This window comes from Pinus tabuliformis, chromosome 1_2 (genome assembly GCF_031772625.1).
Source record: "Pinus tabuliformis cultivar Carrire ecotype Pingquan chromosome 1_2, CPIR1, whole genome shotgun sequence".
Classification (NCBI taxonomy): Eukaryota; Viridiplantae; Streptophyta; class Pinopsida; order Pinales; family Pinaceae; genus Pinus; species Pinus tabuliformis.
In genome coordinates, this window is record NC_142298.1 from 1176073327 (window position 1) to 1176145415 (window position 72089).

Here is a 72089-nt window from a genome sequence, read left to right on the forward strand (position 1 = left end):
GTTTCTTAAGGTACAACAAGAGGTATGGAATTTCTCTCAATCCCAAGAAATCTTTCTTTTCTTTAAGTGAGGGAAAGCTCCTTAGATTTATCGTATCCAAAGAAGGAATTCATATTGTTCCTGATAGGATAAGAGAAATATCTGAAATCTCTTTACCTCATAAGAAAAATCCATGCAATCTTTCCTAGGTCAAATAAATTTTGTCAAAAGATTTTCCCTCGACTTTTCATGAATGATTTTACCCCTCCAATCTATGATTAAGAAAAATTATGTTTTTAAATGGGGACATACAGAGCATGAAGCTTTTAATGTAATTAAACAAGAAATCATAAATGGTCCCTCTTTAGCAACTCTGATTTTTTATAATCATTTCATTTTATATACCTTTGCTTCTGAGACATCATATGCAGCTATACTGACACAAGTCAATGATGACAAAATTGAAGCACCAATTTCTTTTTTTAGCTCCAATTTATAGGGGGCTGAATTAAACTACTAAGAAGTTGAAAAAAAAGCTTGTTTTCAAATCAATAAAAAATTTCAAACCGTTTCTTCTCACGACTGACAGTAGTAATAAATCTACTGATGCAAAGAGATGTAGGCGAGAAAAGAGAAAATTGGGTAACAACACTGCAAGAATATTACATTGAAATCAGACTAACTAAAATTGTTAAAGGTCAAGGCTTTTGCAGAATGTTAGCAAGAGCATCTAACTTACCAGCACTACAAGATTCGGGTGATGATATACAAATATGTGAGGTAAGCCTCAACCATACTTAATCTAAATATGTTGATATCATCTTTTATATGAAAAATGGATATGCCCCTACGCAACTAAGTTACAAAATAAAAATGGCTTTGAGGATAAATTCTAAGCAATATGAAATCATCAATCATGTGTTGTTTAGAAAAACTTATGATTTTTTTTTTCTTAGATGCCTTGAAAAATATGAGGCAAAAAATGTTTTGCAGGAACTCTATGATGGACCAATTCATGGACATTTTGGAGGAGACACAATAGCACATAAAATCCTGCATGTTGGCTATTATTGTCCAACCTTATTTAAATATGCACACAAATATGTAAGGAAATGTAAAATCTGTCAAACAGCTGCTGGAAGATAGAGGAAACCCGCATTACCATTGCAGCCAGTCAACATTGAACAACCATTTGAACAATGGAGACTGGACATAATAGGTGATATCGTTCCTCACTCTTCAAAGCAACATAGATATATCCTTACAACAATTGATTACTTCACAAAATGGGTGGAAGTGATTCCACTTAAGGTAGCCAATTTTGAAAACATCATTGAATTTATTGATCAATTTATTATTACCAGATTTGGCCTACCAACTGCCCTCATGTTTGACAATGCATCTTATTTCACATGCAATGTTATGACAAAATTTTCTCTTAAAATAGGTTTTAAACTTAAATATTATGCTAAATATTATTCTCTGGGAAATGGTTTGGCTGAATATACAAACAAAAATCTCATAAGAATTATGAAACGAACAGTTGATCAAAGTCAAAAAAATTGGTACAAATATTTAACATTTCCTCTATGGGCAGATCGAATAACACTGAAGGCCTCAATAGGCACTTCCCCTTTTAATTTGTTCTATGGGAAAGAGGTTGTTCTCCCTACAAATGTAGCCATTCCCTCTCTAGCCCTGGTTCAATTTATTGAAGAAAATCCTTCCTCTTCTATGAAATTAAGGCAATCGCAAATCCTCAAGCTCGAAGAAGAAAGATATAAAGCCAAAATCACACATGCACATCATCAATAGTTAGTTAAATCTTCATTTGATGCAAATTATGTTAGTCCTAAATCCTTTCAACTCAGAGACCTTATATTGAAGTGGGATAAAGCACATGGGGAAAGGGTAATCATACCAAATTCCAAAGAATGTGGCTTGGCCCATTTCATATTGTGGAGCAAATCGGCCCATCCACCTTTTTACTGCAGGATTTATCAGGCGAGAGAAATTCTCTACCTGTTAATGGACAGATTTTGAAGAAATATTTTTCATAGAAGATAACCTCTTCTATCCCTTGTACACTATTGTCTTTATTTTTCTAAGAAAATAAATATTAAATAGCATTTACTTTTGGCCTTTATAATAATAGTCTCTTTTATATTTTGACTTTTCGCTTGTATAAGTAGATATTGTTGAGAAGATAATTTTCACATTTGAAACATAAGCTAAGTTCTATTACTCTGAAACCTACTTGTTTTCCACCAAAATTACTTGTCCTTTGCAAAACCTCAACTTTATAAAGAAACCTTTGTTCTACCATCAATCAAGAAAAGTATCTATAACAAAGCAAAGACTCTCTGCAGAAAAGCATCCTTAACTCTATAATTGTCATCCAGAAACTCTTAAGGAGTCAATGATTCTCCCCATCTAGTAAAATTTTCTCTTTTTAGAGTGTAATTCTAAAATATACTTAAACTTAAAGGATAAGAGGTCTCATCAAGAACCGACTTACCATTTTCATAGGGAAATAATAAACTGACATTACCAATACTGCATATCAAAACAGAGTAATGGCTTGAGATTATGATTAATCAAAAGACAAGGGGTCTCATTATGAGCTAACTTGATCAATTGAGTTACAACCAGTGAATGGAATTGTCAATTTTGGCCACGAAACCAAGAAAATGACCTTTAAGTAGAAAAAATGAATTTTTTAAGAAAAGAAAGAAAAATAAGTAAGTATATGAATTTGAATTTATCTCTAAAAATTGAACTCTTATTTGGATGGGATATTGAATCATTGTTGGTTAAAAGGTAACCCTATTGAGGCTATGGATGCCTACTGGTAGCAGAGGCTCTACCTATGACAAATGAGTACATTTAAAATCTAATCTGTGAGAACCCCCTCCTTTATCTTTAAAACCAAGTAAAGACTGATGTAGACAAAGGAATTTTCATTTTGAAGAGGATAATCAAATGGATGATAACTAGGTGGATTTTGTTTTCTTATTTAGATAAATGTTACTTATCTTAGATTTCATGTATTTCCTATTTTATGAACTATATTTATTTTGAAAGTTTTAGAAATTTCAAAAATCTATATAGATAATTGGTTTTTCCAGCGAATCGCCAATTGTAATGCCTTATAGTAATCACATATTGGATTTCATAGAAGATGCAACTTACAAAGCATATCAAATATGCGAAAAGTGATAATGTGATAGAACGAGTCAACCTTATCGCCTCACGTTACTTTTCTTAAAAACCCAATCCTATGAACTACGCAAGCTTGCGAAGTGCGATAAATCCCAAACCCGATAAAAGTAAATGTTATAAATTGTAAGTTAAGTCTGCCACGTAGCGAAAATAACTTTATGAAGTAATTAATCCTTTAGGAAAACTATGCTCTAAACGATAAAGGATATGTTGCTTATCTTGCATCCCGCATAATTCTAAATAACTTTGATAAAATGTACAATAAAATATGTGATAATGTGATTTGTGATATTGCATCGCAATTGCAAAATTAGCATTTTCGCAGTTTAAACTCGCAACCTTAAAGTTTATCTCTTCCCATTTGTGATGCAGTGCTTTAATGAGTAATAAAGACAACGATAAGTGGCCTTAGTGGCTATTTAATAAATTTAATCGCATTTATGTTAAAAAGTGGCTCGACATGATACAATATATTTTCATCTGCATTTTGATTAAAAGCTCCTTTCTTGTCACCTTTTTGAGGTTAACTATATCATTTATTCTCACCGTCATTCTCACTTGTGTTTATTCGATAACTTCATTTTTGCTTCATTTCAGGGAACCTCCACAGAGAACGTCATTAGAAACAATGGGGAAGAAGGAAAAGGTGATTGCATCTGAAAAATCAGAAATGTTGCCTCTTTTATCTGATACCACATGCAACAAGGACAAAGGAACTTCGATGTGGGAGGCCATGTATAACTTGTTAGAAGAAGAACAACCCAAGCCATTGGTAACAAAGGCCACGACAGATGCTCAAGAGTCATCTGATGCCTCCTATTTTGAAATAGCATGTTCGTTCCTACACCGCATAGCTGCGAGACCAAAGATAATCTGATACACGGATATGGTCAAATGGGTAATTGACGAGGTAGACATCACAGAAAAAACCTTCAAGGATCTCAGGCAAGAGGTCATGGGGTCTTTCTCAGTAGACAACCTACGCCTAATCCACCAGTTACTAGAGCCAAAAAATCTCTACCACAAATAGTTCCTTGAGCAATTATCCAAATAAAATGAGGACCCATCAAATGTCACACAGACTTGGAAATCAAGCAAAGGAAAGCTCAAATGGGATGAAACTAGTTTGTACTCAACGAAATCCATTTCTCCCCCTCATAGCTTCACAGCAACAATGATATGTAGGTTATTCAGTAGACTCGATAGGACCAAGTTTTCCATGGAATGGCTCCCATTAATAGATGTAGCATTGAATTCTACAATAATGAACTGGGATCATATTTTATCTGAAAATCGGGCTAAGGCCATTATGGAATATAGAAGGAAAAGAAGTTATTCTTTAAGGATTTTCCCCCTTTTTTCATGAGTGCTTTTGTTATGGATGCAATCTATTTTTGTTCTCAATTTCCCAATATGGGATGGAAGTGGACTATACAGAACCTGCTTCCCATCCATGTTTACCATAAAATTTTGTGGGAATCTCAATTCCACCCCCATTTTTGTAAAAATTTTCAAGGGGTTATGCTACTCATTCATAGAGCAGTGTACGACAAAACTGCCCCTAGGTTTTCTAAGGAGGCTGAAGTAGATATCTTGCTAGTAGCCAGATGGTTTGGGGAAGAGACATTCACCTACATAAGAGTTTTTGGGAGCATTTCTTCACCTCATGTCATCCCATATTATGTCCCCAACAAACTAATGGCCAAAGAAATAGCCTACCAAACAGTAGGGGAAGGTGGGTTAAGGAGAGGACTGAAAGAGCACAAGAGGACCATCTTTCCTACATTCACATTAAAATGTGGTGCTTTTGTACTATATGTAGAATTTTCTAGAATTTTTCTACAAATCAGCTAGCTCTGATACCATGTAGAACTTTTTCTACAAATCAGCTAGCTCCGATACCATGTAGAAAGTTCCCACCTGTAGATCACCTGGTAATGCAATGTACTAAAGCAAAACACTTGATCTAATTCTACAAACAATTTATCGGAAGCTTAATAAACCATGAGCAACATCAATAAGAACACATATAACTGATATGGAGAAATTAAACACACATAACATAGAAGATATAACCAAGGGAAAGCACTAGCCTAAAACCCCATCTCTGTATTATCATACAAGTGGAAATATAGTCTGGATTACACAAAGCCTTAGCTCGGAAGCTATCCAGCTCTCAGTACAATCCCTCTGCTACTAATAGATAGCCAAAGGCTTCTCACAAAAATTCTCCTTTGCCCTCCAAGCCTCCTATTTCTATGCACAATTTTCCTGGGTCCTCCAGTTGCAACCTATGTGATTCTCACCTCACACACAACATTGATCTCTGAAATAACTGCACAAACCCGAAGGAGATAAATCCTCATCATGGATGAGCTTCCTTTATAGGAAAAATATTCATCCAACTGATAGTACACTGTCCCTTTCTCTGATCTCAACTGGATCTTTGTCTGAACTGACATGCATGAGTTATTTAAGCTATAATATTCAGTTATCTGAAAATACCAATTGTTAGATGAATGCAAGCATTAACAAATTGAATCTCATTAATTTAACAACTTGTTAAATTAATCTAACTAGACTTGACTTAGTTAACTGAGCCAACTAATTACAACTCATCCTTATCTCTTTAACTGATGGATAAATTCACCAATTAATAGATAAATTGTTACATGTCCTTACATAGACTTCAAGTTTGTTTTTCCTTAACTAATTAACTCATGGAGATTAATTAATTAATATTTTAAACTACTGTTAAGACCAAATTGGTTTTTACTTCCTATAGATAGACCAAGGACTGCTATAAATAGGAAGGGACCCAGAAATTCTATTTTTAGAACTTTCTATTTTTAGCAGTTTCACCTCTCACCCAAGGTGGCCAATGACCTCACTGGCCAAACCACTGTTTTTAGACATGCTATTTTTAGGAGTCCTATTTTTAGCACATTATAAATTTAACATTTCTTGTTGCACATTTTTCAACACTCCCTCTCAACAAGAAAGGCTTCCTCTTGAACTTGATCCTGTAACTCTGGAATGTTCTGCATGCAACACATCTACCCAGTCCACTTGCTCCAACAACACTTGGAACAAAAACACTCCCAACTGACCACTCCATTGGGCTAGGAACATATTCTGATGCTGAAGCTTTACCTGCTGCTGACAAGTGCTCCATCTCTGACATCTGCGCTACTGCAACATCTCCATGCATCTCACACCATTGCACACCTCTTTGTGCCACCTAGCACTGTGCAAAACACTTGTGCCTCTCACATTGCTACAGCATGCTAGCTATGCATTGTCCTGGGATTCCCTCCAGTGTCGTTGTCTCTGCCGCTCCATCCACATCTGTCTCTACCCAATCAGCCAATTCCTACTACTCCACATTGGGCCTCCTGTAGCAAGGTCTCATCCAAGAGGTCGGGTACCTCAAGGATCTTGCCCCTCCTCCTTGGGACGATCACTCTGTGTCGTGGCGGAAAAAGTCGTTTGTGCGGACACAGCTGACCTCCCTAGGAGTCTAAACTCTCTAGCGACAAACAAGACAAAATGGAGCTATCTTTCTCTAAATACACCTTTTAAAACATGAAAACTACAAGTGTTTAGGCTTACCTTATTCCAAAGCGCTGTTGTTGTAGCCCGTCCTTGCCGATCCGGATGAGCTCCTCCTTCACATCAATTCCTGCAACCACAAACAATCAAACAATTACCAAGCACTTGCATCTCATATAATAAAACATATATTCAACATGCAGACCAAGGAACACATGAAATAACTCATTAACACAAGCTATTGAGAAAAATGAACCAGTTTGTATTAACAACGAAACAAAGAAACTCTTACAACCTGGCCTTGGTGTTGTGCAAGTTCCTCCCAGGGTCCATCAAGGGTTTTCCTCTACTTTGACAAAGCTCACCCACTTCCAAGTAGAATCAAGCAAAGACAATCTCTCCTCACAAGGCTCTAAATGGGAGTCCTAATTCCTGCAGCATTTACCCAAAGAAAATGTATAGCTTCAACCTCTCCTCCCTCTGGCTCAATGCCTTTATTTATAGTGCTGTAAAGAGGTTATTCAGGTCCACCATCAATGGGATAATCCCCCTCTTTGGGTGGGATAGCTCCCTTATTGATGGGATAAGTTCCTCCTTAATAGAGATACATGAACCAACTGGAGGCGCATCCATTTCATCAAACCGACCTCTAGAAAGTTCTAGAAGTAACCACAAGTAACTTTTTTAAGATGAAACTTGCGCATTTTCCCTTTTACAGAAGGACGCACCTGTCCTTTGACATACAGAGCGTCCAAAGACGCAGACTTTGTGAACATTGTGAGCGTCCCCGCAGGTAAGGCTTGAGAGACCCTGCGACCCCAGAGATAAACACATTTTTTACAAGACTTTCTCTCTTCTTTGAGTTTGAGATGGATAACAGAGGCATAAGACTTGCCTAAGAGGGTAGCATGACTGTTGATTTGAGCCATACTAACTGTAAGTAGTCATGGTGACATTTTTTAGTGTAACAGATTGCCCCCTAAAGTGCGAAGCCTGGAATAGATTAGGGTTTTGTAATTCTAGGAAGGGTGAAGCGCTTTATCATTTCAAGGATTGTCTTGTGGATGACCTGGTTGGAACCTGCAATTTTCAACACAAAATACATGTATAAGATTATATCATCGCTGAGGTAGGCATTCCCATACTCAGATTCAAAACTTTAACTAATGGACTAACTACTCTGATACAGGAATGATCTTGCAGTACATCATTTTTATAGACTTTTGTAGACACAGTATGGACGCAGCCATCTGTTTATGATTAGTCTACATAGATAATGAATACAAAACTCCTTGCAGCCTGGATGGTAGAAACTAGATCCAGGGTCTTCACTTCTACTTCCCGAATTGGTACGATTCTAGCCATGTGATTAAATGATTTGATGTCGAACATGTTAGAAACCACTTGATTACCAGTCGATGATGTAAACTGTTAACAAGCGTGAGAGAGACCACCAGTAATGTCAATGGTTCTCAAAGTACCAAGCACAACCCGTGAAATGTGAATAGATGTTTTGATGTCGAACACTTCACGGAATCCTTTGATCGAAAGTCAATGATGTAAACTGACGTCAAAGGCGAGAAACCTGCCATTGATGCATGCAGACTTCAAGGTACTGTCGATTCCTAAGTCATCTTTCTAGATAATGTGTCGATGTCGATAGAAAGCGACCCGTTGCAGGCAAGCCCGCAACACGAAATCATTGTTCAAGTTGAAGAAATGTTGCTGTAAGGACTGACTCAGGGATGGTCAAATGGATGACAAGTATTTTGCAGATGAAAGTTTTGCTTGTAGACCTCTTGAACACATAACGACACGACAGATGGCTTGGTGACGAATAACTCAAAGTTAATCCCCGGAACCCGGTTAAAGACTTTCAAAGTGGTTTGATCAACTGTGAGGTAAAAGATTTCCCAACCCAGGTGAATGAGACAGTGTCGTGTTCAAGAGCGGTGGTAAAGTTTCTTTCGAGACAAAAGGTAACAAACAGGTTCATTCTTCTCTCTTTTCCCCCACCATTTCTGGCAAGTACCTCTTTATTTTTAACAAGCTTGAGGAGGATAACATATGCTTGATTATAAGCTCATCCTTCGGACGAGTCCAACCTAGTTTAAATTCGAACCCTAGGAAGGAGTGGTTCGTTCCTGTTTGTAATTGAACAGGTCCTCTACTGTAAAAGTTTAACGAGCCCAGTATAGGAGAAACTCGGCGATTTTCAATTTTAGAGAGTCTGAAAAAACTAAAGGAGACTCCACGTTGAACTTTTTCGTACATTCGTGTCCCTCAAGCCCGAAAAAGTATAAAATAATACCTGGGGGAACCACTTGATCTTGCGACCAAGGAGTACTTTCATAATAGTGTCGTTGACCTGAAAAGTAAAAAGCGATCAAGGACACGTCGTTTTATTTCCTTATCGAGTTTGAAACGACAAAAACCCGGCAATCTTTTCCTGATTTTGCGGTCAGAAAAGAGCTAAAAGGGGACCATCTTTTAATTCCGTTTTAACGAGTGTAAAAGAAACGCTCGGCAATCTTTTCATGTTTTAAGAGTCTGAAAAGGGCTTAAAAGAGAACTCCAAGGTTTCACTTTTTCGTAAGTTTTAACGAGTTCGAAAAAGGGATAAAAATGTACTCATGGTTTTCACTTTTTCGTAAATTTTAATGAGTTCGAAAAAGGGATAAAAATGTACTCATATGACCGACTTTCAATTTAATTTACGAGCAGGAAAAGACGGAAAGAACTCGGCATTTTCATTTGTTTTACGAGAATGAAAAATAGCAAAATAATCTCGGGATTTTCATGAGTTTAACGAGTCTTGAAAATAACTGAAATTGACTCGAGATAGGTTTCATTTTTACAAAAGCTTGAAACAGATCAAAACTATGCTTCAAAGTAGTTTCATTTTTACTCAAGCTTGAAACAGAGAGAAAACTGTGCTTGATGCCCCCTAAGCATAACTGCTAGAGCGCATGCCCCCCCTGCTTCATTTCATTCAATCAATTGGATGAAATGAAGGTTGAGTTACGAGATCATTGAAAGACTCGACCTAAAACTGTAAGAAAAACTAAAATAACTAACCTAAATATACAACTTAACATCTACGAGATCTAGTCAAACTCTTGACTCAAGTAGAGGAGGATTTGTTTCATTTTTTAATGAGCTTGACACAGGAAAAGAACTATGCTCAGATTCGGTTTCATGTTTACGCAAGCTTGAAATGAAAAACTATGCTTGTTATAAGTTCACATGCCCCCAGCATAATGATGCAAATCAAGGTACATGCCCCCCAAGCTTCATTGCATTCAATGAGGTGGATGGAATGAAGCTTTACTTTCAAAATCTTGGAAAGACTCGTGGGAGTTGTTTCATTTTTTAGTGAGCTTGACACAAGACAAGGAACTATGCTCATAACTACTTTCTACAATCTACCTAACAAAAAACTATACTCTAAAAAACCTTGATTCATTTTTTAACGAGCTGGACACAAGACAAGGAACTATGCTCTAAAAACCTTGATTCATTTTTTAATGAGCTTGACACAAGACAAGGAACTATGCTCTAAAATCCTTGTTTCATTTTTTAATGAGCTTGACACAAGACAAAGAACTATGCTCATGACTAATCTACCTACTTAACCTACCCTTGTTTCATTTTTTAACGAGCTTGACACAAGACAAGGAACTATGCTCAGAAAGTTTGCATGCCCCCAGCATAATGATGCAAAGCGAGGTACATGCCCCCCAAGCTTCATTGCATTCAACCGGCTGGATGAAATGAAGGTTTACTTTCAATATTTAACTTGAAAAGGGAGTTGTTTCATTTTTTAATGAGGTTGACACAAGAAAAGAACTATCCTCATACCTGATTCATTTTTTAACGAGGTTGACTCAGTAACAGGAACTGTCCTCAAAATCCTACTTTCTACAATCTACCTACATATCCTAAAATCTACCTGATTCATTTTTTAATGAGGTTGACTCAGTAAAAGAACTATCCTCATACACTGATTCATTTTTTAACGAGGTTGACACAGTAAAAGGAACTTTCCTCGTACACACTGATTCATTTTTTAACGAGGTTGACACAGTAAAAGGAACTTTCCTCATTACATCCTAATTTCTAACTATCTATATGACCTAAAAACTAGCTGATTCATTTTTTAATGAGGTTGACTCAGTAAAAGAACTGTCCTCATGCTAGCCTATTTCATTTTTTAACGAGGTTGATACAGGAAAAAACTATCCTCGTTGCATCCAGTTTCATTTTTTAACGAGGTTGGTACAGGAAAAAACTATCCTCGCAACATTGATCATGGCTTTCAACTGGAGGAAAGACATGTCAATGGACACTCCTTGATCATGGCTTCCAAGAGGTCTTCATCCGAAGGAAGAATACTTCTTGGGAAGGAACACATGTCAAGGGACTCAAAAGGGATAAGAACATCGTGTTCAAGTAATCCCATAGAGTTTTCCATGTCAATTACCGGAGCTAAATCAAAGGAAGATGAGCAAACAGTGAGAGGCTCACTTACATCGGTAACTGAAATCATGGGACCGGTTGCCACATAATTAACCCGTGGCAGGGTAGATACCACTTTAGAATCAGGAACATTTAGGGGTGTCATATTATTGGTAGTTGAAAAAAGACTAAGGAACGAAAGCTGGTCTACAGTCACAATACTGCCATTGTGAGGGAAAGACATCACGCGAAAGAGTGTCGATACGACAGCTTTCATTGCATAAACATAGTCTCGCCCAAGGAGTAAATTGAAATCCAAGGGACCTCGAACTACCATAAGATCAATACAGACAGTTTTACCTTCCAAGGTAATAGAAAACTTAGGAAGGATCCCTAAAGGTTCAATAATGGTTCTGTTAAAAGCTTTCAGATTCTGCGTAATAGGTGCAAGCTGAGGGGAACCCAAAGCTTTCCAAACATTTGAGGATAAAATACTAACAGAAGCACCTTCATCCACCTGAGTACGATGTATGTCCCTACCACCAGCCTTGACAATGATTTGGAAAGGGATGGAGGAAGGAAGACGAGGTTCTGTCAGTCTATTCCAATCAAAGGAAAAGACCTCAGTACTTGGAGGGGGTTCTGTAGAAACAGGTGAAATGCCCCCCGGCATAGAAGAATCCGATGTAACAAGAAGAACATCATCGGTATGAAGTTCACTCTCTAAATGGAAAGTGGGATCGACCGAATGTGAAATTGAATCGACCACTTGATCAACTAATTGATCATCAACCTGAGTGACATGAGTTTCACTCTCCAATGGAAGAGTGTGATCGACCGTACTTGAATTTTGATCAATCACTCCGTCAGTTGACGGTAGGTTGGGAGAAAGTTTACGGTAACCAGTTGGAAATTCTTGCTGTGGAATAGTAAGCTTTTCCAACAATGTTGAGGCTTCATCCATGTGAGGGCAAACGTGAGTTTGATGACTCCCTTTGCATAACTTACAAGGAAACCTAACTTTACTCTTTTTCCCAGGAACCTGACTATCACTGGTTGATGGATCAACGGAAAGTTGATGAGATTTTTCTGACCATACTTCCAAGACCTTTGGAATACCAGGACAATTGACAAGGAAGTGGTCACCCTTACAAAGCCTGCAAGGGTATTTGGGTTTACGGTGCATGTCGGAATTTTCCTCAACACAACTAACACTTACAGCCATGGTTGGTTGGTTGACTTCTTTCTTATCTTGCTTCTTCTTCTTCTTCTTCTTCTTCCCTTTCTTCTTCTTCTTAGCCTCCTGGTTACTAGCATCAAGGCTTTTACCAGGCGAAGAGGAAGAAATGGAGGAAGAAAAATTAGGCGAAGAAGGTAAAGGGTCAACAGAAGGTTGGTGATGTTGAGATGGTGAACTCTGTTGAGGTGAAGCATCTGGTTGAGATGGAACAATTGGAGTACTTTGGGCCAACGAAGTTGAAAATAACCATATCGGTAATCCTATTGTAAATCCAGGTAATGACAAAGTAGCCATATAAGGAGGACCAACATTTCCAAAGTAAGGAAAAGTACTAGGATTCTCATTAGGAGGAGTTCCTAGGTTGATAAATTCCGGAACATTTGCCATTATATTCAACTTCTGTGAATTTTATTAAAAATTTAAAACTAAAATTAACAATTCACAATTCACACCTAACAATTAAAATTCACAATTCACACCTATGGTCTCTAAAAGTAAAAACAAACAAATTAACACGCGCTATCAAATCTAGGAGTCAAACCATACACAAACAGTAGCCTTCCGGACCGAAAACACTAGTTGGTGATGAAGCCCAACATCGTCGAATTCAGTACAGAAGTGGTGGGTGGAACAGTTACCCCGGCAACCTGCTTAATGAATAGACTGGACCAAGTTCCTCCACTTTAACCGTCTCGAAGTGAAGTGAACCCCCCGGAAAATCCAAGTGAGTATAACCGACGTCTGCTCTAGGTACAGTGGGACCTTCCCCCCACCGTCACCTCGGTAGAACCCTAAAGATTATGGTCACTAAGGTCACCAACAGTAACAAATACACCTGGGGGAACAGTCTAAACTCCGACAGCACGCAAGGGTAGAGTAGCAAGCTCAATCCCCTTACCGGCTCCTTGACAACAATCCAAGGTTTACCGATAAGTGACCCCTGGCTCCTCGACAATGGTTAATCCGAGGTTTACCGTTTGTAATACGTACTGTCTGGCGTCGTTCCCAACGAGGGGGAATGATCCCCTCACTGGTTCGGACACGAGCTCGTGCTTCTCCTTTAAGAGGAGCTTTCCCAGAGTGCAATCGAAACAATTGGATTTATTCTACTCAAGATAAACTATCTGTTTGGTTTTGTAGTCTTGGAGAGTTAAGTACTCACCTACTCCAAGACCTTAGCCTAAGCTATGTTGGTGTTTCAGAGTCCTAGAAATGTAAAAATTACTAGATGAATTTTAATTAAGCGCTGTGTTATTAAGGCTGTTATTACTCAAATGGGTAAATGGATACGAAACCAATGGTGTTATGACCCGACTCAACTGAATGCAATCGAATATGATAATGTAATCTTTTCAATTCGATGAATCCTAACTAAAGTAAGGAGAGAGTTTCCATTCACTTCCAACAATGCAAAAAAATTGATCATTAAGAGAAAATTTAACAAATTCTCTAATGCACTAATTTCATCAAGAAAAACTAATGCAAATCAATTCCAAACCAATTTTTATTTTTATTTTTGTGTAAATTCAAATCAAAGAAAGCTGATCTAAATCTACGATTGATTTTTCAGAATGTAAACTATGCGATTGTAATCTATGCACAATTCACATGAAAAGTATGCAAATGTAATCTATGCACATTTTTCATTCATATTCTGAAACTGAGAACTCTAATTATGCAAATGTGATCTATGCAAGAGAATTCTCAAACACAAGACGATTCTAATGTGATCTAAGAACCAATCAAGTGCAAGTCGAGAAAACTGGGTGAGAGTTCCAAAGATCAAAACATAAAAACACTCAAAGGCGATTAACACTCATACACATTTTAGAAAAACAGAAGCAAAAAGATGCAAAATTGTGAAAAGACTGAGACAAACCTCCAAGTAATGACCAAAGGAAATCAAATCAAGAATTTCTCAAAAAAGAGACTCAAAACACCCAATTGATGAAAGCTTAGAGTAGGAATGCTGATGAAACAAGATTAGGTGAAGATCTTTGACAAGAGACTAATGGATCTGGGCAGAAAAAACTAAGAAAAAACAAAATCTAAGAGCAAAAAATGCAAAAAATGGAATTTTCTCAAATTTTAACAGGGGACGTAGGCAACCCGTTAAGACAGGTGCGGGCCCGCACTGTGCACACAGCGACAGAGCGTCCAGGGACGCACTGTGCAGCACTCAGAGGGTGCGTCCTACTGAAAAACTCAAGAAAACCCAAAATAAAACTAATCCTAAGCTAACCCACCCAGAGACAAGGTCACAGAGCCAAAACCAGAAAAATAAACCAATTTTCTCAAAGCAAAGTTCACACAAAAGAAAAACTCTTCTCATCAATGGAATCTATCCCCAGTGGAGTCGCCAATTTGTCGTGGCGGAAAAAGTCGTTTGTGCGGACACAGCTGACCTCCCTAGGAGTCTAAACTCTCTAGCGACAAACAAGACAAAATGGAGCTATCTTTCTCTAAATACACCTTTTAAAACATGAAAACTACAAGTGTTTAGGCTTACCTTATTCCAAAACGCTGTTGTTGTAGCCCGTCCTTGCCGATCCGGATGAACTCCTCCTTCACATCAATTCCTGCAACCACAAACAATCAAACAATTACCAAGCACTTGCATCTCATATAATAAAACATATATTCAACATGCAGACCAAGGAACACATGAAATAACTCATTAACACAAGCTATTGAGAAAAATGAACCAGTTTGTATTAACAACGAAACAAAGAAACTCTTACAACCTGGCCTTGGTGTTGCGCAAGTTCCTCCCAGGGTCCATCAAGGGTTTTCCTCTACTTTGACAAAGCTCACCCACTTCCAAGTAGAATCAAGCAAAGACAATCTCTCCTCACAAGGCTCTAAATGGGAGTCCTAATTCCTGCAGCATTTACCCAAAGAAAATGTATAGCTTCAACCTCTCCTCCCTCTGGCTCAATGCCTTTATTTATAGTGCTGTAAAGAGGTTATTCAGGTCCACCATCAATGGGATAATCCCCCTCTTTGGGTGGGATAGCTCCCTTATTGATGGGATAAGTTCCTCCTTAATAGAGATACATGAACCAACTGGAGGCGCATCCATTTCATCAAACCGACCTCTAGAAAGTTCTAGAAGTAACCACAAGTAACTTTTTTAAGATGAAACTTGCGCATTTTGCCTTTTACAGAAGGACGCACCTGTCCTTTGACATACAGAGCGTCCAAAGACGCAGACTTTGTGAACATTGTGAGCGTCCCCGCAGGTAAGGCTTGAGAGACCCTGTGACCCCAGAGATAAACACATTTTTTACAAGACTTTCTCTCTTCTTTGAGTTTGAGATGGATAACAGAGGCATAAGACTTGCCTAAGAGGGTAGCATGACTGTTGATTTGAGCCATACTAACTGTAAGTAGTCATGGTGACATTTTTTAGTGTAACACTCTGTATCGCCCCATCTCCTACCTGGAGGTATGGCTGCATGTGATCCCTCAACCCACCTGGCTCGAATTTTCCCCCTACTGGAGGTCTCTATATGAGTAGATGTCTTTAATGGATCTCCACTTAGCTTCCCTTGTTGTGGCTGCTCCACAACCTCCTGAAGCTGCTGCACCAATCATGGCTCCTCCACCATTGTCTAAGACTTCTTCTGGCACTGCATGTTGAGAGGTAATATACCCTCCCTCTCAACCACCAAGTATCTATCCTTTGCCTTGCTCCTCAAGGCTATGCATGCATCTTGTACCTCAAGTGCATACAGGTTCTTGGCTAGCACACCAATCTATTTCCACTTTCCCGCCATCACGAAATTTTCTAGAAAAAGAGCTGATTTTAAATTAGCAATATCTCCCTCATTCGAACTCTGGTTCAACCGATTTTTTTTTTTTGGGTATTTTTCCGCAAGGAATCCAAATCTGCTATTTATTTATGAAAATTTTGTACAGAAATTTTCAGATCTACTCTGCAAATTCTCGACCCAAAACTCAAAACTTTGAAATCTCTTCTCAGTATATTATTCTCTCCTTGATCACCTGTGCTCTAATACCATGTAGAATTATGTAGAATTTTTCTACAAATTAGCTAGCTCTGATACCATGTAGAAATGTCCCACCTGTAGATCACTTGGTAATGCAATGTACTAAAGCAAAACACTTGATCTACTTCTACAAACAATATAGCGGAAGCTTAATAAACCATGAACAACATCAATAAGAACACATATAACTGATATGGAGAAATCAAACACACATAACACAAAAGATATAACCAGGGGAAAGCACCAGCCTAAAACCCCATCTATGTATTATCATACAAGTGGAAATATAGTCCGGATTACACAAAGCCTTAGCTCCGAAGCTATCCAGATCTCAATACAATCCCTCTGTTGCTCATAGACAGTCAAAAGCTTCTCATAAACCTTCTCCTCTGCCCTCCAAACCTCCTATTTCTATGCATAATTTTCCTAGGTCCTCTATCTGCAACCTGTGTGATTCTCACCTCACACACAACACTGATCTCTGAAAAAGCTGCATAAACCTGAAGGAGATAAATCCTCATCATGGATGAGATTCCTTTATAGGAAAAATATTCATCCAAATGATAGTACACTATCCCTTCTCTGATGTCAATTGGGTCTTTGTCTGAACTGACATGCATGAGTTATTTAAGCTATAATATTTAGTTATCTAAAAATACCAGTTATTAGATGCATGCAAGCATTAACAAACTAAATCTCATTAATTTAACAACTTGTTGAATTAATCTAACTGGACTTGACTCAGTTAACTGAGCCAACTAATTAGAACTCATAATTACAGCTCATCCTTATCTCTTTAACTGATGGATAAATTCACCAATTAATAGATAAATTGTTGCATGTCCTCACATAGACTTCAAGTTTGTTTTTCCTTAACTAATTAACTCATGGAGATTAATTAATTAATATTTTAAATTGTTGTTAAGACCAAATTCGTTTTTACTTCCTATAGATAGACCAGGCACTGTTATAAATAGGAAGGGACCCAGAAATGCTATTTTTAGAACTTTCTATTTTTAGCAGTTTCACCTCTCGCCCAAGGTGGCCAATGACCTTACTGGCCAAACTGGCATTTTTAGGAGTCCTATTTTTAGCACATTATAAATTTAACATTTCTTGTTGCACATTTTTCAATACTATACAATATGGACATGCATTAAAAGAAGCAGAGATTATTAAGTCTTTGAAATTAGCTACATTTCGGGGAAGGCAATACGACCCAAATGGAACTGTTAAGGAATTTACTACTATGGTAAAAGTAAAACAGTTCACCCACGAAGAGGATGCCTTTGATGACCTCTTCCTACAGGCATAAATTTTTTCACAAGTTTTACATATGGCATCACTAATTTTTACCCCAGAAGATATTAAGGCTTTCCATGTGTACAGGAAAAAGAGATTATTAAAGGTCCCATTGGACCTACTACAGATTGAAACAATAAGGGAGCCAACTCCCATCGTACGCTTGGAGGGAAGCTCCAAAGAAAACTCTGAAGAAGAAACCCAAGAGAGATCTACGCATGAGTCAGAGCACTCATAGCAGAAGTCTCAAAATGGGGGAGGAAATACTAATAAAGAGTCTGAAAAAGACACAGCTAGAACTACAGAGGAGACAACCGAGCCAGCCTTAGCAAAGAAACAAGTAGAGGCTGCCTATACTTCAACTCAGTCAGGTAAAACTCCTATTATTTACCTAGAACAAGAATGGGAATAGTTCAAACCCTCAACAAACATCTGAAATGCAAACTCCCAAGCAAACCCAGCATAAGTCAAATCTAGAAGCAACAGAGGAAAGAGCTATAGGAACTTAGGACATTGAGATCATTCCTGCTACTCCTACTTTAGAAATTGCTTTAGGAATTGAGGAAATACCTTCTCTAAATGTATTATATAGTCCTACCCACAAAGATGTAGTCAAGAGACAAAGGAAGAAAAGAAAACTGAACATTGTGGCTGTTACGACTCTAGAAAATGAACCAATGGACATCGTATGGAAGGACTCGTTTGTCGACCCATATGAGAATCTCACAAAGGTGTCGCAATTTGCAAGAGCCTATGCCACATAAACTATTGACAAGGAAACAGAGGTCCAATTTCTTCTCAAGGAAAAGAAACAAATAATTTTGCTGCTAGAACAACAATTAGCCAAAGAAAAATCTAATCAACAAGCAGAATTACAAGTAGCCCAGCTCTAAAGGGAATTCGAACAGATGAGAATACAACACCAAGCCAACTTAGCAGAAAAGGATTCGCAGATACAAGCCATGATAGATTAATTTAAAGATAATCTGCAAATCGACGAATTCATCAAGGAAGCACTCAACCTTAATTCCCTACTAATGCAGCAAAAAGAAGTATTTTCCCAGAAAATATCACAAATAAATCCTTATTGCGAGACAAGTGATAAATTAACAAACCAAGTTATTGATATGAGATTTGAGTATGATGAAATCCACAAAAGGATTTAAGAATTTATCACTTGGAAAGAATCAGAGGATGGAAGAAAGGTCGATCTACAAAACCTCTACACAAATGGATTCTCGGTTGAAACAGGAAGAAAAGGTAATAGCGATAGCAACGACAGCAACAAACAACATAATAGAAGCTATTAATGAAAATCTTCATGGCACCAATATTTTCAAGGAATGTGTACCAGGATTTCTTCTAAATGTTAAACAACTAGAGCAGCAGTGGAAACAAGCATCACAGGAAAAAGAGGAGGAAATCAAACAGTTAAACAAGCTGAATTGGGAAGCATACTAGCAGTTTTTAGTGAAACCACACAGCCAGTGGATGACTCTGAGGTGTTTAAAAACATCTACACAAAAGATGGTGCCAACACTAACAGATGCAATATTTGTTGGGAAGTTAAAATATGCAATCAGCCAACTGCCTCAGCTCAAGCCAGTGACTAATATTTGCGACCTTAGAGATCAAGTTCAAAGGAGCTAGTCATTAATTTATTTTTCTTTTAGTTTTATTTTTGCATATTCTAAGGAAGGTTGTTTGAACCTCCTCAGCTATTTTTGTAATAATCTATTTTAAGATATGTAGTTTATTATTTAAACCCCTCTCATGCATTTAGAGAGGGTTCCATAAATTTTATCCAAAACACCCTTCAAAACATTGCACTTCTGTACTTTTGAGGAGGTTTTGATGAAATGAATGGAACAGGATCTATTTTCTAAATATCTAGCATGCTCTACTGATATGAACTTTTGTACTCTTAAAATGTGTTGGATTGATTGAAATTGGGTTAATATTATTGAAGCACATGAGCAAGACTTATCATATATGGTACTTTTATCTTATGATTGTGTTTTATTTATGTATTAAGCAATAATTCTTCTTTCAATTGTTTTATGTATGAAAGTCTGAATTATAGTTTTAGAATTATTGCACTTCTGTACAATGTTAGCTCTGATTTTGTTTTCAATACATGAACGATTTTATATGCGATATATTTTTCTCAATCGTTTTGTCTAAATATTTATCCAAAACAATTATTTTTAAACGATTTAATTTCTTGTTGTAGTTGAATTATCTTTATTACCAATTGTTGTAAGACATCATTGTAGATCACATATCGTATTTTATTCCCGGGTATATTTATAGTTAAATAATGTTAAATTAGGATATATGCATGTGTTTAGTAGTTAGATTAGATTACACTTAGCTTAATCATTTCATGTTACATCATATATCATGCCACCAACACTATCAAATCTTTTCTGGGAAATTGGTCCCATCATCCCCAATCGGTGCCACTATACCAAGCAGAAAAGGATATGCTTCCAAGGTCTAGACTAGGTGGCTTTCCCCCATGTTGTTGCAATGATTTTCGAGGCTTCAACACCAACATAGGTACCTAGTGAGTCAACCTCACCAAATTTCTCTGGACAACATGGAGGGTCCTCTCAATCTCTGTTGCGGTTCCTTCTACGTCTCTTCCACAATGCTTGTGTCAAGGTAGACCCTTAGGTCTTACTAGTTCAACATCTGTGTCATGATCAATAATTTTGTAAGTATCTGTCTCCTCAAAAATACTTTCAGTTCATTTACACTTAAATTCCAAAAAATCTTAAAATTCAAAAAATTAAAAACATTTGTACCTATGGTTCCCTACACTGCATCCAGTGGCAACACCAGATTTGGATCTCCTCTAAAGTGAATGCTAGCATAGGGGTAGTCCTCAACTACTATGACTTGTTGTTCCAACCAGAGGAAGAACTCAACATCAAAAGTGTTTTTGGGGACCTCACCACCCCCTAGTCCCTTAATTAGATCAACCCATCTGCCCATTCATGGATCCCTTGGGCTATTGATCGTGGATAATACCTTGGGTTGTAGCTCTGGTACTCTCTCAAAGAAGAGGCAACACAAGATGGTTCCATATCCAAAGTTATTTGTATGATCTTTTCGGATAGAGGTAAGTTGTTTTTTCATATTGGCTAAGAGGGGTGTGCACCAATCAAAAACTATTGTGAGACACTCATTGCAAGACTCATTGAAACTCAAGAGGCTTGATGTAGAGAAGATAAGCCGTTTAGTCTGACAATGGTAAAAAGAAGGATTCTCACGGATAGACTCTCTACATGTTTGATTTGAATCTGGGTTCCAATCTTCTCGGTGTTTCCTGGGAAGTAGATGAGTATGTAGTCTTCCACACTAAGGCTACCTCTTGTTCTTCCTGTTGAGTTGACCCTCTCTCCTCTCCAGGAAAGACCTGTGATGAAATAGATATCCTCTATTTCTATCCTCAGAGGCATATGATCAATAACAAAAGAATCTTCTTATGGATCCCAGTAGTGGATTAAGATCTCAAGCAACCTGGTATTTGCCTTCATATTCAGGATTTTGAAAAATTTCAATAATCCGCATCCTCGTAAGGCATCTAATGCATTTGGATCTTCCATTAATTCTTTATCAATCACACTATGCTCTCTTTCACACCAAGTAATCGACATTTTGAAAAAAAGAGTGTTTCGAATCACTAAAACAATGTTTAAAATTTTGAATTCACACACACATGAGCTTGGTATTCACACAGTCACATATATGGATTTTCTATACGTGGTTCATCTGTGTCCAACCCTTGTGTATGCAGCGTAATTTTCAAACTAAATTCACACGGTCAAATTTTTGACAAAAAAATTTAAAAAGCAATAAAACTTATCAAAAAATCAGTTAGAAGGTTACCTGGAGGATTGGAGGTTGAATGAATAGATGAATTTGATGGATTAAGCTTGCTTGGTTTTTTCTCCACAGCTCCTTCACTCAATTTCTCATAACACAAATGAAGAATTGTGACTCAAAAAGTCCTTATATAAGTTGACATATGAAAATTACTTTTTTCTAAAGTTAATTTTTCTTTTTAAAACTTTATGGGCTTTATGACCTTTTTGGCTTGGAGTGTTAGGATGGGTCATTTTTTCAGGATACTTTGGATATTTTTGAAAGATTGCTTCGACTTCATGACTACAAACCCATCATGGCAGGTATCATTTTTTCACTAGCATATAGAATAGCGAATATCATTTTCTGCTGCATTTTTCATACTAGCCTCCATACTGTGATATTTTGGATATAGGGTTTACCCCATCATGTCTTGGTTCTTAAACCAATTTCACTCGCCGACTTATAAAATCATGAGATGATGGTAGAGCTAACATTTACATGGGAATTTTAGTTATATACTCACTAGGATATGTTGCCCATGTTGCTATATTGCATAGGCTCGGGAGTCCTCTTTAGTATCGCCATGACTTGTGCGTTGAAGACTCATTCTCTTACTTCTTCACTATTTTTTCGGCTTTATACCCTAGAGGCTCCTTTGTGTTGAGTTGTACTGCTGCATTACATGTTGACCATTTGTACCTTTTGGCCTTAAGCCAACTTCACTTGGACTCGTGTTTAAGCAACCTTTTGACCATGGCTTTTGTGAAATCATCATTGAAATCACTTAGCCTCTACAACTTGACACCCTCTTACCCATGGAAAGAACATTCCTTTGAGTGTCACTAACCAATTTTGTCACCTTGCATTGAGCATAGGCATGTACCCCTCCGAGGAACTAACACATCTTTATTTCGACACTCGTTCTTTCCACTGTACCATAGGCATTCTTTTATTATTTTTTAGGCTTTCTAAATATGAAAAAAGAAAAAAAAATATTCCAAAAAGAGTGGGAATGGGACATTACTTTGATTATTGATGGCAACTAGAGTCAGTTGTGTCACCCTTGAACAAAGCACTCAAAATTAAGTCTTTCCTCCATTGGGATGGGATTTAGTTTGACATAGGAGAGCCTTAACCTTGTTATTGAATCAATACTCCTCCATTTGGTTATCTCTTCCAATCATATGGAGGGTTTGTTTGTGCATCTTTCATGACAAACTTATACAAAGTTATCATATGCTGCCATATTGTCACATTTGAGTCGTGATTTTTTTCAAGGGAAGTAAACTGAGTTGCCCTTTCTATGGTGTATCTTGACTCATTTTCAGTCGGCCATCCCTGGTTGTCAGAGTTATGTTCACTATCACATCAACTACTTGGTCCTTCACTCATGCTACTTTGAGAAGGTATTCATTGACTTCTTTCTGGCGGGTCTTGTTGTTATCTACTACGAAACATTTCTCTAAGAGTTGACCTAGAGCCGCACCCTGGCCTTATTTTTATTATTGATAGGTCACCTTGTGCTTAGCATCAATTAGTATCATGGGTATTTGACTGAGTGGTTTCCCTTACGTTCGACTTCAACTTTCATTATCACATTGGGATTCATGTAGTACCTTGGTTTCCATTTGACCCTATTGGTGGATTCCTCCCCTCTGTGTCAGCTTTCATTATTGATTGGTTCAGATATTTTCTATCTTGCACTAGCTACATCTTGTGTATGATGGGAACGTGCTTCTGTTGAGTTCCTACATCTTTCTTCATCCAATTCCTTCCAAATTATTGGCCTACGGATTACACTTGTGCTGGATTGATGATGGATGCCTTAATGCCTTCCTTCCAGTAGATCTTTTCCCATCGACTTCAACTCATTTCTCTGGGAACAAGGTCTAGAGTCCATTTGGAAGTACCTTAGGGTTTGCAGTCATCAGTGGCAGAATCCTTCTCTATCGACAGTGGGAAAACATCATTGTCTCCTAATTGATAGATTCTTCCAAGTGTTTGACTTCAGTTCATTTATTTTCACTTGTTAGATTGTATTCGATACCCTAGCTCTCATCATCATTATTGGTGAATAGTCTCAAGTTTGTTAACACTATACATCAATCACTGGTAATCAAATGATTTCTCACATTATCAACTTCATATCATTTATTCCCATTGTGTAGAAATGTACCACGGCGGTTGATGAAGACCTCAGGTTTGAATAAGAATTTGTTGGTTCACTTGCGAGTCCCTTCCGTTTCTGCCAGTGACACAATCTACTTTATATGTTTCAGTTCGTTCCAGCGAAATCTTATGTGTTGGCACGCGAGTTGCATGTAGTACCATTTGTTCCACTATTTGACTTGGTACCTTTTGGACTAGTTTTATGACTTCAGTATCATTGATGAGTTTCTTATATGTGATATTGAGACATATACTTCTATGGATATGATCAAATGATCCACTATGTATTTTCAGTCCTTTTATACTTGTATACATATTTGATCTTCTTTTGTATTTGATATGTGGACATGCTTTATTATCTCTGATCATGGGTATGCCCGCCTCAGACAATAGATTTCTTTTTGATCTCTTCCACTGGCTTGGTAGGTTGAAATCTGGTGAACTCCTCTCAGGTCTTGGCATGATTCCTTCTATACACTTAATACATTTCGGCCATCATGTACCCCTTCTAACCTCATATATTAGGGGGCATCTATTATATCACCATTTACCACCCTTGGTAGATTTGATGCTCTATGTTATGGCCTAGGGCAACCCTTCCCTTCCAAACTTGGTCCAAATTCTAAAAAATAATGTTTTAAATCCCATACGTTGTTTTTACCTATATAAAAAGTGTGTACACATGGCTCAGTCTATACCCAACCCACGTATATGTGTTAGAACATTGAAAATATATAATATCCTTAAATTCAAGAGGATTTTATGGGTTTTACCTATTACTCACCTACTATAGCCTGTGGCCCAACTGTTTCCCAACTGAAAAACTAATTTGGATAAGTAGAAATAGACCTCCATGGGAAGGCCTAAAGGAGAAGAAAATATTAGATATTGATATTATAGTTGATTACATCCTTGATCAAGTCTGAAGAAATCCCTATGCCTTATGCACTCCCAAGTCATAGAAACCTCTGTTTCCTTCTTGAGATTTCCTTCATCCCTTTATGACATCCTTGTGTATGCCTATGGAGGAGGATTGTCGAGGCCCGGGTAGGATGGATCCGAAGGATGGTTTTGCTTGGAGCCAACAGACGACTCAGGTTGTAGTTATTCCATACTTTATTTAGTTTACATCAATAAATAGGCATTGTCTTGTTCCTAATGTTTATGGTCTTAATGAATTAATCTATCTTATGATTTGTTTATGAAATATTATGTTAATTCCTATTTGCTTACATGATTATATGGCCAAACACCTATATCACGAACATGATTTCTATTACTGCTGTTGTATATTCTTTTCTTGAATGAGTTGTAGGTTTTAACACATTATAATAAGTAGAGGTTTTGGACCCTACGGGAACAACCTCAAACGTAGGACCTCCGGATAATACCTCTTCTTCCTAATTCAGTAGTTTAAGTATTAGGACTACTTGTTTGCATGTATCTTTATGTTGTAAGCCCTCCTCTCTGTTGGGATTCTTAACCCAAGACCCTAGGGTGATTCTACAGGTAACATTAAGAGTTGCAGAATAGAAGTGGGATCCAGGGATAGGCTGTCTGAGTGGTTGACGTGTCTCATGAGGGGTCTGTTGATGATGTTGGATGAGTGTGTGTGATGTTCCATTGATTTCACTTCCTTAAGGTGACATAGGAGGTCGAATATGACCATACTAGCCTCTCTTCTCATGTTTATCCTGGTTGGAATGGTTACTTTGAGTAGACCTAGGAATTTATAAAAGACTTTGGGTAGAGACTCAAAAGTATAGTGGGATACATAAATAAGTACATTTCCGAGGTAGACATACCGATACATGGTACTGATAGGATAGAGCATAAATTCCCACACAACATACTATGGACTAATTTCATCTAGGAATAGTCATTATACAATGTATATCTTTGGGATAATAACTATCAATAGGGTTGGAAAATTATGTGAGTGCCCCCAATGATGTCCCTAAAAGTACATAATATAGTCTCCAATCACAACTTAGGGGAGGAAATGATCATGAGTGAAGTATCCTAGATTCCCCAAGGTGTTTGGCACATCTTGATTGTATGAATATACTACATGCAAATGAATGAGATAATGTTGAGCATGTAGGGGGGACGTCTGATTACCAACCATTGAGGTATCATCTTTACAGACGCGAGGGAGACAACCAATAATGGAAATGGCTTCCAAGGTACATAGCACATTTTGTACAGTGTGAATGATTGAGTTGATGTTGAGCACCTCAGAAAATCGATTGACATGTGTTAATGATGAAAAACCAATGCAAGTTGCGAGGAAACCTACCACTGATGATTGTAGCCTCCAAGGTACTAGAATGTTTCTAGATCTATGTCTTGGATAAGGTGTTGAAGTCGATGGGAATAGGTCTATCAAGTTAGATCCTTAATGTATCCCCAAACATTGACAATAAATTAATACCAAGGTAAGGTCTTGAATGATAGCAAATGAAGAATTGATGTAAAACTAACCCAAGGATGGCTAAAACAAAAGGTATGATCATACATGCAAATGGATGACTCTTAATTGAGACCTCCCTTGAATATATAACAACATGACATAATAGTGAACTTAGCAGCATAGGCTGAAGGATACCAATGGACATGATGGTGACATATGAGGCATTGCCAAAGCTCATAGACTAGAAGGGTAACTAATCAGGTGATATACGAACTCAATAATAGAATGAATTGACTCAAGTTGTTGGACCTGTGGTTCCAAATTATAGAAAACCCAAATGTAGGAGTATGAATCAAACAAGTGCCATGTTCAAGGGCGACATACAACTTCCAAGGTTAATATGTGAAGGTTAAAAATACTTCCTTCCCTACCCCCCTTTATATAGTGTATCCCCTTCATAGTTTAATGAGGAAAAAATAAAATAAAACTAAGCTCAATAGGTTCCCTTTTCATGAGTGTTATAACGAGGTCGAAAAAGATATAAAATTAAACTCGTGCCCTTATCAAAATTTTACGAGCTTAAGAATGGAAAAGAGATCATTCCCTGACTTTGAATTTAACTAATGAGTAGGAAAATACATAAAGAACTTGACATTTTCATATAGAGTTTACAAGCATGAAATATGGTAGCAAAATAAGCTTGAGATTTTCACGAGTAACAAATCATGAAAAGAAGACCAAAATAGACTCAACATATTTGGATAGATTTAAAAAGCATGAAAATATAGAAAAAGGAGCTTATGATTTTCATTGTTTAACAAGCATGAAAAGAAGGCCAAAAGGGAGCTCATCCTAGAGAGATGAGTGGTATAATGATATGTATCCAGTTTTGAGGGTGACTGATGGAACTAGCCTAAGAAAAGAAAGGCAATGGCAAAGTGTCTGACAATGGAAATCCACTCATCATAGTCGTCTCTCTTGAAGGTGATGGAAGGGTTGTGAGATGGAGGCAAGGCTAAAGCAAAAGAAATATGTTGAGCATGGCTGCAAATCTAGTGATCGAAATGAAGGCAAGCATATGTATGAAAACATATAGCAATACATTAAGGACCATGAGCATAGGTGACCATAAATCAACATGATATAAAGTGACATGAGCATAGGTGACCATAAAGTAACATGATTTACATTTGTATCAAAAATAGCTTCCATATGTGCAACAACATTTTCATTATAGTCCCAATACCCCAAGAGAAATATGTCCTCTCCGTCATATGTCAATAATCATAGTACTTAGGTATGTGGAAATAACAATACCAATGAATAAATTCCTTGTAGATTCAAATTGTTAATTGTAATTTACTAAAACAATAGGCTTGAATCTATTCTCATCAGCGGAAACAATTAAACCATTGTGAAATCATGAAGCATACAAGAGAAATAATTCCATCAATACATTACAAAATGATTTCCTGGGGAAATACGCAACTAAAACCCTTGCTATATGTATACTTCATTAGTCAAAAATATGTGAAGATTACAATGCTTTTGTCAAGTCCAAGCAACCTCTGCATTATCTACATCTGTCTCACAACTTCCTAGGCAAGCCCAGGCTAATACTCCACCAATTTTATGCTTTCCCAAGTCCCTATTTCCTTGCGTTGTTTCCTTGGTAATTAGCCCCCTATTAATTAGGGAAATTCCTTAAATGGAATTATGCAATCCTCATAGGCCTTCCTTTGACTACATGCACAACTTGTACAGTTCAGATGATTATACAATTGATAGTACATTGTCCCTGAACTCCAATATGAACTGGGTAACTCTCAGACCTGAAATGCATGAGTTATTTATGAGTGAATCATCAGTTTATTGGTTTATCACTGCAGGCAACACCACACTACACTGTAGGAAGCACCACACTACTAGACCTCCCTCTAGTTCCTCCAACAGTTGGAACTAGCTTAACTGACTTTAACTCAGTTAAACCGAATTAATTAATTACAACTCAAAATAAACTCAACTAGTGCTCCTATAAATTAGGAGACACTCTACATGAATCAAGTTAGACCCTCAACACGAATTCACTGATCCAACTAAGTCAAATTAACTTAATTAACTAATACACATTTTCATGAGATGTGGAATTACAATTTTATACCCAATTTAATTCAAGGACAACTAAATTAGGATTTTCTTGTTGCATTTTCAACACTCCCTCTAAAAAAGAAAGGGATTATCTGCTACCTCAATCTTGCCTCTATGAAACTCAAATTTTCATCTTAACAACGCCTTTATCAAAATATCTCCATCATGTTCCTCTATAGGAATTTACTGTAGTAACATGATTCTCCTCTGAACACAATCTCATAAATGGTGATATCAGATGTCAATATGCTTGGACCGATCATGTAAAACGGGATTCTCAAAGAGTTTTGTTGGGTGTGGAGCTTGATCATCTTCTTTATTCACATGTAACGCTGCATTAGACCCCAGTTCGTAATGGGGTGGCAACAACACCCTTTTGTTCGCTGCCAAGGGGGTCTAGGGAGGTCGACGATGATTTTCAGAGGTCCCCTTGGCATGGGTTTGGGGGAAGTGCCTATGAAGGTAAAAATGGATGTAAAATTGCCTTGTAAAATATTGTAATTTCATAGTCAATTTGAGTCGTTCATTAGGCAGATGATATGACGGTAGAAGTTATGTTTAATTTTGGGTTTTTTTCCCTAGAAGGAAACTCCTCACTATATATGAGGGAATTTTATTGCGGCTATGTAGATGTGTATTTTAAGTGACACAAGAGAGAGGAGATTGTGTAAAAGTGAAGAGGAAATTACAACAGATTTGTTGTAGGTTGTATCTCTTCATTTTGCTGGAAAATATAAAGGAAGGATTGGTTGTTTCTCCATGGACGTAGCCCAAATTTGGTGAACCATGTATACCTATGTCTCCCTTGTTTTATATGTTTTTTGTTTTTATATTTCTGTAATCTTTTGTGTGTTCCAATGCTTTGTAATATATAATTTTCTAACAAGTTTGATACAACTCTGATTGTCACAATAAATCATTGTAGGATACATCTTCTGACCAAATAATCCAAAAAGGATCTTCCTCATCCACATATCCTCACAAGTTGCTTGACTAGTGACCATGTAGTCTACTTCTATTGAACTGAGTGCAGCTCATCTCTTCTTCCTACTATACAATGAAACTGTTGCTGATCAAATACTAAATATTCCCTCTAATGTGCTCTTCCTATCAGATGGACTTGTTTTTAGTCAGGTTGTCCCTTGGCTCCTTAAGGGATACGACCGAGGTAACCACTAACCAATCTTTGGACTACAGGTCCTAACCTACCTGTAATCAGAGAGGGCTTTCTCTTTCTGATTTAACTTTGTTTTGGGTTGATTTTAGGCTAGTTATGGATTTCTTTGGGTTTTGTTTAAGATTTGGTGGGATGATTGATGTTTTCAAATAGGGAGGCATGCATAGTGTGAGAGGTTCAAACCATTGGGCATGGAGTCATGGAGTAGGGATGCTGGTGCGTTTTCTTGGTCACAAGAGGAACATAGAGTAGGATAGCTACACATGAAACAATCATTCAAGCTAAAAGGACGAAATGATGGCTAAGGAATGAAAGGAAACTAAGAATCTCTCATTTAGCTTAATAGAGGGAAGGTGAATGAACTATATCTAGGGGCAGTCAAGAATTCCTAAATAAAAGTCATACATGAATGAAATAGAGCAAATATGAACCATGAGGAATTCATATTTATGCCTAACTCAGAAGAAAACATATAGAAGTCACAGAAACTGAGCATAGAGTGCAGCTTAGCAAATTCTAAGCTAAAGTTTCTTTCTATAACTTAGATGGTGATATAAGTATGATATAAACATATACGAACTGAAAACAGAGGTAAGAAACACTTATTGGGCCATGTAGCAGTGCAAGAATTCTATATTTCACTCTTCAGCCATTAATAACACAACAGGCAGTCCATCCTCCAAGCTTTTTAACAGTCTTTGATTATAGAAATTCTCAAACATACAGTGTGAGTCCAGAATCGGGATTATCAACCAACCAACCCTTTAAACAAAGGATTAGGGTGGTTTATATAGGGAAAATATCTAAAAATATCTATTACAGCAGATCTTAAACAGATCTGAAGGAAATGAGTTCTTTAATCTAATATTGTCCTGAAATTAATGCAAGAAAATATATTTTGAGCTGCGTTGGAGGCAGTTGCGTCAACATGAGTTAATATGGTGTCCTTGGTGGCTCGGTGCAGTGTTTCTGCAATAACTGTGCCTTTATTTTCTCATCTGCACCTCTTAGGCGGTTCTGCTGCTTTTAGGTGGCTTTAATGTGCACTAATCTCCATCTGATGAGTTGTGAATGGGATTTACTGCTTCTTTGACTTGGATGGAGGCCTTTAATGTTCACCTGCTTTGATATTGTCGATCTAATACTCTTTGCTGCTTCACTGATACTCTTCAATTTAATCTGGTCTTCATCTTTCCTCTGATACTCTTTCACAGTTGAATCGGGCCACTTTCTCCCCCTTGATGTGTTTGAAACTGTCAAATCTCCCCTTTTCTTCCCTTTGAAGGCAAAAATGGCTGCTGAAAATGCTTTTCGTGGCCTCTGGAATGCTATCAGCGCTGGCTGATTTGAATATGAACTTAAATGAAGAAATCCTATCAAACTGTGAATTTTCGGGCCTGCTGGTAGCCGAGCGATATGAAGCCTTCCATTTTGGTCATTTTTCCTTAGCGATGCGCGATTAGCGCATTGAATACTGCCTCAGTTTTTTATTCCGGGCTCTTTTTGCTACGATTTTCGCCCTCCGCGCCCTCTTTCAGTGATGACGTCAGCGGTGGGTCCCGGTACGACAGTGACGTGGCAGTACGGCAGGGATTAAATTAGCGATCGACAATCGGCGGGGACAAGGGGCAATGGCATTTATATATGCGATGTGATGGAAGCGATTGCCGATATCGGAAAAGCGATAAGGCATGTGGTTGTGTGAAGATGGGAAATATTGCAGAAACGCCATATATTGAGGTAAAATGAGGTTAGCGGTAAAACTTAAGTTTTGCAATATAACCAAGTTTTACGAGGTGGCAGAGGTATATATGGATAAATAATGCAATTGCGAAAATGAGTGGAGCACGATGCAATATGTTTTCGGGTGCGATAGCAATATCGCATCGACAGATGCGAGGGGGGCATATGTATATAGGTACAAAAAACCTTGCGACTGTCGATCGCGATTTCGCGATCAGCGAAATGATATCGGGGAGTTTATAAAAGGGGGCCGATGAATGAATGTTGTGACCTCTGACAGTGATCGGGTCGGAGGGGATAAAAACTCATCGGAGGAGGGTTAATGCAATCGGAGGATGATTTATGTGATTGGAAAAAGGTTTTTCAAAGCTTTGGAAGGGTTCTTGAGGCCTCGGAAGGGGTTCGATAACCAAAAAAAAAGGGGATTCCATGCCTTGGAAGGAGTCCAAAGACACTTTGAGGGAGTTTTTAAGAAGCAAAACTGAGGGTTCTTACTAAGTTTCAGGCAATCTTAGTAATTCCCAAGCATATTTATGGTTATATTTCAACCAGAGGAGGGGATATATTAAATAAGGGAGCTATTTAATGCTTGTTAATAAGGGGAAGGGGAAATAGATAGGAATTTACATAATATTGTTAGGAGTTAATATGAATTTAGTGAAGAAAGCGCTAAGGATAGAAATATTTAGGCTTTAAAGGGGAAACAGGACCTGTATAAAAATATAAGCATCCTTTAAGCAAAGCAGATCTTTACTTAGGCAAATGTTGTGGAATATGATGAATTTTTAAAGATATTAAGCAAATCTTAACATCTTTAGGGGAAGTTAATGAATGATTTGGGGGAAAGGAAGAAAGGGAAGTTAATCATGCCTCGCTTGAGCTGCACCAAGGGAAAATTGCCTTGCACTTGTGATTTGAAGTAAAATAGCACTTTGAAATACAAAATTGATCACATTTATTCATTCTGCAACCTCAAAACTACTTACCCAGCCTACTTAACTAACATTCTTTCTTCTTTTTGGTTTGGGTGCACTTAGACTTGCAGACCCTGATTATCTTCTTTTCTTTTTGACTGCCCTCCTATCTAAATGTATCCTTATCTCCTCTGGGGCTCAGATTAAACAGTTGAGTGCCCTTGTTTCTTTGCCTATCTACTGATCTGCCAAGCTTAAGCTGTTTGGACATATATGCATTCTCTATCTTCTAAAACAAGCAATTTAAACCTAGGGAAGCCAAGATTAAGCTGTTTGGCTTTCCCTTAACTGTAAAACTCTTCAAAAATGTTATGATTCTTCAAAATGGAACTTCTTGGAAATATGGAACCTTGCAGCATGAAAAGATGACATATTTGGCATGTAAAACAACCAATCATGAAATATGAAACCTATTGCAATAGGAGGCTAACAGTGGCTCCACTTGGGGATGGGTTTTCAAGATGAAAAGCCAAGAACAGCAGGTCAGAATGCCTTGATCTTCAATTGTTGCAGTAAATTGAAATTATCCTTCTTCTTAATGCTTTTGACTGATTTCTTATAAATTGATATGCAGTATTCTTTTGAGCTGAATTGTAGAAAAATTTATAGCTCTGCTTCTTGCCCTTTGGGTGATTGTAAACATATTAAAATATGCCTGAGCACTTCTTTGGAATTATTTCAAAAACAGAGATCTGAAATAGAGCTTTCTTTGATCTTTCCTTCAAAATTTGTTGCGTTGTTCCCTCTTATTGGCCTGTTATAAGAAAAAGTGCTGAAAATATTAATATTAATGTACAGATAGTATACGGGACTGTGCTGCCTTCAATAAATGGGATCATGATAGTGCTTTAGCATTTGGCCATTGACAGGACCTTCTTTAGCTGTGATGCCATCCAAACTCTTCAGAAAATATGTGTTGTTACCTTGAACAGCAGAAATAATAAAGGGGCCTTTCCACACCAAATCAAACTTGTCATGCTTTCCTTTGTCCTCTCTTCTTGAATCCCATCTCAAGACTTTGTTACCTATGCAGAAATCTTCAGCCTTGGTTCTTTTGTCAAATATTTTCTTGAGTTTCTCCTGTAAAATCTGAGCTTTGTTGTACACTTGTTCTCTTGTTTGCTGTAAATGGATGGTTCGGTTTATTCTTCTTTGGATATCATTTGGCTCTGCCTGCATTTCTTGCAGCAATTTGATAACAGGGATTCCCAAAGAAGATGGGAACTTGGCCTCCATGCCATAGACTAACTCATATGGGCTCATCCCAATGGATCTCTTGGTTGAAAATTTGTCTACCCATAGGGAATTTACAAGCTTTTTGTGCCAGTTCTTCTTGTTCTCCTCCAAGACTTTCTTAATGATGTTAATCAGACTCTTGTTGGATGATTCGGCCAAGCCATTACCTTGAGGGTAATAGGCTATGGAGTGGCCTAAGGCAATGTGGAATTTGTGGCAAAAACAGATCATTTTCTTGGATTTGAAGGCAGCAACGTTATCTGTAATGATCTTCTCAGGACAGCCAAATCTGGACAAAACGTTGGTTTCAAGGAATTGGATAATGGTGGAGTCATTGGCTTGCCTACATGGGATGGATTCAATCCACTTGGTAAAGTAATATGTGGCTGTTAGAATCCACTTATGTTGGCCAGAAGAGGATGGATGGGTTTCTCCCATGAAGTCAAGACCCCATTGTTGAAAAGGCTTCTCGGTTGAAATAGGCTTAAGGGGCAAGGGCAGAAGCTTTCTTTTTCCTTCAAAGATTTGGCATTTGTGGCATGAAACAACAAACCTTCTTACATCAGTAAACAAAGAGGGCCAATAGAAACCAGCTCTGAGTATCTTATCAGCAGTACTTCCAATATAAGTGCCCTCCACAATCCCTTGCATGGAATTCTTTCATGACACTGTCAGTTTCATTCATAGTTAGAAAATTTAGCAATATTCCTTCATGATTTTTACAAAACAGGGCACTATCTAAGACACAAATCTTTGATGCTTTCATCTTTAAAAATATCTTTTTTCTGGACAACCCTGGAGGAGCACACAAGTTTAAAAATATAAAACATATATCAGCATACCATGGTGTTATAGACATTTTTGTGCCTTACAGCTCTAAGCATGGAATGTCCATAAACCAAGGGATCCAAAGTACCTAAAAGTGTTGTTCCTACCCCTAAAGGAACAAGGTCAACAAATTACAGCTTCTCCCAGAAAGTTCTCCACCAGAAACTGCTCAGAATCAGTCAAATCAGGATCATTTCAGCTGCTCCACTAGCCACCTGTGTTGCATAGCACCCCAGTACGCTAGCTAGGTGCGTTGCAACGCGCCTAAATGCACTACCAGGGTGCGCTGAGCGGGAAATGACAAATGGCAGTGTCATTCCGCGAGGTGGACAGACAATGGAAGCTTCCAGAATCTTCCTCAATGACACTTGCCTCACTAAGTTCGACCAAGGATGAGTAAGATGCTCTCAGTCTCCAAGTGGAAGCAAGAACTGACAGAGAGAAGCCACAAGTCAAATCATAAGCTGACTCATCCTCTTTGCATACATCTATATATGGATCCCTCATCCCAGAGATCCAGAGGCGAGAATTTTGTACATTACAGAGAATTGCTGTTGGTTTTGAGATTGAGATCAGTGCATTGGGTGATTTATGCTTTGTTGGAGGTGAAGAAGGGATTCCTTTGCTGGGAGGTTGATGCTGGATCGGGACTCACTTGGTTGTATCTCCTCCTGGATCTTCTTGTTATATCAATAAAACTATTTTAGTTTCTCCTACATGCTTGTGTATCAATGATGTTTTGTTATATTTGCATGTTTAGCTTAAATCTGATCCTAAGCTATTTATGAATGTAAATCAATGTCTTTGTGTAGTTTTCCTCTTCTGTGATCTTGCAGGAACTTGGTGAAGCTGGGCAAGTAAGGGAGAAGGTAGCTGGAAGCTATCGAAGAGAAGAGAGATTGGATCAAAGGACTAGCGAAAGACACAGGTTGGTTCATCCTATTCCTCTTCGTTTACAATTCATAAAGAAGAATACGAAAGTAGTGTTCCTTGTTTGTTGTTAAGGCACTATCACACCTTAGTGGGATAGGGGCGTTCTAAGTAGACACTTTTCCCAACAACAAAATGGCGACTCCACTGGGGAACGTGTCTAGTTAGTTTGTTTGTGTTTCTCTTGTTGTTTGTTTCATAAACACAGAAGTAGCAATCGAACTGCATTTGCCATTATCAAATGCAAAGTAGACACCTGCTACTTCAATCCACTCACTGGATTTGTTTATGATTTGGAAAGCTGATTCACAAATGATCTGATTATCCTTTGTGATAGCTCTTAGTCCTCCTTTAAATCATCCCTCTGATTGTACCTTACTGATTACTTTTACTCGGCCAAAAACCATAGATTAAACTGCAAACCGTGACCCAGAACCCGGATAGAAGTCTCGTTTCTGCCCCAGCGCAGGCTCTGTGAAGAGGTTCTGCATTTCAACGCAGGTCTCGAGAGGGCTACCTGCGCTACAATTCAGTTTCTCTGTGCAACAGGTGCGCTGATCAGCCTTTGCACTATGCAGCTGAGGTTCTTTGCTTCATTTTGTCTAGTTTTGTCTCTGATTTTTGTAGCCTGTGATCAGTGTGTGTACCTGTCTGAAAACCCCTTTTCTTTGCCTTAATTCCACCTCCTTTGTACAAAAAGACTGTAGATTTTCTTTGTGTGTTTGTTACATCATTTACAGTTTTCCATTGAAAGAGTAAAGTAGTCATACTGTCGTCCTTGGATTTAGATCTGTCGTAAGTGTCGATTTTGATCTTAGGAAAAAGTTTATTTACTGTTGACAGTCGATTATGCTTTTACTTTTACCTTTGGTTTGAATTTGTCACTTTCTAGTGTCGAAACGAGTGTTTATTTCAAAATCATAAAGTGTCGTAATCTTCTCTACCTTTTTTATTTCGAAAAGAATCTTGTTTGTGTTTTTCACTTGAAAAGCAAATTCAGATTTGTACATCAACTTTCTTTTTAGGCATCAATATTAAGAAAGTGAAAACAAATACATGCATATGTGCATTTGCATATTGATATTTTGTATGGTTTGATTTAGGAAAAGTGCATTTACAGTGTGCTCTTTGCTCTTTGAGAAAAGATTGTGTCTTTCTTTTCCCCTTGTAGCTAGGATTTTCATTGTTGAAAAGAGATAAAAGCTTGCTTATCATCTTTAGATTGCATTTAGGAATTACATCTACATCTCATGGTGATCCCAAAAGGCAAACTTCTAAGAAAGATCAACTTAAAATAAATTGAATGAATCTAACAATGCTTTGGAAATTAACGCACAACATAGAGGTCTAGGCTAGAGACGTGTTCCGGCGTCGTAAAACCTGGTAACTGTTGTCCTCACTGATGGTTGGGTGATTCCTCCACTGTGAGATAATAAGTGCCAGTACAGACTTGTGCTCCCACGTACTGTCGAGTATATATTGGGAGACCCCTATAGGCTTAAAACCTTTTATCCATAGGAAGCCGTGTCGGCCGCCCTACTGATCGCAATGCACTGAACACAGCATTCAGGAAGATTGACTGCCGTACCGTAAAATGTATTCTGCATTTTTTTGATTGGTTTGGTACACCCTCTACCTAGATCTCCAGAGCAGTCCCTTTCTTTCCTTTTCAGACTCCTTAACGGAAAAGGTCCATCTGAGCACTTGTCACTTCGGGCTCATTAAAAATCGAAGGAGACTAGAGTCATCTTTTTTTTTTTCTCGACTCTTAAAAATTGAAAAAACAAGTTGTGTCCAAGCTTCGTAAAATTTATTTTAAATGGAATATTCATCACCCTTTTCCTACGTTGATCTTAGGTTGAGAAAATGGAGTCTACCAACCAAGGAATTCCCCTTGGTGGAAATCCTAGTCCCTTCTCCTCTTGGGGAGATGTTGGTGCACCCCATATGGCCACATTGTCGCTTCCAGGACTGACAATTGGCTTGCCGGTCTGGCTCTTCTCAACCAATGTCGTTCAGAACACCACTATTCCTGAACAATCGAATCAGCAGTTAGACCAGTCCAGAGTTACCCACCAACCTTCTACTTCCTCTAATTCTTCCTCTCCTCCTTCCTCTTCGCTTGATGGGGCTGGCAAAGCCAAAAGTCAAGTTCCTAAGGAGAAGAAGGAAAAGAAGAAGAAAGAGAAGAAGAAGAAGGAGCCAAAAGCGAATGGGGGAAAACGAGTGTCGTCTAACGAAAATCCACACACTGCACCGACCAGGCCTAAATCGCCATGTGTCATTTGCAAGGGAGACCACTTTCATAGAGATTGTCCTTGCATCCCTCAGATACTAAGGGACTGGTCCCCCCGTTTGCACAATCCGGTGTCATCAACCTCTGATGGCCATGTTGAAAGCACACCGTCAACTAGCAAAAGTGAAGCCCCAGGACAAAAAGGGAGAGCTAGATCTCCCTGTAAACTGTGCGAAGGCGATCACTCCATCCACTATTGTCCCTTCTTAGATGAAGCTAAAAGAGTTTTTGATGATCGTCCGGTTTCACCGTTACGACTTCCTCTTGGATATAAAAAACTCTTGCCGAGTCCTTCGTTAGTTGAGAATCCAGCTGGCTCGCTCAAGTGGTCAGCTGAAGCGCCTGTCATTGAAGATGAACCAGCTGAATCCATACCCGACGAAAGTCAAAAGCTCGAGGTGGCAGTTGACCCGGTCTTGCCTTCAGAGGTTTTATCTTCAAATGACACAGTCACTGGAGAGAACAAGGATGACACCGTCCAAATTCTCTTCATCAACACAGACTCCGACGAACATGGGGGCAATCTACCCATTCCCTTACCGCAGGAGGGAAGTTCGTCAGAGCTGTACCTGGCCGTCTACTCTATCCCACCTCCAAGCAACCTAGTTGTCTCCTTCGACTGGAATCAACTAGGCAGACCCCGTTTACCAGCAACCATACCATTCAGAATTATCATCCAAATATATAGAATGGTCATGGCTGGTACCATCATAGATGAGGGGGCTTCTGTGAGTATCCTTTCCTCTACTGCTTGGAAAGCGCTTGGTTCACCATCGCTTTTGCCTGAGATGAGAAATCTGATAGGCTTTGATAAAGGAACCAGTCGACCTTTAGGGATCCTTCCCAATGTGCCCATACCATTGAGAGGGAAGACAGTTCAAATGAACGTAATGGTAGTCCAAGGACCCTTAGATTACAATCTACTCCTTGGGTGAGACTATATTTATTGCATGGGAGCCATCGTCTCCTCACTCTTTAGAGTAATGTGTTTTCCGCACGAAGGAAGAGTGGTCAAGCTCGTAGACCAGCTTTCATTTCCCGTATCACGCATAGCAAATAGTCATGTACCATCCCTAAATGGTCTCTTCATGCAAGAAGTGTCTCAACCCCCAGTCCGTCCTCCCGATGAGCGTGAGTAATTCGGAGGGATATGACTGAAACCCAGGGGGCATGCGTCCTGGTCTGCTTCGGCAGGAAAACTTCGGGTATAGGGTAGGTTTCCGCGGGAGAATATAACTAGTCTGTACCCCGTCTGTCGGTGGAAAAGGGGTTATTCTAGAACAAGATTCTTTTGTGAAAGTTATGTGAGTTGACAGAACTGAGTCAATCACCTTTGTTTATCTCGGTAGACATCGCCGAAGAAATGTTTTGTTTGCACCGCGAATCGAGCAATCTTTGGGTAACCTGTAAGAGGTAGGCCTTTCCTGATAGAACAAATGTTTTTTCTGCAAATTGAGGGGTAACCTTGAGACCATATTTTATACCTGGGGGCATGCAAACCTTTTGGAATGCAAGCAAGGGGCGGCTATTTATTTTTTAAATTTTTAGGTCCTCCCTTTAAACCCGTAGGCTAACCCTTTAAACTCGTAGGATTAGTCGTTTCCTAACTTGCATAAAGAAAGGATGTGGGGAAAAAATCTAAATGTTGCCATTTTATATGAGACATTCTTATCATATGACTGGATTATCGAGCAGTTTTAGCACATAGTTCAAGCTCGTTAAAAAATAAACATAAGACCGAGCAAGTGTTTCAATCTGCGTTTAAGCTCGTTAAAAAATGAACTATCCTCCGGTAAATAACCACCGTGAATGTAGCATCATCAACCATTAAAGCCTTGGTCGTGTTTGCACCGTCACCTCCACTTTTCCATTGGCCTATCATTCACCTCCATTTGATTGTTTACCCATTTTGAGGAACAGCTGCAAAGATTGATTTCACTAGCCACCCTTGTGACACTGCCGTGGTTGGAAAATTCCAACCCTTACCTGGAATTAGCTGCTACCCATTTTATCACTCGTTCCTCAAAAGACGAGTCTTCTTTAAGCTCTTTTCATCTGACTCGTAAAATATGAAAAGATTGCCGAGTCTTGGCCTTCCAGCTCGTTAAAGAGACCGGAAGTTCTATCCCTCCTCTAGATTTTAATCTTTTTGGACCTGAGGGATCATTGCACAAAAAGATCGAGCGCTTGTGTTGTTCGGCTCATTAAAACTATCGAAAATTCATCCCTTCTGTATTGTTTTATACTTTTTCGGACTTAAGGGATTAGATGACGAAAAAGGAATTCCGGAGTTAACTTTACGTACCTTTTTAGACTATCTGAAAATGAAAAGGACCGAGTTATCTTTGCCGTTAGACTCGTTAAAAAGATTAATAGCGAAAAACTTGTCTTTAGACGAGAACGAGTTTCACTATCGCTCGTTAAAACATAGCGATGGGTTTGCCCGAAGGGCAAATTATAGAACAAGCATATGTTATCCTCCTCAAGCTTGACAAAAATAAAGAGGTACTGGTCAGCAATGACTGGGGAAAAATTGGGAAAAACTCAAAGAATCTTTATTGGTAGCAAGTCTCTCTTGAACATGACACTTCCACTCCGTGCCTGAGTCGGGTTGCGTTGTTTCATTCACCAGTCACATCACCATGGTCGCGCCATACCATCCACATTTGGGGTAAATGCTACCAATCCATCACATAAGTGTCGCTGACATGTTCAAGAGAAGTCATCCAGAGAAGTCACCCGTATCCCATCCACTACCATACATTATACTTCATTCCTTCATGACCGCCATCCTGAACCATATATCATCAGATCGTTTTCACCTCCATCAAAATCATTTGCTCCGTTCCATGTCATTGATGTGGGATTCATCAAGGCCCTCCTTTGATGGATCGCTTCTTGTCGACACCAACTCATTATCCAAGAAGTTGATCTAGGAACACCCCATTCAGTACTTTGAAGCTTGCATGCCTCAATGGCAAGTTTCTCACTTCCGGCGACAGGTATACATCAATGACCTTCGACCGAAAGATTTTGCGTGGTGTTCGATGCCAAGTCCTTTATTCACACCACGTGAATTGTACTGCAGTATCTTGAGGGTCATCATCCTTATCATTGATTCCTCTCGCGCTTGTTAACAGTTTACATCATTGACTGGTAATCAAGCGATGTCTTTCCATGTTCGACTTCAAAACATTTCTCACATGGATCGACTTGTACTTTGAGTGAAGATCAGACGAGATTGAAGACCCCAGATCTAGTTTCATCCATCCGGGATGTGATATATATTCAGGAAAAATAAAGACATTGACATGTACAGCATTGCAGCACAGATAATCATCCTACCAAAAGGATGATGACTTCATCAAAATCATCAGTCTACCATCAGAAGATTGTCTGTCCTGTGTACATAAAAATAAATTTATAAAGCTGAGCATGGGAATGCCCACCTCAGCTAGATCATGAAAACAGTATGAAGATAATGTATTGTATTGTATCTTATTACAGGTCTCCTCCCAGCATTGAAAGAACTTCGGATCCTCCTAATAAAGCATTTCACCCGATAAACGACCTCATACTTTAGGGGGCAACTGTTATAGACATTTTTGTGCCTTACATCTCTAAGCATGGAATGTCCATAAACCAAGGGATCCAAAGTCCCTAAAAGTGTTGTTCCTGCCCCTAAAGAACAAGGTCAACAAATTATAGCTTCTCCCAGAAAGTTCTCCACCAGAACTGCTCAGAATCAGTCAAATCAGGATCATTTCAGCTGCTCCACTAGCCACCTGCGTTGCATAGCACCCCAGTACACTAGCTAGGTGCATTGCAACGCACCTAAATGCACTACCAGGGTGCGCTGAGCGGGAAATGACAAATGGCAGTGTCATTCTGCGAGGTGGACAGACAATGGAAGCTTCCAGAATCTTCCTCAATGACACTTGCCTCACTAAGTTCGACCAAGGATGAGTAAGAGGCTCTCAGTCTCCAATTGGAAGCAAGAACTGACAGAGAGAAGCCACAAGTCAAATCATAAGCTGACTCATCCTCTTAGCATACATCTATATATGGATCCCTCATCCTAGAGATCCAGAGGCGGGAATTTTGTACATTACAGAGAATTGCTGTTGGTTTTGAGATTGAGATCAGTGCATTGGGTGATTTATGCTTTGTTGGAGGTGAAGAAGGGATTCCTTTGTTGGGAGGTTGATGCTGGATCGGGACTCACTTGGTTGTATCTCCTCCTGGATCTTCTTGTTATATCAATAAAAATTTGAGTTTCTCCTACATGCTTGTGTATCAATGATGTTTTTTTATATTTGCATGTTTAGCTTAAATATGATCCTAAGCTATTTATGAATGTAAATCTATGTCTTTGTGTAGTTTTCCTCTTCTGTGATCTTGCAGGAACTTGGTGAAGCTGGGAAAGTAAGGGAGCAAGTAGCTGGAAGCTGTCGAAGAGAAGAGAGATTGGATCAAAGGACTAGCGAAAGACACAGGTTGGTTCATCCTATTCCTCTTCGTTTACAATTCATAAAGAAGAATACGAAAGTAGTGTTCCTTGTTTGTTGCTAAGGCACTATCACACCTTAGTGGGATAGGGGTGTTCTGAGTAGACACTTTTCCCAAAAACACATGGGGAATGTAAAAAATCTTGACTGATCTGTGGAGTTGCCAGCTCCTGTTCATTGTCCAGTTGATTAATGTCTAAGGCTTGAAAATTAGTTTCGGACATCAGTTTGGCTAAACCTTGTCCCTTTATCAGCTTGGTGGGTTTTATTTCAATGTCATACTCAAGGATATTGGCTATCCATTTGCTTCTTTTGCCTTATATGCCCTCTTGAGTTAATATTTCCTTTACAACAACATTTGGTACATAAGCAATCACATGTGAATATAAAATGTAAATCCTGAAATCTTTGATTGATTTAACAAGGGCATATGCTTGCTTCTCCATAATTTGGTACTTCAAGGGTGCATCTCTAAGGGCTCAGCAGAAAATTGCAATTGGCTTTTCATTTCCCTGATCATCTTTCTGCAAAAGGACAACAACAATGGCGTGTTCGGATGCAAATGAAAAAATGATGAAATCTTTATCAAATTGAGGACTTGTGAGGACTGGGGCTTGGGTTAAGGCATATTTTATGCCCTCAAAGGCTTGCTTGGCCTTTAGAGTCAATTTAACCTTGGAATCCTTCTTTAACATTTTATTTAGAATTCGTATCAGCTCGGCCAAGTTTGGGATAAATCTCCTTAGGAAATTGATCTTTCCTAGGAATGCTTGCAATTCTTTGATGTTTCTTAGATGAGGGATTTGCAAGATGGCTTGAATTCTTTTAGGATCAATTCTAATCCCATCTTTTGAAATGATATGGCCTAGAAATTTGCCTTCTTCTAGGTCGAAGAGAGATTTCTTGGGGTTCAAGGAAATGCCATATTTCCTACATGTTAGGAACACTTGTCTCAAATGTTTTAGGTGCTCTTGATCAGATTTTGAGAAAGGAGTAAGGTCATCCAGGTAAACCACTAGGAAATCATGGATTTCCTTGGCAAATGCAATGTCCATGGCCATTTGAAAGGTAGCACCTGCATTCTTTAGTGCGAAAGGCATCTTCACATACTTAAATGTTCCCCACGGTGTTGTAAAGGCTGTCTTGTCTTGGTCATCCGGATGAACAAGTATTTGATTAAAACCTGAAAAGCCATCTAGAAAAGAAATTCTTGATGACCCCACTAATCTTTGTAGAATGTGGTCCATTTTTGGTAGAGGGTAGTGATCTTTAAGGGAGACTTGGTACAGATTTCTTAAGTCTACACATAGTCTAATCTCCCCTGTTTTCTTCCTTGTGGGAACAAGATTGGATACCCATTCTGAAAATCTAATGGGTGCTATGATACCAGCCTCAAACATTCTTTTCACTTCTTTCTCAATCAACGGGAGGAGCACAAGATTGATTCTCCTTAGTTTCTGTTTGAAGGGCTTTTGATTTGGTTTTAAGGGAATGGTATGTTGAATAACAGAGGTGTCATAGGACTTAAGGTCCTCATAACTCCAGGCAAATACATCTTGAAACTCTTCAAATAAATCAACATATTTTGGTTTTTGATCGGGAGGCAAAGACTTGGATGGTTTGATCATTTTGGGCTTTTCTGCTGTCCCGATATTACAGTCTTCCATAGCAGCGTTTAAGGGCTGCATCTTTGGCTTTTTGGGGACATCGTTTGAATCAAATATGTCTTCTAATGGAGTGAGGCCAGCAGGTAAAAAATTGTCTTTTAAATCAATTACTTCGGCCTCTGCTTCAGCGATTTCTTCTAAATGCATTTTCTTCAGCTCTTGCATGTTTTTCTCATAAAAAATGGCTGGGTGCAGCATTTGATTTGCTGCTTCAGCTGTTATAGTTTGCTCATTTTGGCTCATTTGTTGTTGTGGGTCATCCATGGCATCTTCATCAATGTTTAAGCTTGAGAATTCTTGCTATATGTTATAGACATTTTTGTGCCTTACAGCTTTAATCATGAAATGTCCATAATTCAAGGGATCCAAAGTCCCTAAAGATTTTGTTACAGCTCCTAAAGGAACAAGCTCAACCATTGACAACTTCTCCCAGAAGTTCTCCACCAAAAACCACTCAGAACTAGTCAAATCAGGATCAATTCAGAAGCTCCACTAGCTGCCTGCGTTGCAAAGCACCCAAATACACTGGCTAGGTGCATTGCAACGCACTTGAATGCACTACCCAGGTGCGTTGAGCGGGAAATGACAAGTGGCAGAGTCATTCAACGAGGTGGAAAGACCATGGAAGCTTCCAAAATCTTCTCCAATGACACTTGCCTCACTGAATTCTACCAAGTGATGAGTAAGAGGCTCTCAGTCTCCAAGTGGAAGCAAGAACTGACAGAGAGAAGCCACAAGTCAAAACATAAGCTGACTCATCCTCTCTGCTTACATCTATATATGGATCCCTCATCCCAGAGATCCAGACGCTGGAATTTTGTACTTTGCAGAGAATTGTTGTTGGTTTGAGATTGAGATTAGTACATTGGGTGATTTATGCTTTGTTGGAGGAGAGGAAGGGATTCCTTTGCTGGGAGGTAGATGCTGGATCGGGACTCACTTGGTTGTATCTCCTCTTGGACTTTCTTATCATATAAATAAAATTATTTGAGTTTCTCCTACATGCTTGTATATCAGTGATGCTTTGTTATATTTGCATGTTTAGCTTAATCTGATCCTGAGCTTTTTATGAATGTATATCTGTATCTTCGTGTAGTTTCTCTCTCTTGTGATCATGCAGGAATTCGGTGAAGCTGGGCCGGTAAGGGAGTAGGGAATTGGGAGCTATTGAAGAGAGAAGTGATTGGATCAACAAACTAGCGAAAGACACAGGTTAGTTACATCCTTTCTCCCCATTTACATTTCATAAAGAAGAATACTCAAGTAGTTTTCCTTGTTTGTTGCTAAGGCACTATCACACCTTAGAGTGGATAGGGGCATTCTGAATAGATACTTTTCCCAACAACAAATTGGCGACTCCGCTGGGGATTCTATCTAGTTAGTTTATTTGTGCTTCTATTGTTGTTCTTCTCATAAACTTAGGAGTGGAGAATCGAACTGCATTTGCCATTTACAAATGCAAAGTAGAGATCTGCCTCTCTAGTCCACTCACTGGGCCTATTTATGATCTGAACAAGCTGATCCACAAATGCTCTAACCGCCCTTTGTGATAGATCTTAGTCCTCCTTTAAATCATCCTTCTAATTGTACCTTATTGATAGCTTTTATCCGGCCAAAATCCATAGATTAAACTGCAAACAGTGACCCAGAACCCAAAGACAATTCTCGTTTCTGCTTCAGCGCAGGCTCTGTGAAGAGACTCTGCATTTCAACGCAGGTCCCGAGAGGGCTACCTACACTGCAATTTAGTTTCTCTGTGCAAAAGGTGCGCTGATCAGCCTTTGCCCTGTGCAACTGTGGTTCTTTGCATCCTTGTGTTCACTTTTATCTCTGTTTTTTTGCAGCCTGTTATCAGTGTGTGTACCTATCTGAAAACCCCTTTTCTCTGCCTTAATTCCGCCTCAGTTGTATAAAAGAAACTGTATTTGTTTTTGTGTATTTGTTACATCATTTTCAGTTTCCCATTACAAAAGTAAACTATTCATACTGTCGCCTTTAGATCTAGACCTGTCGTAAGTGTCGTTTTGATCTTAGGAGTAAATTTGTTTGTTGTTGACAGTTGATTGCGATTTTACTTTTGTATTTTGGTTTGAATTTATGAATTTGTAGTGTCGAAACAAGTGTTTACTTCAAAATCATAAAGTGTCGTAATCATCTTTTTGATTTCAAAAAGAAGCTTGTTTATGTTTTTCACTTGAAATCGAATTCAAATTTGTACAACAACTTTCTTTTTAGGCATCAATATTAAGAAAGTGAAAACAAATACATGTATTTGTGCATTTTCATTTTGATAGTTTGTATGGTTTGATTTAGGAAAAGTGCATTTACAGTGTGCTCTATGCCCTTTGAGAAACGTTTGTGTCTTTCTTTTCCCCTTGTAGCTAGGATTTTCATTGTTGAAAAGAGATAAAAGCTTGCTTATCATCTTTAGACTGCATTTAGGAATTGTATCTACATCTCGTGGTGATCCAAAAAGGCAAACTTCTAAAAAAGATCAACTTAAAATAAATTGAATGAACTTAACAACGCTTTGTAACTTAACGCACAACATAGAGGTCTAAGCTAAAGACGTGTTCCTCGTAAAACCTGGTGACTGTCGGCCTCACTGATGGTTGGGTGATTCCTCCTGAGAGACGATAAGCGCCAGTACGGATTGTGCTCCCACGTACCATCGAGTATATATTGGGAGACCCCTATAAGCATAAAACCTTTATCCATAGGAAGCCGTGTCGGCCGCCCTAGTGATCGCAATGCACTGAACACAGCATTCAGGAAGATTGACCGCCCATACCTTAAAAAGTATTTTGCGGTTTTGCAATTGGTCTGGCACACCCTCTACCTAGAACTCCAGAGCAGTCCCTTTCGTTCCTTTTTAGACTCCTTAACGGAAAAGGTCCATCTAAGCACTTGTCACTTCAAGCTCATTAAAAATCGAAGGAGACTAGAGTCATCTTTTGCTTTTTCTCGACTCTTTAAAATTGAAAAAGCAAGTTGAGTCCAAGCGTCGTTAAAATTTATTTTAAACGGAATATTCATACCCTTTTTCCTGCGTTGATCTTTAGGTTGAGAAAATGGAGCCTATCAACCAAGGAATTCCCCTTGGTGGAAATCCTAGTCCCTTCTCCTCTTGGGGAGATGTTGGTGCGCCCCATATGGCCACATTGTTGCTTCCAGGACTGACAATTGGCTTGCCGGTCTAGCTCTTCTCAACCAATGTCGTTCAGAACACCACTATTCCTGAACAGTCGAATCAGCAGTTAGACCAGTCCAGAGTTACCCACCAGCCTTCTACTTCCTCTAATTCTTCTTCTCCTCCTTCCTCTTCGCTTGACGCGACTTGTAAAGCTAAAAACCAAGTTCCTAAGGAGAAGAAGGAGCCAAAAGCGAATGGGGGCAAACGAGTGTCATCTAATGAAAATCCACACACTGCACTGACCAGGCCTAAATCGCCATGTGTCATTTGCAAGGGACACCACTTTCACAGAGATTGTCCCTGCATCCCTCGGATACTAAGGGACTGGTCTCCCCGTTTGCACAATCCGGTGGCGTCAACCTCTGATAGCCATGTTGAAAGCACACCGTCAACTAGCGAAAGTGAAGTCCCAGGCCAAAAAGGGAGAGCTAGATCTCCCTGTAAACTGTGCGAAGGCAACCACGCCATCCACCGTTGTCCCTTCTTAGACGAAGCGAAAAGAGTTTTGGATGATCATCCGGTTTCACCGTTACGACTTCCTCCTGGATATAAAAAACTCTTGCCGAGTCCTTTGTTAGTTGGAAATCCAGCTGGCCCGCTCAAGTGGTCAGCTGAAGCGCCAGTCATTGAAGATGAACCAGCTGAATCCATACCCGACGAAAGTCTAAAGGTCGAGGCGGCAATTGACCCAGTCTTGCCTTCAGAGGATTTATCTTCGAATGACACAGTCACTGAAGAGAACAAGGATGACACCATCCAAATTCTCTTCATCAACACAGACTCCGATGAGCATGGGGGCAATCCACCAATTCCTTTATCGCAGGAAGGAAGTTCGTCAGAGCGATACCCGGCCGTCTACTCAGTTCCACCACCAAGCAACCTAGTTGTCTCCTTCGACTGGAACCAACTAGGCAGACCCCGTTTGCCAGCAAGCATACCATTTAGAATTATCGTCCAAATATACAGAATGGTCATGGCTGGCACCATCATTGATGAGGGGGCATCTGTGAGTATCCTTTCCTCTATTTCTTGGAAAGCGCTTGGTTTTCCATCACTTTTGCCTGAAATGAGAAATATGACAGGCTTTGATAAAGGAACCAGTCGACCTTTAGGGATCCTCCCCAATGTGCCCATAACATTGAAAGGGAAGACCGTTCAAATGAACGTGATGGTCGTTCAAGGACCCTTGGATTATAACCTACTCCTTGGACGAGACTATATTTATTGCATGGGAGCCATCATCTCCTCACTCTTTAGAGTAATGTGTTTTCCGCACGAAGGAAGAGTGGTCAAGCTCGTGGACCAGCTTTCATTTCCCGGATCATGCATCACAAATAGTCATATACCATCCCTAAATGGTCTCTTCACGCAAGAAATGTCTCAACCTACGGTCCGTCCTCCCGGTGAGCGCGAGTAATTCGGAGGGATATGACTGGAACCCAGGGGGCATGCATCCTGGTCTGCTTCGGCAGGAAGACTTTGGGTATAGGGTAGGTTTCCGCGGGAGAATATGACTAGTCCGTACCCCGTCCAGGATTGGAAGAGGGGTTGTTCTGGAATAAGATTCTTTTGTCAAAGTTATGTGTTTGGCGCTCGTTGTCACTCACCTTTGTCTATCTCGGTAGACATCGCCGAAGAAGTGTTTTGTTTGCTACGCAAATGAGACAATCTTTGGTAACCTGAAAGAGGTAGGCCTTTCCTGGTAGAACAAATGTTTTATCTGCAAATTGAGGGGTAACCTTGAAATCGTACTTTATACCTGGGGGCATGCAAACCTTTTGGAGTGCAAGCAAGGGGCGGCTATTTATTTTTTAAATTTTTAGGTCCTCCCTTTAAACCCGTAGGTCTAACCCTTTAAACTCGTAGGATTAGTCGTTTCCGAACTTGCATAATAGAAGGATGTGGGGCATAGCTTTGTAAGGCGCAAGCTCCATAAAAAATGGCATCTTACATGAGACATTCTTATCATATGACTGGATTATCGAGCAGTTTTAGCACATAGTTCATGCTCGTTAAAAAATAAACATAAGATCGAGCAAGTGTTTCAACCAGCGTTTAAGCTCGTTAAAAAATGAACTATCCTCCGGTAAATAACCACCGTGAATGTAACATTATCAGCCATTAAAGCCTTGGTCGTGTTTGCACCGTCACCTCCACTTTTCCATTGGCCGATCATTCACCTCCATATGATTGTTTACCCATTTTGAGGAACAGCTGTGAAGAGTGATTTCACTAGCCATCCTTGTGACACTGCCGTGCTTGGAAAATTCCAACCCTTACCTGGAATCAGCTGCTACCCATTTTATCACTCGTTCCTCAAAAGATGAGTCTTCTTTAAGCTCTTTTTATTTGACTCGTAAAATATGAAAAGATTGCAGAGTTTTGGCCTTCCAGCTCATTAAAGTGACAGGAAGAGCTATCCCTCCTCTAGATTTTAATCTTTTTGGACCTGAGGGATTATTGCACAAAAAGATCGAGCGCTTGTTTTGTTCGGCTCGTTAAAACTATCGAAAATTCATCCCTTCTGTATTGTTTTATACTTTTTCGGACCTAAGGGATTAGATGACGAAAAAGGACTTTCGGAGTTAACTTTACGTACCTTTTCAGACTCTCTAAAAATGAAAAGGACCGAGTTATCTTTGTCGTTAGACTCGTTAAAAATATTAATAGTGACAAACTTGTCTTTAGACGAGAACGAGTTTCACTATTGCTAGGCTCGTTAAAACATAGCGATGGGTTTGCCCGAAGGGCAAATTATAGAACAAGCATATGTTATCCTCCTCAAGCTTGACAAAAATAAAGAGGTACTGGTCAGCAATGACTAGGGCAAAATTGGGAAGAAACTCAAAGAACCTTTATTGGTAGCAAGTCGCTCTTGAACATGACACTTCCACTCTGTGCCTGAGTCGGGTTGGGTTGTTTCATTCACCGGTCACATCACCATGGTCTCACCATACCATCCACTTTTGGGGTAAATGCTACCAATCCATCACACAAGTGTCGCCAATATGTTCAAGAGAAGTCAACCGTGTCCCATCCACTACCATACATTATACTTCATTCTTTCATGACCGCCACCCTGAACCATATATCATCAGATCGTTTTCACCTCCATCAAAATCATTTGCTCCGTTCTGTGTCATTGATGTGGGATTCATCAAGGCCCTCCTTTGATGGATCGCTTCTTGTCGACATCAGCTCATTATCCAAGAAGTTGATCTAGGAACACCCCCCTCAGTACTTTGAAGCTTGCATGCCTCAATGGCAAGTTTCTCACTTCCGGCGACAGGTATACATCAATGACCTTCGACCGAAAGATTTTGCGTGGTGTTCGACGCCAAGTCCTTTATTCACACCACGTGAATTGTACTGCAGTACCTTGAGGGTCATTATCATTATCGGTGATTCCTCTCGCGCTTGTTAACAGTTTACATCATTGACTGGTAGTCAAGCGATGTCTTTCCATGTTCGACTTCAAAACATTTCTCACATGGATCGACTCGTACTTAGAGTGAAGATTGGGCGAGATTGAAGACCCCGGATCTAGTTTCATCCATCCGGGCTGCGATATATATTCAGGAAAAATAAATACATTGACATGTACAGCATTGCAGAACAGATAATCATCCTACCAAAAGGATGATGATTTCATCAGAATCATCAGTCTACCATCAGACGATTGTCTGTCCTATGTACATAAAAATTAATTTATAAAGTTGAGCATGGGAATGCCCGCCTCAGCTAGATCATGGAAACAGTATGAAAAATAATGTATTGTATTGTATCTTATTACAGGTCTCCTCCCAGCATTGAATGAACTTCAGATCCTCCTAATAATGCATTTCACCCGATAAATGGCCTCATACTTTAGGGGGCAACTGTTATAGACATTTTTGTGCCTTACAACTTTAAGAATGAAATGTCCATAATTCAAGGGATCCAAAGTCCCTAAAGATGTTTTTACAGCTCCTAAAGGGACCCAGAAGTTCTCCACCAAAAACCTCTCAGAACTAGTCAAATCAGGACCAATTCAGAAGCTCCACTAGCTGCCTGCGTTGCAAAGCACCCAGATACACTGGCTAGGTGCGTTGCAACGCACTTGAATGCACTACCCAGGTGCGTTGAGCGGGAAATGACAAGTGGCAGAGTCATTCAACGAGGTGGAAAGACCATGGAAGCTTCCAGAATCTTCTCCAATGACACTTGCCTCACTGAATTCGACCAAGTGATGAGTAAGAGGCTCTCAGTCTCCAAGTGGAAGCAAGAACTGACAGAGAGAAGCCACAAGTCAAAACATAAGCTGACTCATCCTCTCTTCTTACATCTATATATGGATCCCTCATCCCAGAGATCCAGAGGCTGGAATTTTGTACTTTGCAGAGAATTGTTGTTGGTTTGAGATTGAGATTAGTACATTGGGTGATTTATGCTTTGTTGGAGGAGAGGAAGGGATTCCTTTTCTGGGAGGTAGATGCTGGATCGGGACTCACTTGGTTGTATCTCCTCTTGGACTTTCTTATCATATCAATAAAATTATTTGAGTTTCTCCTACATGCTTGTATATCAGTGATGCTTTGTTATATTTGCATGTTTAGCTTAATCTGATCCTGAGCTTTTTATGAATGTATATCTGTATCTTCGTGTAGTTTCTCTCTCTTGTGATCTTGCAGGAATTTGGTGAAGCTGGGTCGGTAAGGGAGCAGGGAATTGGGATCTATTGAAGAGAGGAGTGATTGGATCAACAAACTAGCGAAAGACACAGGTTAGTTACATCCTTTCCCCTCATTTACATTTCATAAAGAAGAATACTCAAGTAGTTTTCCTTGTTTGTTGCTAAGGCACTATCACACCTTAGAGTGGGATAGGGGCGTTCTGAATAGATACTTTTCCCAACAACACTATAAGGTAAGAAAATTGTTGATTTGAGCATCATCCTCAAACACTTGCCAATCTTTGATATTGTTAGGGACAACAGGCCTGTGCTTTATCTCAGCAGTAAAGTGGTAATTGGGCTAAAAGGGTAGCTTGCAAGTGCTAGCAAAAGTAGCTAGACTATGAGCATGCATGTTATGGTTTCTAGAAATCTTAGCAAGCTTGGATTCGGTGAAGGAAATGAGCATTTTTGTGGCAGCAAACCTATAAGCTCTCAGCCTATTGTCATTAGTAACAAAGTTACCCTTCATCTGTTGAATGATCAAATCGGAGTCACCTAGAATGGACACTTTTGCAGCTCCTAGAGCTTTGAGCAGTTTAAGGCCTAATAAGAGAGCTTCATACTCTGCCATGTTGTTGGTGCATTTGAAGTTTAGTCTGTAAGCATGACCCTCTGCATGGCTATTATGTGTATTGTGAATCCATATTCCTGCCCCTGCTCCTAGCTTTTTAACAGAACCATCGAACTCTGAGTACCATGTGATTTCTTGCTTGTGGTTAGTATTAAGATTTTCAGTCATTTTAGGATTAGGCGGGCCTAGGTTTTGTGCTTCATATGGTTCTTCTTCTATACTGGTTGCACTAATTGTTTTAACAGTTTGACAGGTATGGGCAACCGACTCTTGATTGATGCATGTTTCTTGTTCTAAAGGTAAAGGCTTCTCATCAGTGGTAGGGCAGCTATTATCATTGAACAATATAAAGGAATCCATATCAGAATGGATTGAGTAAATGGGAAAGTTTTGGGGTTTTTCCTCACTAGTTACCACATACTTCATCAGTGTTTCTATATATAGTCTCTTTGGTTGCCCAAAGATTGAAATAGTGGCATAGGAGAGGTCTAGTTGGAGGGATCCTTGGAGTTTTGCTCCCCAAGATCTTGATAACAGCATGTCGTACTTTGGTGGAATGTGAGCAGCCACCACGTCCATTAGGATCGTTTTGTTGGGAAATTGGACTAAAGACACGCAAAGGTCTTTGATTAAGCCTAAACACTTGACCTGACTAGAATCAAATGAGAATAAGTCTTTATAGGGTCTAGTGACATCAAGGTTTAGCTTCTCCATTACAGCTTTGGGCATCAGATTATGTGAAGCACCTGAATCAAGCATAGCATTGTGCAATATTTTATCATGAATGTGCAAACTGAAATAAAAGGGTAGAACAGCTCCATGTCCTGATTTACCACTGACCTCAGGACCAAAAAGTAATTCAGGTCGATTATCTAAGACATTAACATCATCCCTGTTCTTTGGTATTTGCAGTGATCTTTTGATTTGTTTTCTGTACACATCATGTTTGGCAAGCTCAGAGAGAGGAATTGATATCTTTAATTTACCAATTTCTGTTTCTAAATCAAACGGTTTTTCTGACTGTGTTTTAGTATTGTGACTAGCATATTTTCCCTTTTCAATTGTATCTTCAATGATCTTCTCTTGGTTATCAGTGATTTCTTGAGATTGTTCTGTTTTGGGAAGGCTTTGAGGAGTGCTATTTACATTGTCTTTTGAGGGAAAGGATACAAAATGATGGTTATTAGAGGGCTGTATGTCAGATATATCCTCTATGGTCACTTCTTTTAATTTTGGGTCTGTTTTATCAGCAGGTTCTGTGATAGCAGCCTTGTCTTTTACTTTCTTAGGCTGCTTGGCATCCTTTGGCTTGATGGGATCAGACACATCAATGGTTCTTGTTCTCAATTTGTATTGTTTATGGACTTCGTAGATAGCCGAATCATAGCCTTGTTTGAAGTCAAACGATTCTCCAGACTTGGTCTGAAATTGCTTTATATCATGGTCGTCTTGGTCCTCTTGGGTTAGAAATACTTGTTGTTCACTTTTCAAACCCATCAAGTTTATGTGAGTGTCCTCTACTTGCTCACTAGATGTGGATGCTTCAGCATAGTTTTCATGAAAAGGAGGTCTTATATCATGGTCAGGACTTGCCCTTCCAACGTTGGGGTTCTGATTTTTTCTAAAGTTTGGATTTCTGATAGGATTGTTTTGCTGTCCTTCCCATGAGGCTTTTCTTTCAATAGTTCCCATTCTATTTTCAAAGTTGTCCATACCTTTGATGATTGTGTCCAATTTTTGCTCAAAGGCTGAAGGTTCATCTTTGAAAGTGGTTCTTCTCTTAGCTCTTGCTCTATTCCGTTTGGCAATCAAATTTGCCTCCACACTAACAACCACATTCTGCATGTCTGCTAAAGTTTGAGGGGATCTTTCCCTTGACTGATAAGCCATGTCTGAATCAAATCCATCAGGGAATTTGTATAAAGCAAGATCAGGTGGAGGTCTAAGGTTTTGTGGAATAGCGTTGTAAACATTGTTATACATGGCACAATAGTCTAAGACAGCTTCTTGAGGGCCTCTTTTGATAGTGTCATACTCGGATAATATGTGTAGAGGGTCCTTCTTCTTCTCCCATCTGTTAAGAAATGTTTGGTAAAGGGCCTTTGGGTCAGCTATGGAATTTGCAGCAAGTGATCTAAACCAAGGCCTTACATCTCCTATTAAACTTTGGACAAAAATCTTCATTCTTACACTATCATCATCTATTTCATAACTCTCAAAAAAGTCCTGCATTTTCTTGTTATGCTGCAGGGCTGTGCCAGAACTAGTAGCATCAAAGTATGTGATTTTAGTTTGATAGTCCTGAGGCATAGCCCCTGGATTTGCAGGTAGCTGTAAAGGTGTATATCTGTTAGCCATATTTACAGGGATAAGTGGAACGACTGGAACAGCTGGAAGAGTTGTAATAACAATGGTGGTAGTGGTAGTATGCGTAGTGAATGGAGGTGTGGAAAAGGTGCTTGGAGAAGTGGATGATGAACAAGGGGAAGTAGGGTTCGAACGAAACAAAACTTTGACAGGGGTTGGAAAACTGCTTGGTTGAACTGTTTCAAGACTAGAATCAGCAAGCTCTCCTTGTTTTTTCTTGCTAAGGTTTCTAGAGATTAAATTGGGATTTTCAAAAACAGCTGGTGGATTTGGGTCAGAATTTTACCTAGTATTATGTGTTTTCTTCTTGGGAGCAAGATTCTAAGTTGTTTTTTGGAATTTTCTGAATAAGTTCCCCAGTGTAGTCGCCAATGATGTTTACACTCAGGTTGTCCCTTGGCTCCTTAAGGGATACTGCCAATGTAACCACTAACCAATCTTTGGACTGTAGGTCCTAGCCTACCTGCAATCAGAGAGGGCTATCTCTTTCTGATTTAACTTTGTTTTGGGTTGATTTTAGGCTAGTTATGGATTTCTTTGGGTTTTGTTTAAGTTTTGGTGGGATGATTGATGTTTTCAGATAGGGAGGCATGCATAGTGTGAGAGGTTCAAACCATTGGGCATGGAGTCATGGAGTAGGGTTGCTAGTGTGTTTTCTTGGTCACAAGAGGAATATAGAGCAGGATAGCTACACATGAAACAAACATTCAAGCTAAAAGGACGAAATGATGGCTAAGGAATGAAAGGAAACTAAGAATCTCTCATTCAGCTTAGCAGAGGGAAGGTGAATGAACTATATCTAGGGGCAGTCAAGAATTCCTAAATAACAGTCATACATGAATGAAATAGAGCAAATATGAGCCATGAGGAATTCATATTTATCCCTAAATCAGAAGAAAACATATAGAACTCACAGAAACTAAGCATAGAGTGCAGCTAAGCAAATGCTAAGCTAATCTTTCTTTCTGTAACTTAGATGGTGATATATGTATGATATAAACATATACGAACTGAAAATAGAGGTAAGAAACACTTATTGGGCCATGTAGCAGCGCAAGAATTCTATATTTCACTCTTCAACCATTAATAACACAACAAACAGTCCATCCTCCAAGCTTTTCAGTAGTCTTTGATTATAGAAATTCTCAAACATACAGTGTGTGTCCAGAATCGGGATTATCAACCAACCAACCCTTTAAACAAAGAATTAGGGTGGTTTATATAGGGAAAATATCTAAAAATATCTATTACAGCAGATCTTAAACAGATCTGAAGGAAATGAGTTCTTTAATCTAATATTGTCCTGAAATTAATGCAAGAAAATATATTTTGAGCTGCGTTGGAGGCAGCTGCGTCAACATGAGTTAATATGGTGTCCTTGGTGGCTCGGTGCAGTGTTTCTGCAATAACTGTGCCTTTATTTTCTCATCTACACCTCTTAGGCGGTTCTGCTGCTTTTAGGTGGCTTTAATGTGGACTAATCTCAATCTGATGAGTTGTGAATGGGCTTTACTGCTTCTTTGACTTGGATGGAGGCCTTTAATGTTCACCTGCTTTGATATTGCCGATCTGATACTCTTTGCCGCTTCACTGATACTCTTCAATTTAATCTAGGCTTCATCTTTCCTCTGATACTCTTTCACAGTTGAATCGGGCCGCTTTCTCCCCCTTAATGTGTTTGAAACTGTCAAATCGTCCCTTTTCTGCCCTTTGAAGGCAAAAATGGCTGCTGCAAATGCTTTTCATGGCCTCTGGAATGCTATCGGCGCTGGCCGATTTGAATATGAACTTAAATGAAGAAATCCCATCTAACTGCGAATTTTTGGGCCTGCTGGTAGCCGAGCGATATGAATCCTTCCATTTTGGTCATTTTTTCTTAGCGATGCGCGATTAGCACGACTAGCGCATCGAAAACTGCCTCGGTTTTTTATTCCAGGCTCTTTTTGCTGCGATTTTCACCCTCTGCGCCCTCTTTTAGTGATGACGTCAGTGGTGGGTCCTGGTACGGCAGTGACGTGGCAGTACGGCAGGGATTAAATTAGCGATCGGCAATCGGCAGGGACAAGGGGCAATGGCCTTTATATATGCGATGCGATGGAAGCTATTGCCGATATCGGAAAAGCGATAAGGCATGCGGCTGTGTGAATATGGGAAATATTGCGGAAACGCCATATATTGAGGTAAAAATGAGGTTAGCGGTAAAACTTAAGTTTTGCAATATAACCAAGTTTTACGAGGTGGCGGAGGTATATATGGATAAATGATGCGATTGCGAAAATGAGTGGAGCGCGATGCGATATTTTTTCGGGTGAGATAGCAATATCGCATCGGCGGATGAGAGGGGGGCATATGTATATAGGTACAAAAAACCTTGCGACTGCCGATCGCGATATCGCGATCGGCGAAATGATATCGGGGAGTTTATAAAAGGGGGCCGATGAATGAATGTTGTGACCTCTGACAGCGATATCGGGTCGGAGGGGAGAAAAACTCATCGGAGGAGGGTTAATGCGATCAGAGGATGATTTATGTGATCGGAAAAAGGTTTTTCAAAGCTTTGGAAGGGTTCTTGAGGCCTCAGAAGGGGTCTGATAAGCAAAAAAAAAAGGGATTTCATGCCTTGGAAGGAGTCCAAAGACACTTTGAGGGAGTTTAAGAAGCAAAACTGAGGGTTCTTACTAAGTTTCAGGTAAACTTAGTAATTCCCAAGCATATTTATGGTTATATTTCAACCAGAGGAGGGGATATGTTAATAAGGGAGCTATTTAGTGCTTGTTAATAAGGGGAAGGGGAAATAGATAGGAATTTACATAATATTGTTAGGAGTTAATATGAATTTTGTGAAGAGAGCGCTAAGGATAGAAATCTTAGGCTTTAAAGGGGAAAGAGGACCTGTATAACAAATATAAGCATCCTTAAAGAAAAGCAGATCTTTACTTAGGCAAATGCTATGGAATATGATGAAATTTTTAAAGATATCAAGCAGATCTTAACACCTTTAGGGGAAGTTAGTGAATGATTTGGGGGAAAGGAAGAAATGGAAGTTAATCATGCCTCGCTTGAGCTGCACCAAGGGGAAATTGCCTTGCACTTGTGATCTGAAGTAAAATAACACTTTGAAATACAAAATTGATCACATTTATTCATTCTGCAACCTCAAAACTACTTACCCAGCCTACTTACCTAACATTTTTTCTTCTTTTTGGTTTGGGTGCACTTAGATTTGCAGACCCTGATTATCTTCTTTTCTTTTTGACTGCCCTCCTATCTAAATGTACCCTTATCTCCTCCGGGGCTCAGATTAAACAATTGAGCACCCTTTTTCTCTGCCTATCTACTGATCTGCCAAGCTTATGCTGTTTGGACAGATATGCATTCTCTATCTTCTAAAACAAGCAATTTAAATGTAGGGAAACCAAGATTAATCTGTTTGGCTTTCCCTTAACTGTAAAACTCTTCAAAAATGTTATGATTCTTCAAAATGGAACTTCTTGGAAATATGGAACCTTGCAGAATGAAAAGATGACATATTTGGCATGTAAAACAATCAATCATGAAATATGAAACCTATTGCAATAGGAGGCTAACAGGACTCCCTGCCCAATTTGCATTTGTGTAGCATTGAAGCTTCACTCCCTGTATGTGTTTGTACCAAAGACCAAATTGAGTGCTTCTTATAAGGTATCTAAACGCATGTTTAGATGCCTTCTAATAGAGTTTGGTTGGCATAACCATTACTTGACTAATCTGATTAACTGAACAACATATGTCTAGTTGTGTGTTCACTATATACATAATTGAACCCACAAGATTCCTGTAAATAGTAGCCTCCACTACTTCACCTCAAGTAGCATCTTCCTTCCTCCAATTCCTTGCTAGAGGAATCCCCATGGGTTTGTAGCTCTCCATGTGGAACTTATTCAGTATCTCATTGGAATACTTTTCTTGAGAGATAAACAGTTCCTCATCACCTTGCCATACTTCCATACCAAGGAAATAATGCATGAGCCCCAGGTCCATCTCAAATTATCTTGCAAGATCCACTTTGCAAGATTTTACCAACTTCTCATCACCTGTTAGAATTAAATATTCGGCATATAATACTATAATAAAAAATTTACCTTCAACCAAAACATAGTAAATGTTTTCATCTACTCACTTTTGGTGAAGCCCAACTTGGTGAAATAGTTGTCAATGCTGGTGTACAAAGCACAAGGTTCTTGTTTCAATCCATGCAACACTCACTTGAGTCTTCACACATGTGACTCTCTCTTGAAGGTCTCAAATCCTTCCTACTAATCAATTTATACCTCTTCCTAAATCACATCATTGAGGAATGTTGTCTTCACATCTATTTTATGTATTTTCCATCCCATCTACACTGAAAATGTTAGAATAGATCTGATTCAAGAGTACCTTGCTACTGGAGCAAAGGTATCCTCGTAATTAATTATGTCCAATTGAGATAACATTTTGGCCACAAGTCGGGCCTTGTTTTTCTCCACCCTCCCATATGCTTCTTGATTTACCTTGCAAAGCCATCTGGAACTCACCACTGACTTGTCTGCTGGTCTTGGCACCACTTCTTGAACATTGTTTCTGACAATGTAGTCATACTCCTCAACCATGGCATCAACCTATACTAGTTGTTTCACTTCTTCCTTGAATTAGGATGGCTCAATCTCTACACTCACTCATCAGGGCCATGTAGCTAGTGTACCAATACGGTGACCTCCTTTGCCTGCACTATGATGTGGGAGCTCCAACATTCTCTCTAGAATCATCCATCAATCTATCATCCTCTAGTGTGCATCTGTTATAGCTCCAAATCTCACTCTTATGGTTTGTGATGCTGTACTCATGGCCTAGGGCAACCCCTCCTTCCAAACCTGGTCCTAAAATTTAAAAAACAGTGTTTTATTCCCTATACGCGACATTGCCCTGAGTTAAACGCGTGTACACGCGGGTCTGTGTATACCCAACCCGCATGTATGTATTAAAACACTTAAAAAAATAAATAATTCCTCATTTTCGGGCGGAGATCGCGGGTTTTACCTGCTGATCACCTGTTAGTGCTCGTGGCCCAACTGTTCCCAACCAACTCCTAACTAAAAAACTACTTTGGAGATGGTATAAAAGACATCAAAGGGAAGGCCTAAGGAAGAGAGAAAAGAAGAGCAAGATTATTATGCTGAGATTTTCCCCATAGACCAGGTCTGAAGTCCTTGGTGCCTTCTGCACTCCCCCCATTTTGCATAGGAAACCCTTGTTTCCATGTGTATTGGTGATCATTCATCCTTTATATCACCATTGAGTAAGACTTGGAAGGAGCTCTTGTTGGAAGCTTGAGGCTGTAACGAATCCGGGAGGAAGCTTTGCTTGGAGCCTGCTGAAGGTGTTTCAGGTGAAATCTTTCCGTTATATGTACTTTACTTGCCTTTATATAAAGAAACACGTCTTGGTTCCCGAAACAATCTTTCTTTATGCTTATGAGATTTTTGTCTTGAATTCTTATGCAAGTAGTTACTTAAAGATTTTTATAACTAACTTTATAGCATGAAGATGCTTTTCATATAAGTATTTGTCAATGTACTGTTTTGTTCTTTGATTTGCTTGTTTTACAGGTCAAAGAAGAAGAAGGGAACTCCAAGAAGGGTTTGGACCCTAAAGGCCTTCTCGAACATAGGACCTTAGGTACGTACCCTTAACATTAGAATTTTGTTGGACACCTAATCCTAAAGGGTTAGTGTGGAAGCTGAAAAGACTAAGCAGTCCAAGAGACCTTGGGATCTGAAACCCAAGAGTCACCTATTGTACTATAAATGTGTATCTTATGTTAATAAAAAAATGAACTCACTGATTTATCTTTCATATGTGTCTTGCTGTCCATGTGAGTTTAACATGGTATCAGAGCCATGATGTGTGGCCTGTGTAGTTTTGTGCAACTGGTCTGAGCACTGGCCTTTGTCCATAATTTTAGCTGCGCTCTCTGTCCATAATTTTAGCTGCACTCTCTGTCCATATACGCTCCATTTAAAAGCGTTGCTCCACCTGCATTTAATACGCTGCCTCTGGCCTGAATACGCTGCCTGACACACCTCTGCTCCTCTGCTCCCTGGCGCACCAGCGCTGCATACGCTCTCTTCTCTGGTATCTGTCCATATGCCAACGCATTTGCCATTATTATAATGAAGACTGCGTTTTTTATTTCTGCCAAATTCCTGTCATCCTCAGTCTTCGAGTGATTCTCGCTCCCTGGCGCGTATGAACGCCCGTTCTGCGTTTTTTGTTTTGGCGCGTTTGAAAACCGGTGTGGAGACTAGGTCGAGGCGTTACAAACTATTGCGGTACGAAAATTGAATGTTGAATGCTAGCATGAAGTTAAAGTTTGAGATGAAAAAATGATGGCTGCGTGGAGGTTCACTGGGATTGTAAAGCTTGTGCTTTATGCGAATGCACTGGACATGTAAACGGATCTGAACTTATTTGTGGAGCAACTGTGCAAGCCGTGTTCTTCGTCTCATATTTGGATGGGTATCAACGACTTGAAAGCGTTCAACCACTCTGCAACAGTTGAGAATGCAAACTAACTTATCTCGAGGAGCCTTGTATGTATTAATTTTCTGCAACTCCTTCTGTGCAAGCAGCCAGGACGTTTCATTTTGAAAGTTTGGTTGTATATCCAAATGTTCTGGTCGGATGAATCGTTGCACTAAGCTCATCTTTTCTGAAAAGTTCCTGGTCATGCTTTGCATCTTCTGGAAGTGATCCCGTAAGGCTCATTCCTCGTATGTCTTCCTCTCGGGCTATCAAGTGCCCCATTTGAATATGAACCAGAAATAGAAGGCATATAACCATATTTTGTCTGGATGCCTCTGTTATCAGTCAAAGTACCTTTTGTACAGCGGTCCTTTTCAAGGCCATAAAGCCTGGTTTACCGTTGTTTCTTTACAATTCTTCAAACGGGCGCTTGCATGGCGTTTTTGAGGCATCTTGTCACGGTGGATCACATTTGCAGTTTTTTGTATATAAGCATTTGAAACCTCGACGAAGTGGGATTTTGTTCCAGACACCAGAACGTGGAATGCATTGGTGAATTCTTGGTTAATTCGTGAGTCATAAGTTTGACCTCAGCAGAAACATTGCATGTTCTCGCTCCTGATCCTGTCGGCCTTTTTTATTTTGAGCTGACAAAGCATAGTGCATAAATCTAACTCTGCCTATTAGGAACCATTGTTCTCATCGTGGCTTAGGAGGTCTGCTTTGTTAGCTTATGGATTTTTGATCATCACATTGTATGCCTTCGGTGCAGATGAAATGCGCAAACATGGGAACTACAGATCAGTGATGCCAAAGTGTTATAGATCATGGACGTATCTCATTAAGAATTTAAGGATTCTTTGAAGGATAAACAGAAGTATAATGGGATTGTGACTACACTATCTCAATCTGACAATTCTTTACAAGCATCGCAGATTATAATGGTCTCAAAAGACCAAACCTTCTGTCTGAGGGTTGGCTTTACCTGAGTAAGCTCGCTAAAATCAAGCGAGGCTTTGATTGATAAGCAAATTACGAGCCAGTGCTGATGTTGATACCTTCTAGTGTGTGCCTGGAAAGGGATGAGTTGATTTGGGTATAGAGAATGCGCTGGTTGATGCGAGATCAACTGGAAAATATTATCACTTTGTGAGGCTTATGCGCTGATTTTTCCATTAAAAGAAGAGCAGTATTGAAGCCACCTCGAAGCAGATTTGGTGTTGTCTATGGAACAATTTGAAACAACCTTTGAGTGAAGTGATTCATGGAGAAGTGATCAGCATTGTGAAGTGAATTTGAAGCATTTTTTAAGACATTTTTGGAAGTCATGTTTTTGCAGTTTCTTGTAGAGATTTTGGAGCAGTTTCTTGTAGAGATTTTTGCATGATTTCCATAGCAGCTAGATGCTCTGAAGTTTGAAGTTGAGGACAGCGCTCATCTTCACATTTATATATTTTTTTTGCATTGGTGATGTTATGCTCCAGTTCATTCTTGAAACGAACTGTGGACTGTTGATTTACCATGTGCCCAATTGTACCAATGTTTATTGTAGCTTGACGAGAAATATTTATTGTAGTTTAACTTGGTAACATCTAGCTTACTCAGGTCCTACTCCATCAACCATTTTCGCGACATTGTTGCCACTTGATAAGCCCTTACAATATCTTGTAGTAAGAGTACAATATTATTTTTCTGTTGCTGTTGCCTCAGTTGTGTTTTTTAAGTGACATTGAAGAAAAATGGCCAGACTTGAAGATGCATTAAAGTTATTGAATATCCTAATTCATTCCACTGTTGATGAGATGGTCAAAGTTAACAAAGAAACTCTCTTTGACATCCAAAGCTCTCTGCAAACTGCACATGAGAATATTGAGTTTTTGCAGCTTGAAACAAAGCTACAGCAGGAAGAATTACAGCACTGGTGTCATCATTCTGAACCTGTTTCTGTTCAGAAGATTGAAACAGACTCCCATAAACAGCGAGTCAATAATGTTACAGTTCATTCAGATAAAGCAGCAAAGTTACATGCAGATGCAGAGGTTCAGTCTGCACTTCCCAAGCCCATCATCAGACCTTGGGAACAGCTTGTCCACAACAAGCACAGAACTGGTCTTGGATATGACAAGGACTTGTCCTTTCATATTCCAGACTACTCAAAGCCCATTCAGTTTCAGAGTGCTAGATTCATTGATGATAGTTCACCTGCTTCTCATGACAGTTCAGCTTCAGTTGTTCCAGACTCTGCCCCTCTTCTACAGCAACAGCATCAACAACAACAAAAACAACAGATTGTAAGCACTGTGACTGAGTTGGCCATTTGAAAGATCACTGTTTTGATCTTCATCCATGTAAGCACTGTCATAAAACCACTCATTCTTCAAACAGATGCTTCAGAAACAAACATCCTGCAAGAACAAAGATTCATCTAGGATGGATCGCTTCTTGGCAATGGGCATCAATAGCCAAGAAGATATTCCAAACACATGTCAGAACTTGTTCCAGAATATTTAACAGTCTTGCAGTTGAGTTTTCTCCATCTTCTCACCTTGTATCTGACAGGGGGGGAAATGATGGTCATCTACAAGCTTCAAAGTCACATCAAGCGAGCCTGAGCCACAACCTGCCACACCAGTTTCAGAGTTGCAGCCAGAGATAAAGATGCCTGAACATGCCTTCAGTTGGCAATCTGGGACACTTCCTCTAGCAGAAGACTCCAGCTTCTTGCCAGTTTTGGAAGAGTTCCAGGAATTACAGAGTTGTTGGTCATCCTTAAACCATCACAGATTGAGAACACTTCCTCTAGCAGAAGACTCCAGCTTCTTGCCAGTTTTGGAAGAGTTCCAGGAATTACAGAGTTGTTGGTCATCCTTAAACCATCACAGATTGAGAACACTTCCTCTAGCAGAAGACACCAGCTTCTTGCCAGTTTTGGAAGAGTTCAGGAATTGCATTAAGCATTCCAGAGTTGTTGGTTATCCTTAAACCATCACAGGTTGAGACTTCCCTTTTCAGGTTGAAGTTTTACCTTTTATGCGGGGTGAGACCTCCCTTTTATGGTTGAAGGTTTCCCTCTTTAAAACAATAGGATCACTTCCTCTAGCAGAAAACTTCAGTTTCTTGCCAGTTTTGGAAGAGTTCCGGGAACTGCACTAAGCGTTCCAGTGTTGGTGGTCAACCTTAAACCACCGCCCTTTTTACCAACATTTCATAGAGCACATTCAGCCTAGTGTTGCCATGCATCTTTTGCACATTTTGTATTACAGCTCTCTTCTTGGACTCATACATAACCCTTCGGATTAAGGGGGGGAATGTTGGACACCTAATCCTAAAGGGTTAGTGTGGAAGCTGAAAAGACTAAGCAGTCCAAGAGACCTTGGGATCTGAAACCCAAGAGTCACCTATTGTACTATAAATGTGTATCTTATGTTAATAAAAAAATGAACTCACTGATTTATCTTTCATATGTGTCTTGCTGATGGCTGTGTGTGTGTTTCTTTGAATAAGCAATTTTCAGTCTGGTAGAGTCTTAACCCAAAGGACCCTAGGGGTACTTTCCCTTCAACCAAAATTGGCGACTCCACTGGGGAACAACACTCTTGTTGTTCCTAGTTTGGGTAGCCTTCAAGCCAATCAAGGCTCAGCCTCTCTGTTTGCTGGTTCTGACTGTCTGATCTGTTCTTGAACTCTAAGCTTTTCCAGTTTTTTCAGTCTGTGTTTTTTTATTTTTCTTGAAAGTCTTCATATACGTTGTTTTGCTGGATTATAGAAGCGTATATACGCAATTTGTACTAAGTGAACCCGCGTATACGCAGGTTTCCTCAGTTACAGTAGTGTTGGAAATAATACTGAGAGGGGGGGTGAATCAGTATTATCTAGCAATTTAACAAATCTTCCTTATTTGATCTTTTGAATTATTCTTGCATATCAGTACCATAAAATAATGAGCATGAACAAAGAAAATAGACAATCACACCAAAGAACACAAGATGTAAGGTGGAAACCCAATGTGGGAGAAAACCACCTGCTGCAATATGTCTATATCTTCTTTCAATTCTTTTACAATGATTTTGTACTAGTGCAGTCCTTTACCAGTACGCAGGCTGCAACCTGCAGAGAGCTACAACTCTCTCTCGTTTTCCAGTCTCTCCTGGAAGGGAGCTACAACCCCCTACTTCTTTTCATACAAGGACCACTTTTCATAAATTTTCAAACTGGATCCATAAGCATTAATTGATCATCAAGTGTAAGAGAATCACCCAATCAACTGTAGTAACCAGATCAACAATAATAGGACCAAAACCCAGAACACAACAATGAGAAACAAGGATTTTAAGAGAAGGAAGCACCCTTCTCAACTGCCAGCCTGAGTCCGGACTCACCCTGTTCAACTGCTGACCTGAGTCCCTGGACGCACCCTGCTCAACTGCTAGCCTGCGTCCCGGACGCATCCTGCTCAACTGCTAGCCTGCGTCCCTCGCACTGAGTCTATTGAACTGCCTGCGTCCCGGCGCACCAGAACCCTTCCTGCACCTGCGTCCGGCGCACCTGAAACACTTCGCTCCTGCGTCCCGGACGCACCTGAACCCTTACTGCACCTGCGTCCCTCTGGGCAAAGATGATTTCAAGACTTTAGAAGTAACCCAGACAATCAGATCTATAGATCCGAGCAAGAGCCGAAGAGATCTCGGTCCATCAGATTCGCCTTGTTTAGATCTAGACCAGATCTTACCCTCATAAGATGTTCAACCAAAAACATGATTAATCCAAATGAACTCCTTTGCTTTATATAGGCAAGCTCCTCCCCAAAACATGGAACAATACCACGAGCCGACACCATAGAAACACAAAACCGTCGGCTAGAAACCACACAAGAAACCCCCACGTGCTTTTCTCTGTCTTGAAATGTGTGCACTGGGTGGACGCACCCCCTGAACGGCTGGCCTGCGTCCCTGGACGCGGGTTCTGCATGGTATACCTGCGGGGACGCACTTTCTGAACAGATTGCCTGCGTCCTTCTTAAATGAGCTGGTCATCAACATTTGCTACTGACATGAAGAATAGTGATCTACCACCTGAATGGGTTGCCATCAAGGACAACACCTGAATCATAATGCCAACAATCTCCCCCTTTGGACTTGATGGCAACCTCATGATCTTCAGCTTCATTCTCCCCCTTTGACATCAAGGGCAAAGGGTATGCTCTCCCCTACGCTCATGCTCCTCCAGATCTGCAACAAATAACCAGAAATCCACCATGAAAGAGATAGAGACATATTGCAGCTATTTCCAAGAACTCCTTCTCCATAATGCCAACAATGCATTATGTGCTCCCCCTGAGCCTGTACCACCAATAAGAAGAGGTTCAACAAGATGATGCATCAACAACTCCCAGCTTTTGCCTGAGGTATTCAAACGTGTCCCTGGGCAATGGTTTGGTGAAAATATCAGCAACTTGTTCCTTAGAAGGAACATACTCCAACTTGACCTTCTGTTCAAGTACTTGTTCCCGGAGAAAATGGTACTTGATTGGTATGTGCTTGGTTTTTGAATGCATAACCGGATTCTTTGAGATGTTGATTGCACTTGTGTTGTCACATAAGATAGGGATTGGAGGTGTACAAGTGATTTGATAATCCTGCAAAGTCTGCATCATCCAAAGGAGTTGGGTGCAACAAGATGCAGCAGCAACATATTCCGCTTCAGCTGTAGACAAGGCAATTGAACTCTGTTTCTTGCTGAACCAAGATACCAGTCTGGAACCCATAAAGAATGCACCACCACTTGTGCTTTTCCTGTCATCCACGCTTCCGGCCCAATCTGCATCTGTATAAGCATGAAGAGTGAGATCTGTATCTCTAGGATACCAGAAGCCATAATTTTGAGTCCCTTGAAGATATTTGAAAATTCTCTTCACTGCCTGAAGATGAGTTTCCTTCGGATTTGCCTGAAATCTTCCAACTATTCCAACTGCATGCATGATGTCCGGTCGGGTACCTGTCAAATATAGTAAACTTCCAATCATAGATCTGTAGGTTGGTTGATGTACTGCTGCAGATTCATCATTTGCACTGAGACTACATCCTGTGACCATGGGTGTACATACTGGTTTTGCATCTTCCATGCCATATTTCTTCAAAATCTACTTGAGATACTTGGTTTGAGATAAAAGGATTCCTCCTTCCTTTTGTTGGATTTGCAAACCAAGGAAGTATGTCAGTTCTCCTAGCAAGGACATTTCAAATTCTTTATGCATGACTGAGGCAAAGCTTTGACTCATAGCTTCTTCATTGCTGCCAAAAATAATGTCATCTACATACACAACAAGTATTAGCAATTTGTCATTTTCAACTTTTATATATAGATTGCTATCTGCTGAACCTTTTGAAAAACCTTGTTGATGAAGATATTTGTCCAACCGGTAGTACCAAGCCCTTGGGGCTTGTTTGAGACCATAGAGAGCCTTTTTCAATCGGCATACAAGATTTGGATCATTTCCAAGAATGAACCCATCTGGCTGTTCAATGTACACTTCTTCTTCCAAGTCTCCATTCAGAAAGGCTGATTTTACGTCCATTTGAAATACTTTGAAGTTCTGAAAACTTGAGAGAGCAAGGAACATTCGGATGGCCTCAAGTCTTGCAACAGGAGCAAAAGTTTCTTCAAAGTCTATTCCTTCTTGCTGTGCATACCCTTTACAAACAAGTCTGGCTTTGTTTCTAATTACTTCTCCATTTTCATTCAATTTATTTTTGAAGACCCATTTTGTTCCGATAACATTCTTATCCTTTGGTCTAGGAACCAGCTCCCAAGTGTTGTTCTTTTCGATTTGCTCAAGTTCTTCATCCATTGCTTTCACCCAACATTCATCTTTGCATGCCTCTTTCACATTTTGTGGTTCAGTAGAGGAGAGTAATGCCAAATAGCTTGAAGCTTCTGCAACTGTTCTTCTAGTTTGTATAACTGCTTCTTTCTGTCCCATGATCTGAGATTCTGGATGGTTCTTCTGAACATATCTGGATGGAGTCTTTTCTTCTATTCTTGTTCGTTCTTCTGCGTCTTCGTGAGGTTCTTCTTGAGATTCTTCTTGAGGTTCTTCTTCTTCATCATTCTGTCTTTGAGGGTAGCTTTCATCTTCTTCGATGTCTTCACGATGTATTTGCCTAGGAATGTATCCCTTCTCATCAACCACTACATCAATGCTGTCAACAATTCTGCCAAGTCTTTTATTGTAGAATTTGTATGCTTTGCTATGTGGAGAATAGCCAAGAAGAATGCCTTCATCTGCTCTAGGATCAAGTTTGCCAAGCTGCTCCTCAGTATTCTTGATATAGCATTTGCTCCCAAAGATTTTGAAATGCTTTACTGAAGGAGTTTTACCACTCCAGAGCTCATGAGGAGTTTGAGTGCTGTTCACCCGAACATTTGTCTCGTTGAGAATAATAACCGCAGCATGTGCAGCTTCACCCCAGAAAGTTGCGGGAGTTCCTGATTCATCAAGCTTAGCACGAGCCATTTGTTGGATTGTTCTGTTCATTCTTTCAACAACTCCATTTTGCTGAGGAGTTCTAGCTATAGAGAATTCTCTCCTTAACCCATGTTCATCACAGAAATCGAAAAATTCATTTGAAGTAAATTCCCCACCTCTGTCGGATCTGAGGCACTTAATTTTGTGACCTGATTCATTTTCAACCAAGGCTTTGAAGGATTTGAATTTTTCGAATGCTTCATCTTTGTGCTTCATAAGTCCTAACCAAACAAACCTGGAGAAATCGTCAATAAATAATATCAAGTATTCCTCTCCTCTAGGTGTTCTTTTCCTGAATGGTCCACATACATCTGTATGTACTAGCTCAAGAGGCATGCTAGCTGATCCTTCTTTCTCTGGAAAGTTAGTCCTGGTTTGTTTTCCAAACTGACATGATCTGCATATGGTGTTGTCAGGAATTTTGATATCTGGAAGATCGCGAACTGCCTGATATTTGCATGCTTTCCTTATTTGAGAGAAGCTTAGATGTCCCAACCTTCGATGCCATAACCAGTGCTCTTCATCCTTGCTTAGATAGCATTGTTGTTGTCCTTCTTCAAATATGTATAGATTATTTGGAGTTCTTTTCCCTTTGAGAACTGTTTTACCTGTATCAAGATCACGAACAAGACATCCATTTGATCTGAATATAACCTCGGTTCTTTGATCACACATCTGGCTGACACTTAGTAGATTATGCTTCAATCCATCAACAAACAAAACATTTCCAGCCTTAACATCTTCTTTTAAAGGAGCAATACCTTTTCCTTTTATAGTTGCAGGAGTATCATTTCCAAAAGAGACTTTCTTTCCCTTTTCTAAAATAGAATAAGACTCAAGTTTTTCTTTATCACCTGTCATATGCTTCGAACATCCACTGTCAATGTACCATAGATTTTCCTGTCCTTCTGCATAAAATGCTATCCCACATCTTTCTGTTTGAGGTTCCTTTATTCTCCATGTTTTGGTTCCTGAGGCTTGTTCCTTTTTCCGTTCTTGTTCCTTTCTTTCCTGAAACCTGCTTCTGCATTCAAAGTCTTCATGACCAAAATTATTGCAAATAGAACATTCAACTTCATTTTCAAGAGCCGAAAAGCTGTTATAGGTCTTTTTTGTAATCCCTGTCATACTTCTTTGTTTTTGAGCTTCCCTAGTCATGATTGTTTTATACGCAACACATTGAGCTGCTTTGTGACCAAAGTTATGACAAGAAAAGCATTGTCCATTGAAGAAGCTTCTGCGGTTATTGAATCTACCAGCCAACTGATTGTAATTTCTATTTTCATCTACTTTTGAACCAAACTGGGAAGATTTTACCTGTGGCTGGTTGTGGCTTTTGTTCACCCTTAAGCTGGATTGCCCCTGATAGTTTCTGTTTGAAGTTTGTCCCTGCTTTACCTGATGATCTTCATTGTGCTTTTGCTCATTTCTTCTTGCTGCATCAAGATAACTTTTTGAAGTGGATGCTTGAGAAGTTTCTCCATTATAGCCCAGACCTGTCTTATTTAGTGGAGACCGCTGCACACTGATAATCTCATCCAAAGTTTCAGATCCTTTGACAAACTTGAGATTAATAGCTTTTGTTTTCTCAATTTCGTTTCTAAGACCAACAATTTCACCTTCTAATTTTTCAAGATGTTTTTCCTTTTCATCAATTTGAAATTGTAGAGTATCAATGATCATGTTCTTTTCTTCTATACATCTCTTGAGTCTAGTAATTTCATCATAAAGGTTATCCACATCTACAGCATCCTCATAATCATCATCTTCAAATGCCATTAACAACCTATATTTATTACCTTGTTCATCTTCATCACTGTTTGATAAGCCATCACTATCTTCATGGGTGTAGTAGCTTTTCTTATTTGCACTTTGTTTCTTATTCCATCTAGCTGGTTCCTTTCCTTTATCCTTATAAGGACATTTTGCAGCATAATGACCTACTCTTCCACAAGCAAAGCATTTGAAAGGTAGCTTACCTCTGAACCTTCCAGAACCCCTTTGAAGATTTCTGACAAAATTTGATTCTTCTTCCTCTTCTTCTGGAACATGGCTTGCTTCATAGTGATCTTCTTTGCCTGATGCCTTAAAAGCAGCCTCCCTTCTGTCTGATGGACCTCCCTTTCTCATTTCATAAGCAGTTAGAATTCCATGTAGCTGAGACATAGTGAGAACACGGAGATTTTCTTTTTCTTCTATTGCAGATACTTTAGATTCAAACTTGGGGGATAATGATCTTAGAATCTTTTGAACTACTATAGACTCTTTTATTTCTTCACCCAAATTTTTCATACAATTAACAATCTCATCTACCCGAAGAAAATAATTAGCCACACTTTCATCATTATACATCTTGAGAGTCTCATATTGAATCCTGAGAGTTTGAAGTTTAGCTTGTTTTACCTGTTCATCTCCTTCATAGCTCGTGATCATTTTGTCCCATATTTCTTTTGCTGATTTGAAGTGCATTACCTTCATGAATTCTGTTTGGGATATACTTCCTAATAGAGTACTGACTGCTTTTGCATTTGTTTCATACTTCTTTTTCTCAGCTGGATCTGTAGGAGTAGCTGAAGGAAAAGCATAGCCTGTTTCTACAATGTCCCAAACTTCTGTACCAAGAGATTGAAGATATGCAGTAACTCTTACCTTCCAATAATTGAAGTTTGTCCCATCAAAAACCGGTGGCCTGATTGATGCTTCTCTCTCGTAGTTGCTCATGATGAACGATCTACCTTCAAGCGATCAAGCTTTTCTGAAGGACCTGCTCTGATACCAATTGTTGGAAATAATACTGAGAGGGGGGGTGAATCAGTATTATCTAGCAATTTAACAAATCTTCCTTATTTGATCTTTTGAATTATTCTTGCATATCAGTACCATAAAATAATGAGCATGAACAAAGAAAATAGACAGTCACACCAAAGAACACAAGATGTAAGGTGGAAACCCAATGTGGGAGAAAACCACCTGCTGCAATATGTCTCTATCTTCTTTCAATTCTTTTACAATGATTTTGTACTGGTGCAGTCCTTTACCAGTACGCAGGCTGCAACTTGCAGAGAGCTACAACTCTCTCTCGTTTTCCAGTCTCTCCTGGAAGGGAGCTACAACCCCCTACTTCTTTTCATACAAGGACCACTTTTCATAAATTTTCAAACTGGATCCATAAGCATTAATTGATCATCAAGTGTAAGAGAATCACCCAATCAACTGTAGTAACCAGATCAACAATAATAGGACCAAAACCCAGAACACAACAATGAGAAACAAGGATTTTAAGAGAAGGAAGCACCCTGCTCAACTGCCAGCCTGAGTCCGGACTCACCCTGTTCAACTGCTGACCTGAGTCCCTGGACGCACCCTGCTCAACTGCTAGCCTGCGTCCCGGACGCACTCTGCTCAACTGCTAGCCTGCGTCCCTCGCACTGAGTCTATTGAACTGCCT